Source organism: Triticum aestivum, chromosome 5A (assembly GCF_018294505.1).
Source record: "Triticum aestivum cultivar Chinese Spring chromosome 5A, IWGSC CS RefSeq v2.1, whole genome shotgun sequence".
NCBI classification, from domain to species: Eukaryota; Viridiplantae; Streptophyta; class Magnoliopsida; order Poales; family Poaceae; genus Triticum; species Triticum aestivum.
The window spans coordinates 595043762-595115850 of record NC_057806.1 but is presented as its reverse complement, the minus strand read 5'-3'; the positions used below and the strand labels follow the sequence as shown (position 1 = coordinate 595115850).

At 44.2% G+C, this 72089-nt stretch overlaps 2 protein-coding genes across 4 annotated transcripts; both read left to right on the top strand.

The window, feature by feature from the left end:
* Positions 1-41939: 41939 nt before the first annotated feature.
* Positions 41940-43630, top strand: LOC123107871 (uncharacterized). The gene is made up of 3 exons (XM_044529772.1): positions 41940-42163; positions 42545-42675; positions 42759-43630. The coding sequence occupies exons 2-3, from the start codon at positions 42589-42591 to the stop codon at positions 43329-43331; spliced, it is 660 nt and encodes a 219-aa protein (XP_044385707.1). The 5' UTR covers positions 41940-42163; positions 42545-42588; the 3' UTR covers positions 43332-43630.
* A 4474-nt stretch (positions 43631-48104) lies between these two features.
* Positions 48105-50885, top strand: LOC123105118 (uncharacterized). 3 transcript variants are annotated; one of them, XM_044527111.1, is made up of 2 exons: positions 48105-48342; positions 48524-50562. In XM_044527111.1, exon 2 carries the CDS (start codon positions 48583-48585, stop codon positions 49837-49839), a length of 1257 nt encoding a protein of 418 aa, XP_044383046.1. In that variant the 5' UTR covers positions 48105-48342; positions 48524-48582; the 3' UTR covers positions 49840-50562. The 3 variants fall into 3 exon arrangements, with proteins under 3 accessions (XP_044383046.1, XP_044383047.1, XP_044383048.1); XM_044527112.1 differs by having other exon boundaries at positions 48129-48342; positions 48547-50562; XM_044527113.1 differs by lacking the exon at positions 48105-48342 and adding an exon at positions 50571-50885 and having other exon boundaries at positions 48350-49701.
* Positions 50886-72089: the final 21204 nt, after the last annotated feature.

Below are 72089 nucleotides of genomic sequence, written 5' to 3'. Positions count from 1 at the left end.
AGTTAAAATAGTTATTATATGAAATTCAACTAAAGTCAACATTTTTGACGACTAGTGCTACTAATAAATTCAACTACAGCCATCATATGTCCACAAGTGCATTGTTTTTTGAATGAGAAATGATAACTTGGTGTAGTTGATTATCTTCTGCTCAAAATTTCTTATGTTATAATGTCGTATGATAATGTCGTAAGGGTACTAATTGGTCTCTTCTGCTACTTATCAGAGATGGGGGGAAGCTGGCACCGCAGACTCCACTCTGCAACACCGGAGTATGAGTTGGATGCTTTCGAGTTCTTCAGTATCATACTTGGGACTTCAGTATCATCCACGAGGCAGGTATATAAAAGGAGAGATATCCCCTTAAACCATCTCATTATGATAACTCTGTTGTTTGCTACATCACTCATTGTCCCAAACTGCAGAGGCTGCCTGACACTTTTATGAACATGCTGGGTGAAGATCCGCCAAATAATGTGAAGCCGCGACAGGCCAGCAGCGGGTTTCGCAGGCTGTGGGACGTGGAGTTGGTGATCAAGGAGGGCCACATGTACCTATGTCGTGGCTGGGAGAAGTTCTACTGTGCCTACGACCTGCGGCAGGGGTACTTCCTTCTCTGCAGGTATGACGACGACGCCACCATGCTCATCGCGAAGGTGTTCAACGCGACTATGTGTCGCATGCCCTATGCTGACGACGATGATGCCAGTACGTTCTGCCTCTTCTTATTCCTCTACATTTGGCTTTGTCTCGCATCGATTGTTAACGGTCATTGTTGCATTTGGACATGCAATGGGAGCAGCAGCAGTGACACTGGGTACAGCCAAAGCAGCAGCGATTCTGGCTGTAGCAAAAGCAACAGCGATTCTGGCTGTAGCAAAATTAGCAACAATTCTGGCTGCAGCAAAGACAACAAGGAGGATGATCCGGACTGGAGTGGGGAAGAAGAGGAGCAGAGTGGGCATCAGGCTGAGGATGACCTAGCGATGGTGGTGGCTGACCATGGCAAGAGATGGTGGTGGCTGAGGATGACCTAGCGATGGTCATGCATGTCGTGCCTGAAGATGGCCTCGCAATGGTGGTGGTGCCTGACAATGACCTCGCGTCGGTGGTGGCGCCGGCGATCCCACAGCTGGCCGACATGACCACGCCAATTGTCGTAGAAGACTACATCCCACTGCCTCCACCGCCTCGCTGCTCTTGGCACATCAGGCTGAGGAAGGAGAAGGAGAAGAACAATGAGAACTAAACTATGTCAGGTATGTCAGATCTCCAAAATGATCTATGTATACTTAGCTTTGTTTCCTCCGAAATGACATAAGTTAGCTCTAATATGCTTAGTTACCTATGTTAGCTCTAATATGCTAAGTTATCTCTACTATGCTTAGTTTCCTATAGGTTAGCTCCAAAATTACTTATGTTAGCACAAAATGACCAAGTTTACATAATAAGTTTATAGTCTTCTTCTTCTTCTTCTACTACTTCTTATTCTTCTCCAAAATGACATAAGTTAGCACTAAGTTAGCTCTAATATGCTTAGTTCACTTAAAGATGGCATAATTAGCTAGGTTGGCTCCATTTACCTAAGTTGGCTCTAATATGCTAAGTTATCTCTAATATGCTTAGTTTCCTATGGGTTAGCTCCAAAATTACTTATGTTAGCACAAAATGACCAAGCTTACATAATAAGCTTATAGTCTTCTTCTTCTTATTATTATTATTATTATTATTATTATTATTATTCTCCAAAATGACATAACTTAGCTCTAAGTTAGCTCTAATATGCTTAGTTTCCTATAGGTTAACTCCAAAATTACTTATGTTAGCACAAAATGACCAAGTTTACATAATAAGTATGCTTACTTCTTATAGTATTCTTCTTCTTCTTCTTCTTCTTCTTCATTTTCTTCTTCTTCTTCTAACATCTTGTTTATCATTGTGCAGATTTGATTTAATTCACGGAAGCTTGCATGGATGGGGTGCTTCTTTTCCATTTGTGCTTCTATTTTGTATCAATGAACTTGCATGATTGGAACTTATTATATGGATGGATAGATAATGGTGTTGGATGAATGTGAAACTTTTGTAATATGTAAGGATGGAACTATATAAGTGTTGGTTATGCTTGTTGTGTATATATGTATATCTGTGAATTGCTGTCAGATTAAATGAATTAAATTAAAAACAGGGTTGTACACGCTCTTTGCCATCAGCTAGCCGACGGCAAACATGCCACGTGGTAGCTACCTGTGATTCCTCGAACTGGCATGTTTGAGCACTTTGCCATCAGCCAGCGGACGACAAAGACCTTAGCCTATTTGTCGTCCACTGGCTGACGGGAAAGCACGCCGTTAACCCCTAACGGCTCTCACCCCACCTCACCGCCGTCCATGATCTTTGCCGTCTGGTGGCCACCAATGGCGGACGACACAACCCTTTGCCGTCCGTTTCCAAGAAGCGGACGGCAAAGAAGGCCTTTGTTGGCACGTGTTCAGACACAAAGTTTGCCGTCTGCTGGTGGACGGCAAAGAAGTTTGCCGTCCGTGATCCATGCCTTTGCCATCTGCCATGGCGGACAGCAAAGAAGCTGATTATGGTAGTGACACTCCAAGAATAGCACATATCATGTGAATAAAGGAAAACTTAGGTCCAGCCAAGACTAACCGTTAGTAATTTATGAAGAAATATGGGATGCCTACCAGGGCATCCCCAAGCTTAGATGCTTGAGACTACTTGGAATATTACCTTGGGGTGCCTTAGGCATCCCCAAGCTTAAGCTCTTGTGTATCCATAATTACTCTCATATCACAATATCCCCTAGGTCTTAAAAACTTCATTCACGCAAAACTTGACAAAACTCGTGAGATAGGTTAGTACAAAATAAATTCAAAACCTAAACAAGCAAACATTGCATAAAAAATTCCTACACATATTTAACATCTTCATCCACTAATAGAAACACTAAACAAGCAAACATGTGCAAACAATGCAATAATAGCAATCTGTCTAAACAAAACAGTCGGTAAAGGAGGAATATATTAATGTATTTTTGAACTCCAAAAATTCAAAAAAATAGGACATAACGGAAAACTTATATGATAGTAAATTGTAAATACTTCAGAAAAAGATCACATTTTAGTATAGAAAAATTTAAATACTTAACACAAAAGTTTCTATTTCTACACAGAACATAATAAACTTGCAATTGCACTATCCCAAAGCCTACTCTTGGCACTTTATTGAAAGCAAAGGTACAAAACATAATTACTATAGTAGCATGATCTGACTTACATCAAGAAAATTTTCCCAAAGAGATTCAACCAGTACATCTATGTCCCCTCAAATAGCGGCTCCGGAGGTATCATTACTATCTGGAATGGTAGTATGTTCAAAGGCAAATTAATATCAAAGGATTATTTCTGGATTACCATATAATTTACCTCCATACATATAATTTTATGTGGTTTATTACTAATGTATATGGACCTAATTCTATTGAGGGAAAACAGGAGTTCACAGACTGGTTTATAGACTTAAGCATTCCTCATCTGTAGAACTCGATGATAGTAGGTGACTTCAATTTTATCAGAGGACCTGAAAATAGAATAAGGCGGGAGGGGACCATAAAAACATGATGCTTTTTAACAACATCATCATCAATCATGATCTCGTAGAGATTCCTCTAAAGGGTAGATCTTTCACTTGGCGCAAAATGCAAGAATCTCCACTCCTTGAAAAACTTGACTGGATCTTCACCAATGCAAATTGGACTAATGATCGTCCTTCCACTTTGGCCTTTCCTTTAGCTAAAATCTCATATGATCATGTACCTATCAAAATTCAGATTGATAGCAAAATACCTAAATGCAATATTTTCATATTTGAGGAATTCCGGACAGAGTTGATGGCTTTGTGGACACTGTGCAAAATCATTGGAATAACATTGCATATTTTGCTGACTTTGCCAAAAACATTGTGTCCAAATTCAAATCACACAGAAGAAGTCTGAAAGCATGGAGTAAAAGATATTCTCAGCAGAATAAAACAATTGATTTTTTTGCTTTTATGTGAAACTTATTGATGGCATTGAGGACCAAAGAAACCTGACACTCCAAGAAAGAAACTTCAGAAAGTCCCTCATCATACACACCAATAATATTCTTGCGGCCATAAAGAAAATATTGGAGAATCAAGGCTAATATCAGGTGAGCTAATTTGGGTGATGAAAATACAAAAAAATCATGTTATTGCAAGACAAGTTTTTACACATCATTACATTTCTTTCTTGAAGAGCACTAACAATTTTTGTGTATATGAACATGATCAAAAAGCTGCTAAGATATGGAACTCTTTCAAGGAAAGAATTGGTATGACTGAGCCCACCCACCAATATTTTGATACATCCCATTTGGCAAAACAGTGCAACCAAGATTTTCTTAGCAAGCCCATCACCAATGAAAAAATTGATGAGGTGGTTATGAACATGCCAAATGATAAATCTCCAGGACTAGGTGGTTTCAATGACTTGTTCATGAAAAAATGCTGGCCAGATGTCAAAAAATGTTTCTATAATCTAATTAAAGACTTCCAAGAGGAAAAGGTCAACATGGGTACTGTAAACACTGCATACATTGCTCTTGTGCCCAAAAAGGATAATACTGAAACACCCAATGACTCCAGACCTATCTCACTGGTCAGTATGACCATCAAAATTATCACAAAAATCCTTGCTAAGAGATCTCAAGCAATGATCACCCCAATCATTAGTAAAAATCGGTATGGCTTCATTAAAAGAAGGAATATCCAGGATTGTCTTGCCTGGATCTTTGAATATCTGCACATATGTCACACATCAAAAACAAATATCATCATTTTCAAAGTGCATTTCGAAAAGGATTTTGACAAAGTGGACTATAATGCAATATCATTAATGCTCAATTATTTGGGCTTTGGTGACAAATGGATCAGGTGGGTTAACATGATCTTAACCTCTACACTACATTTGTGATCCTTAATGGTGTACCTGGAAAAATAATACATTGCAAGAGAGGGGTCAGGCAGGGTGACCCCTTCTCACCTCTTCTTTATGCCATTGTTGCTGAACTGCTTCACATACTAGTCAATCAAGCATGGGCATAATGGCTCACTTAATCTGTCAGTACCTTCCTTCTCACCTCTTCTTTATGTCATTGTTGCTGAACTGCATCATATACTAGTCAATCAAGCGTGGCATAATGGCTCACTTAATCTGCCTGTACCCAATACCCATTCCATAGATTATCCCATCATTCAACATGCAAATGCCACTCTAATCATACTGCTTGCAGATCCAGTGCAACTTACTACTGTGATGAACATGCTACATATTTTCTTTGAATTCACATGTCTCAAAGTAAAGTACAGCAAATCATCTCTGGTCCGCATTAACATCTCTAATGAGAGAGTTGTGCACCTGGCCAACATTTTAGAATGTAAAGAAGAAACTATGCCCTTCACATATCTTGGATTACCCATGGACTCCACAAGACCTAAAGTTGATGAGCTTATGCCCATGGTAACCAGACTTGACAAAAGACCTCGAGGTGTTGCTACTATGATGCCATATCCTGGTAGACTAGTTCATCTTAAGGAAGTAATCTCTGCTCTTCCTATTTTTGCAATGTGCTACATCAGAGTGCCATTCACCATCCTTGACCACTTTAAAAATTCTGGCAGAGGATTTCTTTGGTTTGGAAAAGATATTAATAAGCATGGTAAATGCCTTCTTAAATGGGAGGTTGTTTGCCTTCTCAAAAAGCTGGTGGGCTTGGGAGTACTGGATCTGAGAGTGCAAAACAGGACACTATTAACCAAGTTCCTATATAACTTTCATCCAATTGGAGACTCCATGGGTCCAGCTCATCTGGAACACTTATTACAATAATGGGGAAGTTCCAAATTTCCCAACCAGAGTAGTCTCATTCTAGTGGAGAGACTGCTGCTTTGTTTTGGTGGACTTCAAGAATATGACCACCTACTTCCCAGCAACTAGAAACACAGTGAAGTTCTGTCATGGTAAATGGAACAATGAACCTATGCATAGACAGCTTCCTCGGCTCTACTAATATGCCAAAACACTTATATCACCATTGCATCTACATGTAGCCAGGCAACTGAAGATTTTTATGACATGTGCCATCTTCCAATGTCATCCATTGATGTTGAACAAAACATCATAATGCAAAACTCACTGTTTTGCAATGGTGATCACAGTACCAAAGATATATGGGATTTCATATGGAATGGTAGCAAGTAGTCAAATAAGAAAATATATCTCCACTTGATTGGTAACCCACAAGATGCACCAAAACCTTTTCAATGGGTATGGAGATCCTCTGGTCTTCCCAAGAATTTTTTTCTTCTGGTTCTCCTTCAAGATAGATTAAACACCAGAGATCTCCTAACAAAAAAACTTCTATCTAGAACAAATTAAGTGTGTCCTATGTGATGATGAACCAAATGAGCACTTCATACATCTCTTTTTCAGTTGTGACTTTAGCCAAAACTTCTGGAGGAATATTGGCACTGAATTGAACACTGGCTATGATTTGATTGACATCCTCCTGGAAGGGAGAGAAAGATACCCCATTATTTCTTTCAAACAATGTCTGATCACTAGTTGTTGGACCATTTGGAAGCATGAAAACATCATCGTATTTGACAACAAAAGAAGAGATCTGGATCACTGCATATCATGCTTCAAGGAAAACTTTGGAAACATCATAAAGAAGACCAAACCCAGTTTGAAGGAAGGAATGCAGTCATGGCAAGACTATTTGTGAATTGCCCCACTTGTATCAGTCCATGATGTAATACCCATATGTACATACCCACCATTATAAATGAAAAAAGAGTTACAATAGGGGTCTTCTGATATGTCTCATTGTATCTACTTTTCCAAACACTTTTACTCTTGTTCTGCGCTCTAGTTTGCACAATTTGAATGGAACTAACCCCGACTGACACCGTTTTCAGCAGAACTACCATGGTGTTGTTTTTGTGCAGAAATAAAAGTTCTGGAAATGGACGAAACTTTGCGGAGATTTTTTATGGAATAAATAAAAAATACTGGAACAAAGATCCACCGAAGGAGGGCCACTAGTTGCTCACAAGGCAATAGGGTGTGCCTACCCCCCCCCCCCCCTGTAGGCGCACCCTAATGGCTTGTGGGTCCCACAAACGATTGTCTGACCTAATTCCAACTCTATAAATTTTGTTCCCCCGAGAAAAAAATAAGAGAGGAAGTTTCATTGCATTTTAGGATATGGAGCCGCCACCACCTCTAGTTCTTCATCGGGAGGGCTGATATGGACTCCGTTCGGGGCTCCAGAGAGCGGGATTCGCCGCCATCATCATCACCAACCCTTCTTCCTCAATAATTTCATGATGCTCTCCACTGGGAGTGATTAATCCCTTCGTAGGCTTGCTAGACGGTGATAGAGTTGGATGAGATTTGTCATGTAATCAAGAGAATTTTTTAGGGCTTGATTCGTAGTATCCACTATGTTCTGAGATTGACGTTGCTATGACTTTGCTATACTTAATGCTTGTCACTAGGGCCCGAGTGCCATGATTTCAGATCTGAACCTATTATGTTTTCATGAATATAAGTGAGTTTTGGATTTTATCTTGCAAGTTGTATGATTACATGTTATGATCCGTATACCCCAGAGTGACAACTTAACACATAATATGAGGAGTTCATGTATTCATTGAGTGTTAATGCTTTGTTCCAGTTTGCTATTAAAAGGAGGCCTTAATATCCCTTAGATTTCCTTATGGACTCTGCTACTACGGGAGGGTGGGACAAAAGATGTTATGCAAGTTCTTATTATAAGCACGTGTGACTATATACATAATACATGCCTACATTGAATTGATGAATTGAAGCTATTGTGTATCGCTCTAGGTTGTCACTATTATATGATGAATATCATCCAACACAAATATCCATCGCTGACCAATGCTATGTTTTTTCTCATATTGATCTTTGTTAAGTTACTATTGTTGTTGTTGTTGTTATAATCACTACAAAACTGCTACTATTATTGTTTCTTTTACTATTTCCACTATTACTCCTACTATCAAACTACTGTGCTACTAAACACTTTGATGCAGATATTTAGTTCCCCGGGTGTGGTTGAATTGACAACTTGACTGCTAAAGCTCAGGAATATTCATTGGCTCCCCTTGTGTCCAATCAATAATTTTGGGTGAAATACTACCCTCGAAGACTGTCGCAATCCACTATACTTGTGGGTTATTATCTTCCCTACTAATTTTTGCTAAGAAAAAGCATCAATTATTGGAAATTTATCCTATAATTTGTAAGCTTTCTTATCATTTGCAATTTTCTATCCTCATTATACCTTAGATGTTGCCACCTTTTGTGTGAAAAGGATCAGATCTATTACAAAAATTCATTGAAAATACAAAGGATCTCAAACATATAAAAATTACATCGAGATTCCAAACTACTGCCACCAAAACGATTCGTCGATGCTCCGCTGTAGCCGATCCCCTATCAAAGCCATCTTGACCTTGTCAATGACAGCCGGAGAATCTTCGTGCATGTGCCCCTAAGGACCAGCGCCCTAGAGTCGCAGTTGTCGTCCTTGAACCCTTACATAGATCTGAAGCAATTGACACCAAACCTCCACACATGACGAATAACCCTAACCTCACTGCTCCAAGGAGACGGTGAGAATCTACGTCAGAGCTCCTCGACTAGTCTAGATGGATGGAGTCGAGGAAGATCAAAGTCCGGAAGACAAACTCGAAGAAGAAGTGTTGCCATCCACCCGAACGCCAAACCTGCAAGGACTAAAAAATCCTAACCTAAACTACTAACCAGAGCAGAGGAACTGGGATTCCCATCTCCACCACCATCTGCTGGAGTGGCATGAAGAGGGGAGGCGAATCTACATGCTCGTATGTGAAGCTTGGAGGGGAGAGTTTGGCCTAGCTGCCCAGGGTTAGGATAGGAAAAAAAGAGATATGTTTTGACCGCTCCCTTGGATTTATTCTACCTTCCCATGTGTGCAATGGCGTTTTGTTTGCCCAGATATTGCCACTTTCATATGTTGAACTATTAGTATTTTTAGTATTTTTCTGTATTGAACAATTTTTAGTTATATCAATTCTATGCTCTACTATATTATGATGTACTATATCTTGTATATACTGTACAATTAGTATAATGAAGTGCTATAATCGGCTATACATGTAAAAAGAAAAAGAAAAAAGAAAATGCTTACACGAATCTTATCTAAAATCAATGACAAATGACTTAGAGCAACTCCAATGAGGCGACCCATTTCGTCTGCTAGCGTCCGTTTGGGCTGGCGCCGATACAAAAGTCGGCCCAACGCATGACCCAAACGGATGCACATCCGCTTGACGTCCGCCTGCCGACCCATTTTTTGAGCCGGATTCACGTTAGCGCGGACACGAGATGGACGCGCGCGCGCTGATAACCCACAAGTATAGGGGATCACAACAATTTCAAGGGTAGAGTATTCAACCCAAATTTATTGATTCAACACAAGGGGAGCCAAAGAATATTCTCAAGTATTAGCAGTTGAGTTGTCAGTTCAACCACACCTGAAAGACTTAATATCTGCAGCAAAATATTTAGTAGCAAAGTAGTATGGAAGTAACAGTAACGATGGCAAAAGTAACAATAGTAGTTTTTGTAGCAATCGTAACAGCGGCAACGGAAAAGTAACTAAGCAAAGATCAATATGTGAAAAGCTCGTAGGCAAGGGATCAATGATGGATAATTATGTCGGATGTGATTCCTCATGCAACAGTTATAACATGGAGTGACACAGAACTAGCTCCAGTTCATCAATGTAATGTAGGCATGTATTCCGAATATAGTCATACATGCTTATGAAAAAGAACTTGCATGACATCTTTTGTCCTACCCTCCCGTGGCAGCGGGGTCCTATTGAAAACTAAGGGATATTGGGGCCTCCTTTTAATAGAGTACCAGACCAAAGCACTAACACTTAGTGAATACATGAACTCCTCAAACTACGGTCATCACCGGGAGTGGTCCCGATTATTGTCACTTCGGGGTTGCCGGATCATAACACATACTAGGTGACTATTGACTTGCAAGATAGGATCAAGAACTCACATATATTCATGAAAATATAATATGTTCAAATCTGAAATCATGGCACTCGGGCCCTAGTGACAAGAATTAAGCATAGCAAAGTCATAGCAACATCAATCTTAGAACATAATGGATACTAGGGATCAAACCATAACAAAACTAACTCAATTACATGATAAATCTCATCCAACCCATCACCGTCCAGCAAGCCTACGATGAGATTGCTCACGCACGGCGGTGAGCATCATGAAATTGGTGATGGAGGATGGTTGATGATGACGATGGCGACCGATTCCCCTCTCCGGAGCCCCGAACGGACTCCTAATCAGCCCTCCTGAGGAAGATTAGGGCTTGGCGGTGGCTCCGTATCGTAAAACATGATGAATCCTTCTCTCTGATTTTTCCTCCCTGAACGTGAATATATGGAGTTGGGCTGAGGTCGGTGGAGTCCCAGGGGGCCCACGAGGCAGGGGGCGCGCCTTGCACCCTCGTGGACAGGGTGTGGGCCCCCTGATGCTGATTATTTTGCCAATATTTTTATTAATTCCAAAACGTGTCTCCGTGGATTTTCAGGTCATTCCGAGAACTTTTATTTCTGCACAAAAATAACACCATGACAGTTCTGCAGAAAACATCGTCAGTTCGGGTTAGTTCCATTCAAATCATGCAAGTTAGAGTCCAATACAAGGGCAAAAGTGTTTGGAAAAGTAGATACATTGGATACGTAGCAACTCCCCCAAGCTTAAACATTTGCTTGTCCTCAAGCAATTCAGTTGACAAACTCAAAGTGATAAAGAAAAAACTTTTACAAACTTTGTTTGATCTTGTTGTTGCAAATATGTAAAGCCAGCATTCAAGTTTTCAGAAAAGATTATGAACTAACCATATTCACAATAACATTTAGGTATCATGTTTACTCATATCATTGGCATAATCAACTAGCGGGCAATAATAATAAATCTCAGATGAAAACACTTTCTCAAAACAATCATAACATAATATAACAAGATGGTATCTCGCTAGCCCTTTCTGAGACCACAAAACATAAATGCAGAGCACCCCTGAAGATCAAGGACTGATTAGACATTGTAATTCATGGTAAAAGAGATCCAGTCACAGTCATACTCAATGTAAATTAGTAGCAATGCATGCAAATGACAGCGGTGCTCTCCAGTTGGTGCTTTTTAATAAGAGGATGATGACTCAACATAAAAGTAAATAGATAGGCCCTTTGCAAAGGGAAGCAAGGATTTGCAGAGGTGCCAGAGCTTGAATTTTGAAACCGAGATAAATAATATTTTGAGTGGCGTACTTTCATTGTCAACATAACAACCAAGAGACCTCGATATCTTCCATGCTACACACATTATAGGCGGTTCCCAAATAGAATGGTAAATTTTATACTCCCCACCACCAACAAACATCAATCCATGGCTTGTCCAAAACAACAGGTGCCTCCAACTAACAACAATCCTGGGGGAGTTTTGTTTGCAATTATTTTGATTTGAGCATGGGACTGGGCATCTCGGTTACCGGCCATTTTCTCATGAGTGATGAGCGGAGTCCACTCATCATGAGAATAACCCACCTAGCATGGAAGATATAGACAACCCTAGTTGATACATGAGCTATTGGAGCATACAAAATAGAATTTCATTTGAAGGTTTAGAGTTGGCACATACAAATTTACTTGGAACGGCAGGTAAATACCGCATATAGGACAGTATGGTGGACTCATATGGAATAACTTTGGGGTTTATGGAAGTGGATGCACAAGCAGTATTCCCGCTTAGTACAAGTGAAGGCTAGAAAGAGAATGGGAAGCGACCAACTAGAGAGCGACAACAGTCATGAACATGCATTAAGATTAATCAACAATGAGTGCAAGCATGAGTAGGATATAAATCACCATGAACATAAATATCGTGGAAGCTATGTTGATTTTTTTTCAACTACATGCGTGAACATGCGCCAAGTCAAGCCACTCGAATCATTCAAAGGAGGATACCACCCTATCATAGCACATCACAACCATTTTAATAGCATGTTGGCACGGAAGATTGATACGTCTCCAACGTATCTATAATTTTTGATTGTTCTATGCTATTATATTATCAACCTTGGATGTTTTATATGCATTTATATGCTATTTTATATGATTTTTGGGACTAACCTATTACCTAGAGCCTAGTGCCAGTTTCTGTTTTTTTCCTTGTTTTAGAGTATCATAGAAAAGGAAAATCAAACGGAGTCCAATTGACCCGAAACTTCATAGAACTTATTTTTGGAACGGAAGCAATCCAGGAGACTTGGAGTAGACGTCAGGGAAGCTTCGAGGGAGGCATGAGGTAGGGAGGCGCACCCTACCCCCCTAGGCGTGCCCCCACCCTCGTGGGCCCCTCGTGGCTCCCCTTACTGACTTCTTTCGCCTATATATATATATATATATATATATATATATATATATACCCTAAAAACCCCGGGGAACAGAATAGATCGGGAGTTCCGCCGCTAGAAGCCTCCGTAGCCACCGAAAACCAATCTAGACCCATTCTGGCACCCTGCCGGAGGGGGGAATCCCTCTCCGGTGGCCATATTCATCAACCCAGTGCTCTCCATGACGAGGAGGGAGTAGTTCTCCCTCTGGGCTGAGGGTATGTACCAGTAGCTATGTGTTTGATCTCTCTCTCTCTCTCTCGTGTTCTTGAGGTGGTACGATCTTGATGTATCACGAGCTTTGCTATTATAGTTGGATCTTATGATGTCTCTCCCCCTCTACTCTCTTGTGACGAATTGAATTTTCCCTTTGAAGTTATCTTATCGGATTGAGTCTTTAAGGATTTGAGAACACTTGATGTATGTCTTGCATGTGCTTATCTGTGGTGACAATGGGATATCACGTGATCCACTTGATGTATGTTATGGTGATCAACTTGCGAGTTCCGTGACCTCGTGAACTTATGCATAGGGGTTGGCACACGTTTTCGTCTTGACTCTCCGGTAGAAACTTTGGGGCACTCTTTGAAGTTCTTTGTGTTGGTTGAATAGATGAATCTGAGATTGTGTGATGCATATCGTATAATCATACCCATGGATACTTGAGGTGACATTGGAGTATCTAGGTGACATTAGGGTTTTGGTTGATTTGTGTCTTAAGGTGTTATTCTAGTATGAACTCTATGATAGATTGAATGGAAAGAATAGCTTCATGTTATTTTACTACGGACTCTTGAATAGATCGATCAGAAATGATAACTTTGAGGTGGTTTCGTACCCTACAATAATCTCTTCGTTTCTTCTCCGCTATTAGTGACTTTGGAGTGACTCTTTGTTGCATGTTGAGGGATAGTTATATGTTCCAATTATGTTATTATTGTTGAGAGAACTTGCACTAGTGAAAGTATGAACCCTAGGCCTGGTTTCCTAGCATTGCAATACCGTTTGTGCTCACTTTTATCATTAGTTACCTTGCTGTTTTTATATTTTCAGATTACAAAAACCTATATCTACCATCCATATTGCACTTGTATCACCATCTCTTCGCCAAACTAGTGCACCTATACAATTTACCATTGTATTGGGTGTGTTGGGGACACAAGAGACTCTTTGTTATTTGGTTGCAGGGTTGCTTGAGAGAGACCAGCTTCATCCTACGCCTCCCATGGATTGATAAACCTTAGGTCATCCACTTGAGGGAAATTTGCTACTGTCCTACAAACCTCTGCACTTGGAGGCTCAACAACGTCTACAAGAAGAAGGTTGTGTAGTAGACATCAAGCTCTTTTCTGGCGCCGTTGCCGGGGAGGTTAGCGCTTGAAGGTATATCTTTAGATCTTGCAATCGAATCTTTTTGTTTCTTGTTTAAGGACTAGTTTAGTTTATAAAAGAAAACTACAAAAAGATGGAATTGAGTTTGCCTCATACGCTTCATCTTTTTAATATCTTCCATGAGAATGATGGAAAGGAAAATTGTGCTCAAGTGCTAGAAGAAGAATGCATTAGAATATTTGGCACTAAATCTTTGGATGATGAGCATGATTGCAATGTTGTTAGTATGAATTCTTTGAATATCTATGATGGTAGTGATATGCAAAGCCACAAGCTTGGGGATGCTATGTTTGATGAAGATGATATTTTTTGTCCCCCAAATTTTGATGAGCAAATTTATTATTATGAAAGCATGCCTCCTATTTATGATGATTATATTTATGAAAGTGGATTTGGAGAGGTCATGACTTTATTTAGTGATGAATCCACTATTTCGGAAGAGGTTCCAATTGATTATGAGAACAAAGTTGCTACCTATGATGATTATTGTGATGACATGTATGCTATAAAGATTAATGATAACCATGAAACTTGTCATCATGATTTTAGTTTTCAATTGGATTATGCCTCACATGATAGTTATTTTGTTGAGTTTGCTCCCACTACTATTCAATGAGAAGAATTTTGCTTATGTGGTGAGTAGTAAATTTTCTATGCTTGTAGATCATGAAAGAATGCTTTATGTGATGGTTATATTGTTGAATTCATTCATGATGCTATTGAAAATTATTATGAGGGGGAATATATGCTTGTAGGAATTGCAATAATATCAAGTTTCCTCTATATGTGCTTAAAGTTTTGAAGTTATGCTTGTTTTGCTTTCCTATGCTAGTTGATTATTGTTCCCACAAGTTGTTTGCTCACAAAATCCCTATGCATAGGAAGTGGGTTAGACTTAAATGTGCTAGTCATATTCTTCATGATGCTCTATTTATGTTTCAATTCTTATCTTTTATGTGAGCATCATTGAAATCATCATGCCTAGCTAGGGGCGTTAAACGTTAGCACTTGTTGGGAGGCAACCCAATTTTATTTTTGTTCTTTGCTTTTTGTTCCTGTTTAGTAATAAATAATTCATCTATCCTCTGTTATGATTGTGTTTTTATGTTTTAATTAGTGTTTGTGCCAAGTAAATACTTTAGGACCTTCTTGGGTGATTGTTATTTGATCTTGCTGTAAAAAACAGAAAGTATGCAGTCACGAGTATAATTTTCATTTTTTACCAGAGAGCGATAAAATACCAATTCCAACTGCATTAGATCATTAAAAAAATGTACTAGGACTTCCTAATTTCGCAGGATTTTTGGAGTTACAGAAGTATTCAGAACCTACAGATTCCTATGGTCTGTTCTGTTTTTGACAGATTCTGTTTTCTATGTGTTGTTTGCTTATTTTGATGAATCTATTAGTAGTATCGGAGGGTATGAACCATAGAGAAGTTGGAATACAGTAGATATTAAACCAATATGAATTTATAATGAGTTCACAACAGTACCTAAGTGGTGATTTATTTTCTTATACTAACGGAGCTTACGAGTTTTCTGTTAAGTTTTGTGTTGTGAAGTTTTCAAGTTTTGGGTAAAGATTCGATGGACTATGGAATAAGGAGTGGCAAGAGCCTAAGATTGGGGATTCACAAGGCACCCCAAGGTAATATTCAAGGACAACCAAGAGCCTAAGCTTGGGGATGCCCCGGAAGGCATCCCCTCTATCGTCTTCGTTCATCGGTAACTTTACTTGGAGCTATATTTTTATTCACCACATGATATGTGTTTTGCTTGGAGCGTAAATTTATTTTGTTAGGATTCGCTTGTTGTTTGAATAAAATATCAAGATCTGAAATTGTTAAATGGGTGAGTCTTCACATAGTTGCATAATTATTGAACTACTCATTGATCTTCACTTATATCTTTTGGAGTAGTTTGTCATTTGCTCTAGTGCTTCACTTATATCCTTTTAGAGCACGACGGTGGTTTTATTTTGAAGAAATAGATGAACTCTCATGCTTCACTTATATCATTTTGAGAGTCTCTAAACAGCATGGTATTTTTCTTTGGTTATGAATTTAGTCCTAATATGATGGGCATCCAAGTGAGATACAATAAAAACTTTCATAAAAAGTGCATTGAATACTATGAGAAATTTAATACTTGACAATTGTTTTGAGATATGGAGATGGTGATATTAGAGTCATGCTAGTTGAGTAGTTGTGAATTTGATAAATACTTGTGTTGAAGTTTGTGATTCCCGTAGCATGCACGTATGGTGAACCGTTATGTGACGAAGTCAGAGCATGATTTATTTATTGATTGTCTTCCTTATGAGTGGCGGTCGGGGACGAGCGGTGGTATTTTCCTACCAATCTATCCCCCTAGGAGCATGCGCGTAGCACTTTGTTTCGATGACTAATAGATTTTTGCAATAAGTATGTGAGTTCTTTATGACTAATGTTGAGTCCATGGATTATACACACTCTCACCCTTCCACCATTGCTAGCCTCTCTAGTACTGCGCAACTTTCGCCGGTACCATAAACCCACCATACACCTTCCTCAAAACAGCCACCATACCTACCTATTATGGCATTTCCATAGCCACTCCGAGATATATTGCCATGCAACTTTCCACCGTTCCGTTATTATGACACGCTTCATCATTGTCATATTGCTTGTATGATCATGTAGTTGACATCGTATTTGTGGCAAAGCCACCATTCATAATACTTCATACATGTCACTCATGCATCATTGCATATCCTGGTACACCGCCGGAGGCATTCACCTAGAGTCATATTTTGTTCTAAGTATTGACTTGTAATTCTTGACTTGTAAGTAAATAAAGTGTGATGACCATCATTATTAGAGCATTGTCCCAGTGAGGAAAGGATGATGGAGACTATGATTCCCCCACAAGTCGGTATGAGACTCCATACGAAAAAAAGGAAAAAGGCCAAAAAAAGAGAAGGCCCAACAAATGAGAGAAAAAGAGAGAAGGGACAATGCTACTATCCTTTTTCCACACTTTTGCTTCAAAGTAGCGCCATGATCTTCATGATAGAGAGTCTCCTATGATATCACTTTCATATACTAGTGGGAATTTTTTATTATAGAACTTGGCTTATATATTCCAATTACGGGCTTCCTCAAAATGCCCTAGGTCTTTGTGAGCAAGCGAGTTGGATGCACACCCACTTAGTTTCATTTTGAGCTTGCATACACTTATAGCTCCAGTGCATCCATTGCATGGAAATCCCTACTCACTCACATTGATATCCATTGATGGGCATCTCCATAAGCCCGTTGATACACCTAGTTGATGTGAGACTATCTTCTCCTTCTTGTCTTCTCCACAACCACCCTTCTATTCCACATATAGTGCTATATCCATGGCTCGTGATCATATATTGCGTGAAGATTGAAAAAGTTTGAGAACACCAAAAGTATGAAACAATTGCTTGGCTTGTCAACGGGGTTGTGCATGATTTAAATACTTTGTGTGGTGAAGATGGAGCATAGCCAGACTATATGATTTTGTAGGGATAGCTTGCTTTAGCCATGTTATTTTGAGGAGACATTATTGCTTTATTAGTATGCTTGAAGTATTATTATTTTTATATCAATATTAATCTTTTGTCTTGAATCTTATGGATCTGAACATTCATGCCACAATAAAGAGAATTACTTAGACAAATATGTTAGGTAGCATTCCACATCAAAAATTCTGTTTTTATCATTTACCTACTCGAGGACGAGCATGAATTAAGCTTGGGGATGCCTGATACGTCTCCAACGTATCTATACTTTTTGATTGTTCCATGCTATTATATTATCAACCTTGGATGTTTTATATGCATTTATATGCTATTTTATATGATTTTTGGGACTAACCTATTAACCTAGAGCCTAGTGTCCGTTTCTGTTTTTTCCTTGTTTTAGAGTATCGAAGAAAAGGAAAATCAAACAGAGTCCAATTGACCTGAAACTTCACGGGACTTATTTTTGGAACGGAAGCAATCCAGGAGACTTGGAGTAGACGTCAGGGAAACTTCTAGGGAGGCACGAGGCAAGGAGGCGCGCCCCCCACCCTCGTGGGCCCCTCGTGTCTCCCCTAACCGACTTCTTTCGCATATATATGTATATATATCAATATACCCTAAAAACACCGGGGAACAGAATAGATCGGGAGTTCCGCCGCCAGAAACCTTTGTAGCCACCGAAAACCCATCTAGACCCGTTCTGGCACCCTGCCGGAGGGGGGAATCCCTCTCTGGTGGCCATCTTCATCATCCTGGTGCTCTCCATGATGAGTAGTGAGTAGTTCTCCCTCAGGGCTGAGGGTATGTACCAGTAGCTATGTGTTTGATCTCTCTCTCTCTCTCTCTCGTGTTCTTGAGGTGGTACGCTCTTGATGTATTGCGAGCTTTGCTATTATAGTTGGATCTTATGATGTTTATCCCCCTCTACTCTCTTGTGATGAATTGAGTTTTCCCTTTGAAGTTATCTTATCGGATTGAGTCTTTAAGGATTTGAGAACACTTGATGTATGTCTTGCATGTGCTTATCTGTGGTGACAATGGGATATCACGTGATCCACTTGATGTATGTTATGGTGATCAATTTGCGAGTTCCGTGACCTCGTGAACTTATGCATAGGGGTTGGCACACGTTTTCGTCTTGACTCTCCAGTAGAAACTTTGGGGCACTCTTTGAAGTTTTATGTGTTGGTTGAACAGATGAATCTGAGATTGTGTGATGCATATCGTATAATCATACCCATGGATACTTGAGGTGACATTGGAGTATCTAGGTGACATTAGGGTTTTGGTTGATTTGTGTCTTAAGGTGTTATTCTAGTACGAACTCTATGATAGATTGAACGGAAAGAATAGCTCCATGTTATTTTACTACGGACTCTTGAATAGATCGATCAGAAATGATAACTTTGAGGTGGTTTCGTACCCTACAATAATCTCTTCGTTTGTTCTCTGCTATTAGTGACTTTGGAGTGAATCTTTGTTGCATGTTGAGGGATAGTTATATGATCCAATTATGTTATTATTGTTGAGAGAACTTGCACTAGTGAAAGTATAAACCCTAGGCCTTGTTTCCTAGCATTACAATACCGTTTGTGCTCACTTTTATCATTAGTTACCTTGTTGTTTTTATATTTTTAGATTACAAAAACCTATATCTACCATCCATATTGCACTTGTATCACCATCTCTTCGCCGAACTAGTGCACCTATACAATTTACCATTGTATTGGGTGTGTTGGGGACACAAGAGACTCTTTGTTATTTGGTTGCAGGGTTGCTTGAGAGAGACCATCTTCATCCTATGCCTCCCACAGATTGATAAACCTTAGGTCATCCACTTGAGGGAAATTTGCTACTGTCCTACAAACCTCTACACTTGGAGGTCCAACAACGTCTACAAGAAGAAGGTTGTGTAGTAGACATCAAAGGTAAACCATTATAAACTCCTAGCTAATTAAGCATGGCATGGGCAACTATAATCTCTAATTGTCATTGCAAACATGTTTCATTCATCATAGGCTGAATCAGGAATGATGAACTAATCATATTTACAAAAACAAGATAGGTCGAGTTCATACCAGCTTCTCTCATCTCATTCAGTCCATCATATATCATCATTATTGCCTTTCACTTGCATGACCGAACGGTGTGGATAATAATAATAGTGCACATGCATTGGACTAAGCTGGAATCTGCAAGCATTTAATACAAGGGAGTAGACAAGGTAATATGGGCTCTTGGTTAAATCAACAATAATGTGTAGGAGATCCACTCAACATTTTCATCATGGTCTTCTCCTCTCGACCCCCAAAGAATAAGAAAATAAATAAAACTATTTACACAGGAAAGCTCCCAACAAGAAAAATAAGAACGAGAAATCTTTTTTGGGTTTTCTTTTAATTACTACTACTACAGGCATGGAAAGTAAACTAGCTAAAAGCTACAATTAATTTTTTTCCTTTTTTTCTTAAGGTTTTTCAAACACACAAGAAGAAGGCTTAGAAAAGAAAATAAACTAGCATGGATAGTACAATGAAAAAGTATGAGAACCAACAACTAGAATGAGTGTGTGAACATGAATGTAATGTCGGTGAGAATACGTACTCCCCCAAGCTTAGGCTTTCGGCCTAATTTGGTCTATGCCCACGGATAGAAGCTAATTTCTCCGGTGTACTGAGAAGGGTCGCCAGGGTGCCACTGATTGGTGATCTCCTACGGATCCCACTGATAAATAGACTGTCAGTAAGGGTCAAGTGGTGGCTCAGGCTCAGGCTCTGGGACTTGTGTCAGCCTCCAGTATGCATAAATGGCCTCTGGCAAGATGAGGTACATGCCTGAGAGTATGTTAAACAAAGAGGGTGCATGCAAGGTAATAATCTCACAGTGAGTTTTATCAAATATCAAATTATACTTAAGCATCTTCTTCTAATTTTGAACAATAAATTCATGTGTTACCATACTCTTATAATCTAGAAAAATAGAGGACAACAACTTTTCCTCTTTATCATAATGCCTAATAGGTATCTCAAAGTGTTCGGCAAGGCCGAAGCAAAGATGCCTCCGAAGATGGGGCCCTTTGTACGGTTCAGACTTAATCGTTTAGCAACAATAGCGCCTAAACTAAAAGTTGTATCACAAAACAAAGCATGGCGCAAAATGACAAGATCAAGAGCACTAAGATTTCCACTGTTCCCGCAACCAATTAAGCATCTACTAGCAGATATCGCAAAGTAACATAGAACAAGAAAATGTATACTAGTAATTCTTGCATCGGAAACTTTCCTCGTTTCTCCTACATAAATTCTATCAATAAATCCATCCACATCACTACGATGTGGTTCCTCGATGCTGCCCACAATGGGTATCTTGCAGACCCGACAAAAATCATGGAGTGACATCTCCTTAACCTCATCATATAAATGAAACTCCACTGAAGGTGGTGATTTCTTAGCATGGAAATAAAAATTTTGCATCAAAATATTAGTGAGTAGGAGATACTGTTCGCGCTGGTCGTTGAGGAAGTCGGTGAGGCGTGCATTCTTAGCCAAGTAATAAAGGTCATCATAAATTCCGGCGGCTCTCAAGAACGCGTGGCAAGGCCATTCGCACGGCCGAACCTCCGCAGTGCGAGGAAGATTGTATTTGGGTTTTTTATTCTCCTCATTCTGCATATCCTTTGAGCTTCGGCTCGAAGAGCTCCTCAACAATCTCTTCATCATTTTCTTTCTTTGAAAAATTTCTGAAATTTTAGTGACTCAAAATAAAAGTGAACCAAACTCAACAAGATTGATAGCAACTACTTCCACAAGTGCCTAGTGGCTACATCATGCATTAAAACTACTTTGGACCATATAAATTTGACATGCAAGCTCAAGAACTGGGTCACCTTAGCAGCAAAAAATTGCAATAAATAAAGCACTAGAACAAAAACTAATTGGACGATTGGAGGAGTCACATACCGAAGAACAATCCCCCAAAGCAGTTTTGTGAATGGAGCTTTGAGCAAAGAGATCGAAAATGGTAGCAAGATGAGCTAGAACACATGTTTGAGCTATGGGAGGATTTTTTCTGGAGGAAGACGAAGTGAGTGGGTGCTGGAATAAGTGGAGGGGTCCACGAGGCAGGGGCGCGCCCTGTGCCCTCGTGGCCAAATGGTGGGCCCCCTGGTGTGTTCTCAGTGCCAGAAATTCTTAAATATTCTACAAAAAATCATATTTCATTTTCAGGACGTTTGGATAACTTTTATTTTCGGGATATTTTTATTGCAAGGATAATTTAGAAAATAGATAGAAAATAATATTTTTGCTTTATTTAATCTAAATAACAGAAAGTAAAAGGAGGGTGCAGAAATTTGTGCTTTCTAACTTCATCCATCTCATGCTCATCAAAAGGAATCCACTAAAAAGGTTGATCAAGTCTTGTTAACAAACTCTTTCCGAATAACATGAAACTGGAGAATTTTCGAATAACACTAGGTTACCTCAACGGGGATATGCATGTCCCCAACAATAAGAATACCATATTTCTTCTTGATAGTAGGAAGAGAGAATTCAAAACCTCCAATAGTAATCGTTGAAATTTTTCCAATAAAATTGATATTGTGGACTTGAGTTTGTTTCCTCGAAAAGTGTACCGTATGCTCATTACCATTAACATGAAAAGTGACATTGCCTTTGTTGCAATCAATAACAGCCCCTACAGTATTGAAAAAGGGTCTACTAAGGATAATCGACATACTATCGTCCTCGGGAATATCAAGAATAACAAAGTCCGTTAAAATAGTAAGGTTTGCAACCACAACAGGCACATCCTCACAAATACCGACAGGTATAGAAGTTGATTTGTCGGCCATTTTCAAAGATATTTCAGTAGGTGTCAACTTATTCAAATCAAGTCTACGATATAAAGAAAGAGGCATAACACTAACACCGGCTCCAAGATCACATAAAGCAGTTTTAACATAGCTTCTTTTAATGGAGCATGGTATAGTTGGTACTTCGGGATCTCCTAGTTTCTTTGGTATTCTACCTTTAAAAGTATAATTGGCAATCATGGTGGAAATTTCAGCTTCCGGTATCTTTCTTTTATTTGTAGCAATATCTTTCATATACTTAGCATAAGGTTTCATTTTAAGCATATCAGTCAAACGCATACGCAAAAAGATAGGTCTAATCATTTCAGCCAAGCGCTCAAAATCCTCATCATCCTTTTTCTTGGATGGTTTAGGAGGAAAAGGCATGGGTTTCTAAACCCATGGTTCTCTTTCTTTACCGTGCTTCCTAGCAATGAAGTCCCTCTTATCATAACATTGATTCTTTGATTGTGGGTTATCAAGATCAACAGCAAGTTCAATCTCTACATCATTGCTATTGCTAGGTTGAGCATCAACATGAACATCATCACTAAGTTCATGTTCATTACCAGATTGTGTTTCAGCATCAAAAATAGAAATATCATTGGGATTCTCAGGTGTGTCAACAACAGGTTCACTAGAAGCATGCAAAGTCCTGTCATTTTTCTTTTTCTTCTTCTTAGAAGGACTAGGTGCATCAACATTAGTTCTGTGAGAATCTTACTCAACTCTCTTAGGGTGGCCCTCAGGATACAAAGGTTCCTGAGTCATTTTACCCCATCTAGTCATAACTCTAACAACATTATCATTTTTCTTATTATTTAATTCATTGAGCAAGTCATCTTGAGCCTTAAGCACTTATTCTACTTGAGTGGTAACCATAGAAGCATATTTACTAATAAGTTTAAGGTCTCCTTTAACTCTAGACATATAATCACTCAAGTGTTCAACCATATAAGCATTACGTTTCAATTGTCTACCAACATAAGCATTGAAGGTTTCTTGTTTAACAATGAAATTATCAAACTCATCTAAGCATTGGCTAGCAGACTTATTACGAGGAATATCACCTTCATCAAATCTATAGAGAGAATTTACCTTTACTACCTGTGTCGGGTTATTAAGACCATGTATTTCTTCAATAGGTGGTAAATTCTTAACATCTTTAGCATTAATGCCCTTTTCTTTCATAGATTTCTTTGCCTCTTGCATATCTTCAGGACTGAGAAATAGAATACCCCTTTTCTTCGGAGTTGGCTTAGGAGTTGGTTCAGGAAGTGTTCAATCATTATCATTACTCAATATATTATTCAATAGCAATTCAGCTTGTTCAACAGTTATTTCCCTAAAAACACAACCAGCACAACTATCCAGGTGGTCTCTGGAAGCATCGGTTAGTCCATTATAAAAGATATCAAGTATTTCATTTTTCTTGAGAGGATGATCAGGCAAAGCATTAAGTAATTGGAGAAGCCTCCCCCAAGCTTGTGGGAGACTCTCTTCTTCAATTTGCACAAAATTATATATTTCCCTTAAGGCTGCTTGTTTCTTATGAGCAGGGAAATATTTAGCAGAGAAGTAATAAATCATATCCTAGGGACTACGCACACAACTAGGAGCAAGAGAATTAAACCATGTTTTAGCATCACCCTTTAATGAGAACGGAAATAACTTAAGGATATAGTAGTAACGAATTTTTTCCTCATGAGCGAATAGGGTGGCTATATCATTCAATTTAGTAAGATGTGCCACAACAGCTTCAGATTCATAGCCATAAAAAGGATCAGATTCAACCAAAGTAATTAACTCAGGATCAATAGAGAAATCATAATCCTTATCAGAAATACAGATAGGTGAAGTAGCAAAAGCAGGGTCATATTTCATTCTAGCATTCAAAGACTTTTCTTTCAGCTTAGCTAACAATTTCTTAAGATCATATCTATCATTGCAAGCAAAAAGGTCTCTACCAGTTTCTTCATCCATAACATAACCCGCAGGCACATCAGGCAATTCATATCTAGGGGGAGAATCTTCATCATCACTTTCATCAATATTATCTGTTTCAATAAGTTCATTCTCTCTAACCCTAGCAAGTTGTTCATCAAGAAATTCACCTAATGGCAAAGTATTATCAAGCATAGAAGTAGTTTCATCATAAGCATCATGCATAGCAGAAGTGGCATCATCAATAACATGTGACATATCAGAATCAATAACAGGTGTAGGTGTCGCAAATTTACTCATAATAGAAGGTGAATCAAGTGCAGAGCTAGATGGCAGTTCCTTACCTCCCCTCGTAGTTGAGGGGAAAATCTTGGTTCTTTCATCTTCCAAGTTCCTCATAGTGATCAACAGATATAAATCCCAAGTGACTCAAAGAATAGAGCTATGCTCCCCAGCAATGGCACCAGAAAATAGTGTTGTTAACCCACAAGTATAGGGGATCACAACAATTTTCGAGGGTAGAGTATTCAACCCAAATTTATTGATTCGACACAAGGGGAGCCAAAAAATATTCTCAAGTATTAGCAGTTGAGTTGTCAGTTCGACCACACCTGAAAGACTTAATATCGACTTAATATCTGCAGCAGAATATTTAGTAGCAAAGTAGTATGGAAGTAACAGTAACGGTGGCAAAAGTAACAATAGTAGTTTTTATAGCAATCGTAACAGCGTCAATGGAAAAGTAACTAAGCAAAGATCAATATGTGAAAAGCTCGTAGGCAATGGATCAATGTTGGGTAATTATGTCGGATGCGATTCCTCATGCAACAGTTATAACATAGAGTGACACAGAACTAGCTCCAGTTCATCAATGTAATCTAGGCATGTATTCCGAATATAGTCATACGTGCTTATGAAAAAGAACTTGCATGACATCTTTTGTCCTACCCTCCCGTGGCAGCAGGGTCCTATTGGAAACTACGGGATATTAAGGCCTCCTTTTAATAGAGTACCGGACCAAAGCACTAACACTTAGTGAATACATGAACTCCTCAAACTACGGTCATCACTGGGAGTGGTCCCGATTATTGTCACTTCGGGGTTGCCGGATCATAACACATACTAGGTGACTATTGACTTGCAAGATAGGATCAAGAACTCACATATATTGATGAAAACATAATAGGTTCAGATCTGAAATCATGGCACTCGGGCCCTACTGACAAGCATTAAGCATAGCAAAGTCATAGCAACATCAATGTTCGAACATAATGGATACTAGGGATCAAACCGTAACAAAACTAACTCGATTACATGATAAATCTCAGCCAACCCATCACCGTCCAGCAAGCCTATGATGAGATTACTCACGCACAACGGTGAGCATCATGAAATTGGTGATGGAGGATAGTTGATGATGATGATGATGGCGACGGATTCCCCTCTCCGGAGCCCCGAACGGACTCCAGATTAGCCCTCCTGAGGAAGATCAAGGCTTGGCGGCGGCTCCATATCGTAAAATGAGATGAATCCTTCTCTCTGAATTTTTCCTCTCCGAACATGAATATATAGAGTTTGGGTTGAGGTCAGTGGAGTCCCAGGGGGGCCATGAGGCAGGGAGGTGCGCCCCAGGGGGGCACGCCCTGCACCCTCGTGGATAGGGTGTGGGCCCCCTGATGCTGATTCTTTCGCCATTATTTTTTATTAATTCCAAAACGTGTCGGATTTTCAGGTCATTCCGGGAACATTTATTTCTGCACAAAAATAACACCATGGCAGTTCTGCTGAAAACAACGTCAGTCCGGGTTAGTTCCATTCAAATCATGCAAGTTAGAGTCCAAAATAAGGGCAAAAGTGTTTGGAAAAGTAGATACGTTGGAGACATATCACGCGCGTGCCTTCTCCTTCCCCCCGGGCCCGCTGGTCAGTGGCAGCCTCCACCATTTCCCTCCATTTTCCCCTAAAACCCTTCCGCCCGCTCCCTCCCCCCCCCTCGCCATGGATGATGACCTTGACCTCGACGCCGCCGCCGGCCTCGCCTCCCTCGCCTCGTCTGGCATGAAGACCACCCCCTTCGCCAAAGGCAAGCCTCCCCCCCCCCCCCCCCCCCCCCGCGCGCAAGACCGCCGCCGCGCCCAAGCCGAAGAAGGCGCTGACGCTTGAACAGCGGGCAAGGGAAGCCAACAGGAAGGGCTGGAGGCATGCCGCGGACATGAGGGATGAAGCCATTGCGGCGGCCGCCGTTGCCGCCGCCGCGCAGCAGGAGGTCATCAACGCCCGCGTCGTGGCGGCAATGATGGAGGCACTCTATATGCTAGGGTTAAACCCTAGCTAGAACGGCCTCGTTAACGCCGCCGTGGTCGCGCCTAGCACCGGCTCATCTGCGTTCCCTTAGATGGTGCTGCCCGACTCGCCCCACGCGTCGCTTTGCACCTCGATGCGCGGCTTCCACGTCTACCCGCAGGCCTCCCGCCTCTCCGGGGAGTGCTCGCCCAAGGGGAGCGTGGTGGCGCCTTCCACGCCCGCACCCATCGACCTCAACGTCACACCGGTGGCCGGTGGCTCGTAATCCAGAGGCGCAAGGAAACTCCCTCGATAGATGCCAACCGACGTGCTGCCGGGCGCACGCAACCTGTTTGACGGAATGTCGGCCGCCGGCGACGAGGAATACTGAAGGAAATATGCCCTAGAGGCAATAATAAGGTTGTTATTTATATTTCCTTATTTCATAATAAATGTTTATTATTCATCCTAGAATTGTATTAACCGAAAACTTGATACATGTGTGGATACAGTCCCTAGTATGCCTCTACTAGACTAGCTCGTTAATCAAAGACAGTTAAGTTTCCTAGCCATAGACATGTGTTGTCATTTGATGAACAATATCACATCATTAGGAGAATGATGTGATGGACAAGACCCATCTGTTAGCTTAGCATAATGAACGTTAAGTTTTATTGCTATTGCTTTCTTCATGACTTATACATATTCCTTTAACTATGATATTATGCAACTCCCGAATACCGGAAGAATACCTTGTGTGCTATCAAACGTCACAACGTAACTGGGTGATTATAAAGATGCTCTACAGGTATCTCCGAAAGTGTTTGTTGGGTTGGCATAGATCGAGATTAGGATTTGTCACTTCAAGTATCGGAGAGGTATTTCTGGGCCCTCTCGGTAATGCACATAATGATAAGCCTTGCAAGCAATATGACTAATGAGTTAGTTGCAAGATGATGCATTACGGAACGAGTAAAAAGACTTGCCGGTAACGAGATTGAACTAGGTATGAAGATACCGACGATCGAATCTCGGGCAAGTAACATACCGATGACAAAGAGAATGATGTATGTTGTCATTACGGTTTGACCGATAAAGATCTTCGTAGTAGAATATGTAGGAACCAATACGAGCATCCAGGTTCCGCTATTGGTTATTGATCGGAGAGGTGTCTCGGTCATGTCTACATAGTTCTCGAACCCGTAGGGTCCGCACGCTTAACGTCCGATGACGATTTGTATTATATGAGTTATGTGATTTGGTGACCGAATGTTGTTCGGAGTCCCAGATGAGATCACGGACATGACGAGGAGTCTTGAAATAGTCGAGAGGTAAAGATTGATATATTGGATAATAGTATTCGAACACCGGAAGTGTTTCGGAATGTGTCGGGTACATATCGGATTACCGGGGGGTTACCGACCCCCCCCCCCCCCGGGGAAGATATGGGCCATATGGGCCATAGGAGGGAGGCAAGCCAGCCCACAAGGGGTGGCACCCCCCCCAAGGGAGGAGTCCGAATTGGGGAGGGGGCGCCCCCGTTTCCTTCTCCTCCTCTCTCTCCTTCCCCCTTTCCCCTTCCGGTAAAAGGAAAGGAGGGGCCGAATCCTACTAGGAGCCCAAGTAGGACTCCCCTACTTGGGGCGTGCCTAGGGCCGGCCTCCTCCCCTCTCCCTTCTTTATATACGGGGGTGGGGCGCCTCTAACACACATCAATTGTTCCAAGCCGTGTGTGACGCCCCCTTCACAGTTTACGCCTCCGGTCATATTCACGTAGTGCTTAGGCGAAACCCTGCGCGGATCAGTTCACCATCACCGTCACCACGCCGTCGTGCTGACGGAACTCTCCCTCAACACTTTGCTGGATCAAGAGTTCGAGGGACGTCATCGAGCTGAACGTGTGCAGAACTCGGAGGTGTCGTACGTTCGGTGCTTGATCGGTTGAATCGAGAAGACGTTCGACTACATCAACCACGTTAAGATAACACTTCCGCTTTCGGTCTACGAGGGTACGTGGACACACTTTCCCTCTTGCATGAGTGTAGGAAATTTTTGAAATTGCATGCTACGTTCCCCAACAACTACATGCAGAACCTGATCTTCGAGGGTGGTGTGTCGGCCGCTGGCTACGATCCTGATGAGACACAAAGCCAGGACAGTCAAGGGGCGTTTACGCCATCTGCTGGCTATGATCCCGATCAGGCAGCCTTCATGCGTGATCAGGTTGGCATGGACCTAGAAGACTTCCCACTTGACCACAATTTCCGAAGGACTACGCGCAGGAGGAAGAGGACGAGTGCGACATCAAAGAGGAGCTCTTGTTCGAGGACGAGCTCTCCAACCAAGCCGTCGGGCCGAAGCCGAAGTGCAAGAGCAAGCGGACCAAGGCATACACGGCGGCCGAGGATAAGCTTCTCTGCGAGTGTTGGAGAGACATTGGGCAAGACCCAAAGACGGGCACCAAAAAAAAGCGTTCAACTTTTTGGATTCGTGTCCATCGTGAGTTTCATGAGCACAAGAAGTTTCTGCCTTACCAAATAGTGAGCACGTGCGGGTGGGTGTCCATTTCGAAGCGATGGAGGGTGATCCAACAAGAGTGCAAAAAGTTTTGTGCCACTCTTGAAAACGTCAAGGCCCGCCCTGTGAGCGCCATCGGCATGCAAGACATGGTATGCTAGCAAGCCGCCCTCTTTTTATGTCTTCAAGTTTATGCTTCCGTGTTCATTTGCATACCATTTGCCAATATGCTTGCATGAAATACATTTGTAGGCATTTCAAGCTTTGGAGGCATTCAAGGTCCAACACAATGGCAAGTGCTTCAACCTCTCCCATTGCTTCAGGGTCATCAAAGACGAGGAGAAGTTCAAGGCGCAATATGCCGCCCTCAAGTCGCGTGGGGGAAGCAAGCCGTGGAGGAGGTTGGGGACGGCGAGAAGACACGGCCGCGGGGGAAGAACAACTCCAAGGAGGAGGAGCGGGATGTGGCATCGAACACCTTGATCGCAAGTGTGGAGGGCATGATGAACAAGAAGGACTCAAGGGAGGAGGAGCGCCGGCGTTACAAAAAAGAGCAAATGAACGTCTTCGTGGAGATCCAAAGGAGGAGGCTTGAGATGGACGCGGAGAAGCAAGTCAAGATGCTTGAGATGGAGGCGGAGAAGCAAGCCAAGATGCTAGAGATCGAGGCCGCCAACGCCAAGACCAAGGCGAAAGAAGTGGCGCTCGCGAGCATGATGACCGCGGTGGAGATTATGAAGGTGGATCTCAACACCGTGTCGCCAAGGAAGCGGCCGTGGTTTGAGAAGATGCAGGCCGACATGCTCAAGTTCAACGACGAGTGATCTCGTGGCGGCGAGCGCCATCCTTTTTTGTATGCCGACAGGTGTGCTGGCATGACCAGGGGGCCGCGATGGCGTGGTCGAACTCAGGTCCCACCCCTTTTTGTGTGCTAGCATGTGTGCCGGCCGCTGGCGAGTGCGCCATCATGAACTGTGTGGTGATATTTTTTGATGTCGACATTGTATGCCGGCGCTGGCATGATGCTGGTATGAGACATGGCCGCTGGCATGATCTATGACCGCGGGCTTTTAAAAAAAATTAAGTGCGGACATGAAATGAGCCGGCGCGTTGGGCGCACTGCCGACCCAAATCAAAAACAGGGTGGACGCCGGGCTGGAGGTCAACCCAAACGGATAAAAAGCGGACAAATGCGCCGTCGTTTAGGTCGGTCCGTTGGAGTTGCTCTTAGATATGCAATACTTAGAACACATCTAGATATGCTATAGCAAAACGGTGAAAAGAAACACAAGGTTTTAGGCTTTCGAAAAATAGCCTTTGAAATTCTAACTACACATTCCTTCAAGGCCGATCAAGTCTGGAACTTACCATTTGCCGTTGCGCATGGACCAGATCCAACAGACCAAAGCGATGCGTATGCCTTTGTGATGTCAAGATCGCCTCGGCCTTTGGGGCTCCAAAATTTCGGTTTCGTGCGTGCTTTTGCTCAAAGAGGAGAAGCACACGGGCCCATGCATCCATCAAGCGCGTCTTTGCCTGTGGGCTCATTTCCCTGATGAAAGCGAAGCGCATCGTCTGTGTCCGGCCGGTGCTGCGCTTTGCGAGAAGGGCTACAAGACGCATGTTCCGATCCGTGGTGCTTTTGCTGCCTAGCTTTATCCTTTTGAAGACTGCGTGTGTATCATTGTGCATGTAGACTATGTATGTTGGTAGGGCTCACTCACTGCCCCAAAATGTGCTTTCCGCTTGACTAGTACAGTTCTTGGTCGTAGCGCCGAATTTGATAAAATGATGATATACTTATTGACTATTGGCAAGGAAGTGTTTCTTTAGATCCAGAGACTGGATGAACCTTATCCTAGCGTGAGACCACTAGGGCCTAAGCCCCAAGGGCATTTTCAATGTATTGTATATCTCGATTGGACACACTGAAATATTAGCGGACACGAACGTGAGTTTGCGGTGTCCACGGACAGATTCGGATTCCCCCACTTCTCCTTGCATTTGCTGTTTGAATGCACAATTTTGAACTTCCGAGCATGTCCATGAACACTTAAGGGTTAGCGGTAAAGGCCTGAGTGTCTATCCGACATTGGGTTCTATCGCAGGGATTCACGTTGGAAATGGCCTAACCTGGTTGGATCAGTCCAGATATCTTTCAACATAAATAACTCGGGTTTTGCTGAAACGGGATTTGTGGCATGCAGGGGCGGAGCATCTATCCCTTTTCTTTTGGCTTTCGATTTCCAAACTTTTACATCTTTTTGAACCAAAAGTAAAATTTAAATTTTGTTTGCATATCCGTGTTCCTTGTGATGATGCTTTTAAATAAGATCCATTTTAAATACGTAGTTTAAAACTTCACTAAGTTTCGTTGAAACTTGGTACAAGCAAACGATAAAATCATAAATTTCAGAAAGTAAAATCTAACACTTTATATGCCCTCGTGCAGACTCCAACAACTTCTTGGATCGCGAGGTAATCGGGTTGCTCGAGGTAAGCTGTGTGCCCCAACATCTACACGTCCCTGTGAATTTCTGGGTTTTTATAGACCCAATAAAAGCATCATGGAACATATACGAAACAATAAAAACAAAGCAATTGGAGATTTATTTATCAACCAATGTCATCTTACTGTTAACTCGTATTGAAACATAAAAACAGAGATCCAAGGGTGAGAAGCCTGACGGACAATATATCAAAACGGAGCCTACCACAAATTCGTTCCCGGGATCTAAGTCGTTGTTAGTCGGGATGCGCCAAGGCTGCCTAGCCAACCGCTCGATTCTCACTCTTAATGCATCATAAAGGGGTACAAACATAACAAACACACACCTGCTCTCATATTAACTAGAATGAACACAGTCAATACTGATGCACACACACAAAGGATCATGCACGTAAAAAGTAAAGTCGCATAAGACCAAAGCTATAACTAGGTGAAAGAAAAAATAATCAAAGTGATCAAAACATTGATGGATGGAATACGTCAACGACCATCAACACCAACAACAATACAAGGGCCATGATAAAAGTTGCGCAAAAGCAACGTCTTTAGGAAGGGAACGACGCACCTGGGCCGTCGTGGGATCTAACCATCGGAGGCCGGATCGTGGTTTTCATCCTGAGGATCAAGTACAACTAGACTATAAAAAATGACTTCAACAAGGCAACAACACAAAAAAAGCCACCATTTTGAGGTATAACCAACCAGGGTAAGACATAGGACTTACATCCCGGAACACGATACTATGTACCCAAAAAGCAACACCAAATCGAAGTCATCTAGTGTTGTCATACCAAGGAGGAGCAATCTTCGATATGGGTTTGGATGCCACCCTCACCAGCCAGTCTTAAAACACCGTTGTCACTGCTTCACAACCATCACCACTCCCTCAAGTTGTTGCGCGCACATTGGATCATGCCACGGTGTGCATACGACTGGAGGATCCCCACACCCATAGGAGATTGGAGTCGACCACCACCGTCCATGCCATACAACTCGTTGTAGAGATTGCCCTTTCCAAGCCCGTCGATCCAGGATCTCGCGGTCTAGAGCAGCATGGAGCACTGAGCCTAGCCACGGATCGTCGAACGGGAGCTGGTGCCTGGTAGCCGTGAACATCGGGCCAGGGCGCCCCACCTAGGAGACACCTCGCTTCGTTGTCCCTCGGAGAGCACCACACGCTCCGCGAATAGTTAGGCTAGCACCACACTAAGTGAGGGTACGTGAGACACGGCCACGACGTTAGTCCTGAACCTTGGAGGAAGAACGCCATATTCTGGTGGCAGCGAGGGGTTGAGGGTTGAGTGTTTGAGGGTCTATTCTTAGGAATAGTATACTTCAAAACAAATGGAGACTTGGGGGAGGGGGGAGGGGAGGGGGTGTTAGGGAAAAAATTAGTAACATTATCATATCCTAAAAGAATACCAATACACAGTACCACCCAACTAAGAGTGGGAAGTGGGAATGGATAATCCTAAATATCCGATGTTCGTGTTGAGAGAACGTTCATATGACAAGTTAACCTCCGCATCGGAACTAAAATAAAAATGATGGTGAAAATATCCTGATTTGTTTTAGAATGCAGATACAAATGTGGTAAGGAATACGAAACGAATGTGGATACAGAAATGGAAATGCCCGTACCTGAATAAAATATGTTAGCTAATCTAAGCACTTATACCCCTATATGCCTTTTGCCCAACATAAAAGTGCAAGGAGTGGTCAATTTCTACCTTCCATTATTAGACTTCTTATAAACTTTGCGCAATATAGTACTTATATTTATCTGCATAGCAGTGTACCATTGACTTGTTGCAGTACCTTTAATAAAGCCATGCCGATTTTAAAAGAGATGAAACCTAACATTTGTACAAACTCGAGGGGAAGAGATAGAAACACAGGACGCTGCTATTGCAGGTTACAGCATCATGTCATTGGGCTTGTTACCAAAGAATAATCTGTCAGTAATTAAGAAACTATTACGCTTGCCCTGACTCGTGGGCATCTCCATGATGATCCCTAATGGCATGAGCATGATAGCTTGGCACAAGCCACGAGCTGGAATGTTAGGGTTTTACAGGGCATGATGAGGTCAGGAGCCGCAGATAGAACTCGTGCAGGTCAGGCTTGCCGATTGTTTAACAGGACCAGGGAATTAGGTTGCTAGGATCGATGCGCTTTTGGGGAAAGTTCATCACTGAAATTAAGCACCTAGCTAGGCTTAGCCTCTGGATTGCTGCCAAGCATGCATCTCCCTCATCATTGCTCCCATTTCACCGCAGCATCAAAAGGAAAACATAATTTTGGAACTACCCTAATCATTCTTATCTGCTCGATGTTTTGCATATGCTTAAGCAATCATCCACGAAACGTCAGAGCATCTACAACCGGACTTTTCAAATCCGCTTCATACGTTCAGGCGAGCTGACCGGTCACTGTTCGGCCACGATTTTTTAACCCAGACAAGCATCTCAAACGACCCTCAAACACCCGGGTTGACCGGTACCCCATACCCAGTCCAAATATGGGGCGGTTATGGGGTGCCCAGGCACGCCCGTCACATCGGACTGACGATGGGGTCCCAGCCGAAAACGCCCTCAAACCCGGCGGTCCGAAGCTCGTCGCCTCTGTCGGACCGGTGGCACCGCGTGGCGCAGCTCTGACGGGCCGCGTAGTGCATTGCCCGGCTATTTAAGTCGACCTGCGACACCGAAACCCTACCATCCATCCACATTTTCCTCCTCCTGCCTGCCATCGCCGCCACTTTCCACTCCACCCGTCCGTCTAGTAGCCATCCCCCCCACGCCGTTGGGTGAGGAGCGAGTCTTTTCTGACGCCGGAGCGCCGACTCGAGCTCCTTGAGCAGATCCAGGCTAAGCGCAAAACCCGAATCGTTGTGGGGCTACCTCTGAATGCAGTGGATCCGGAGGAGGCGTTGGAGGAGGAGGAGGAGGAGGTGGAGGACAAGGAGGAGGAGGATGTGAGGGACGCTGGTGACGTAGATCTGCAGGCGAAGCACCAAGCTATCCTCGATTCCCTCCGGTCGAAGTCGGCTGCAGAGGCAAGACACCGTCGCCGTTAGGAGGTGGAGGCGCAACAGGCCACGGAGGAAACGGAGATGTTCGCCTACATGGATGAGGTCGAGCATGAGGAGGACGAGCCGGAGCCCTCCTACCCGCCCGTCCAGCCTGCGTCCAGCACCGTCATAGTGGACATCTCCGACGACGAAGAGTAGCTAGGATAGTATGTAGATGTAGTGCGTGGGATTACTTTTGCATGTTTTGTATAGATTTAGGGGTTGAAATATAAGAAAGATGAATGCAAAGTGGCTAATTTAAAGCGTGTCCGGTCAGTGCCCACGAACGCGTTCGATCGCGTCCGCGGGCATTTAAGAGGCCGGATTTGCAAAGTCCGACTGTAGATGCTCTTAGGTTAATCAAAACTGAAATCAGCGAGGCATTTAGTTGAAACCAGTGCAGCAACAGAGCAGATGACTATAGAAACGTAGGCAGAGCACAGCGATCACACCGAGTTCAGCAGCAAGTGTGGAAAAGTGAGACGCTTTGGTGCTCGGCTGTCCAAAGCGATTGCTTGTCTCACCAAGTTGAGAAGCAAGTGTGGGAAAGGAAGACAAGCAGGACGGTGGCTTTCAGCCCTTTCCACAAACTTTCTGCTGAATTGCTCCTTTTGATTCCTTCTTTAAGCTTGTCAACCTTCCATTTTTCTTTCCACAGTTTGCATACTAATCGTTACGGACCGTGTATGCCTTTTTTTGCAGGGAAAAAACACATACCAAAAAAATGAAAAGTCAGAATTTAAATTTGAATTTGAGCTTGAAATTCTACATGTTTATAGAACACCATCTCCTTAACATACTGTTATAAATGTTAGGGAAAACAAACTACTCCATTGAGAAATATAAGCTCAAAATTCAAATTTCGAGTATAATTTTGTAAGGACCTCTGAATTTTTAAAAATTATACTGGGAAAACATTTATAATTTTTAGTTATGTAGAAATTTGAAAAAGTCCAATAAAAAATATAAAATCTTTGGGCACTAATGGAGAAGAGAGAGAGAGGGGGGAGGCAAGAGGTAGGTGGGAGGGGGAAGAACCTCCTCCTTTTAGGTCCCTCGCTACGGAGAGCAGTACAACTGCCCGTAGCCCCATCGCGTAGCCAATCCAGCCAAAGCATTACACCACCTGGCTGGCTGGTAGTACCGGCTATAGAAACATAGCCGCAACAATCAATGGGTTACTGTCCGTGTATTACTCCATATCCGACGGACGTGGACCCTTGAGCGATGGTTGAGCCGATGATGAGTGTTACTTTTACGCTCATCGCATCGTTGTTTAAACCGGATTATCTTAGAATCCGAGAAAAACACTCTCATATTGCCTCCAATGACAATAAATGTGAAAGATCACAAAATCCTCTTTTTTATTTTGTTTTCACAGAAAAAGAGGTCATATATGAAGAAACTCAATCAATTAGAAGGAAATATGCAAAATGGAGAAAGAAGAAAATAAATTGGAGGCGCAACACTGGATACAGAGCCAAAGACAACGTCTGGTAGGAATGCACCCGCTCATACCAGCGGTCGTACGAGGTGCTCGTGGCTCCGTGACATCCAACCCAACAACATTTATAAAGGGGCCATCTCCAAAAAATCGCAAAGGAGCATCATCGAAAACCTCCATCACCGCAATAGAAGCCATTCTCCAACCCTAGCCGCCACCATTTCCCATCTAATCTTCATAGCCACCACCATCACCATCACCGAAACAAACCACCTCCAAGTTAGCCACACTTGTAATCGTGTACCGTATCCGGCAACCAATGTAAGACATATTATAAATAAAGCATTCATCTTTATGTCTTGTCCAATGATTTTTCTCATGTGATCCACTCGTCATGTGTGAGTAATTCGGTAAGACGATGGATTAAGGCATATCCTTGCAATTCGATGTATTTGTATGAGGGGTCGATGGACTATGTGTTAGAATTGCAATGTAGTTTACTCTTGTCCCTTTCTCGTTCTTTGACCCTACATGTACATAGGATCATAGAGTTCGATCAAGGAGGAGAAAGGAGCACGGAGGACGTGGAATGCTATTCTAAACACGAGTGACATAAATGTTTAGTATGGTAGCAGAAAGCCAATCCCTGGGGATACATGAGGTATAGTCATTAAACGCCCAACGTTTTTGTTTGGTTTCTCTTTAATAATTGAGGTAACCCCACACGATGGTAAGGGTCTGTGGTTGCACAACTGACTCTTGATGCAGGCTGCTTATTGGTCAATGCGTAATTTGGACACACACCACACTTCTGCTTGCTGCAGGCACATCTTAACGGGTGTCTTTCGGAGCACAAATTAAGATCATGATCATCTCAGTCACAAATATATGGTTGTAAGAAACAAGTCCTCATACATATGCATGTTTTAATTATATGTGCTTACAACCTAAGGTTGTTAAGGTCCGGTTATAAAAACTAACTTAATTCTCTCACAAAGACTTGGTAGAGCCACTGCTGAAGTAGCCATCCTCTAGTGGCTTCGATAAACTTAGGGTCACTTCTTTGGGAAATGACAAGAATACCTTCGTTAATCTCTCAAAGGGCATCAACCGGTACATGGAGCGAGTTGCTTCTTCAAAGTGAGAGTGGTACTACCGCCCATGTAGGCGGTACAGCCGCCTCAGGTGACCACCAACAGTCTTGCTCCACAAGGGAGTGGTACTACCACTGGGTCAAGCGGTACAACTGGGTGCCTATTTCCAGCACTAGGTAGAATTGGTTTCTCTCCTCAAAAACATATAGGAAGTTTATGTGGGTGCAATATAAATTGTTGTGTACGTGATTTGGTTTCACCTGTATCTTTCAACAAAGACCCCACTTAATAGTATATATTTCCTACGATCAAAAATAAATAAATGTGTCAAAAATGTCATCTCTGATCTTTTCCTTCTAGAGGGTACCTAACCGTCTTGTGCCATTTAGATATGTGTGTAGTTCAAGCACACGGCTAGTCTACAACTTGTGTTGTCATCAACACAAAGCACTTAGGGAGAGAAATGCCCTTTCACTCGTCTCTGGTGTCTCTGGTTATTCCTAAGCACTCTCTTTACTTGTAGTCTATTTTGATCACTTGACCTTGCAAGCATCATATTTATCTCACTGTAGCAATTGATTAGGGACACCTTTATATTTCGCATAGCCTAAACATGCTAATAACCAAAGTAAAATTTATAGTTGTCGTTATTCACCCTCATTTAGGTGCATCTCAATCCTTTCACAAGTGCATTGAAGAATGGAGTTGTGTAACTTTATTTATGCTCAACAACGGTTACACATGTACTCCATCCGTTCCAAATTACTCGTCGTGGTTTTAGTTCAAATTTGGAACGAAGGGAGTACTATTTTGGATTCAAAATCCAAGAAATTACAAAGTAATTCTTACAACTAAGAATTACAATAAAATATTTTGGAGACCTCTTCTTCGTATCCTTAATCCTTGGAAAACAATAATACTATCAAGACTTTAGTGAAAAGACCATATTTGGACCTTAGTAGCGATATTGCCGCTTGTTCATCTGCATGAACTTGATTACTAACTAAAGTCTTCAAAAGCCCCTTAAGTCGTTCATCTAAAAATATGGGAGGCGTTGAGCGATTATTTGATATTGTCAAACTTTGAGAGGGCATTAAAACCCAAGCCTCGTCCAACCAAAAATACAAAAGGTGGCATTTTCCTATTTAAAAATATTTATTTATTTATTTATTTTGAATATAAAATAGCATTATTGTGTCCATATTTGTAGTATAACCCTATTTTAGTGAGCATAGGCAGCTCGACTAGGCGATCCGAGTCTTTAAATTCAAAACTAAAGTTTGAGTTCGGTGTGACCATTTGGCTTCATGTTCGGATCGCCTAGTCGAGCTGCCTATGCTCACTAAAGTCAAAGTATGTATAAAAGTATTTATAAATAGCATTATAAAATAGCATTAGAATGTCTCTATGCTCCCATGTGTTGGGTCGTTTGATTTGTTCATTTTACCCCAAACGGACACAAATGAACGATTTGAGTTAGAAATAGGTCACGCGGTGGAGTTGGCCTAAGCTCCCGGAGCACCTGACATTTTCCGGCGAGGCCAGTGGCCGCATCTGGTTCCTCGGTGGAACTCCAAGCAGAAGAAGCGAAGCGGGACGACGGACGGCACTGAGAATCTTGCCCGGTCCAGGAAGGCGGCCCCACGAGGCAGTAGCAGCAGCGATGTTCTCTAGGCCCATCGAGATCGCGGGTCCCACGGGCTGTCCCGTGTGCGCCTCCCCCTCGCGGCAGCGCGTGCGCCGCTGTCGGCTCGCCCTCATCGCTTCCTCCCCACGCTCCACACCGCCGTTGCTCGCTGAAAAGACCACCACCACCATCAACCTCCTGTCACCCTGGCTAACCCAAAACCGTCGGAATTAAGCGCACCCGCCATCCCTAATCTAACCTCCACGACCATGGGGATCCGAGACAAAACTGTTGCTATACTGTCCAACTGGACCATCCAACCCAGGTGGCCACCGCATCAGCCAATCGGACGAGGCCTTGCTCACTCACTCACTCGCTCGCCCGCTGAATATTCATCTACTTCTTTGCTTTATTGACTCTCGTGTCTATGGCCGGCCATGGCTCCCTCTCAGCGCTTCTTTTCTTGGAACCGCACTTGGATCAAGCTCGCATGCCCTACTACTACTACTACCACCAGTGCATATGCATGGTCCAATGGAGCGACGCGACATGATGGTTCGGGCTAGAGGTAGGGGAGGCAAAGAAAAGGCGCTTTCTGTTAAGCCGCTGGTAACGCACAATTTGTCCGTCTCAACGCTTTCTTTCCTTCCTAATTATCGATGCTACCGGCTAGCACACCGGTAGGGCTGTACCTCAGGTACGGCGTGAGGATGAGATTGAGAAGAACAATGGCCGGAGCTGGACCAGTCGCTAGGCCGGGGCCTGGGCCTGCCCCCCTGAAGCACTCTCTGACCACATGGAGTCCTTGACCCAAATCAAATGAGATCGTTGGCGGTAATGGCCACCGGATGGTCCACATCAAAAAATATTGTCGCTGGCTGTACAGCCTCACTTAATCAACTATACAAGGACCGCATCAATTCGGTCAAAAAAACGTACTGGGGCAACAATTTTATTTTTTTCTTTCGGCAGCTCAATGGTCTGGTCAAAGTAGTCAAATACATGTCCTTTGCGGGGCAATCAGGGCTTCTGTATGTACGCCCTGCACCTTGCAGTACATGTGTTGAGGGGCAATGCATTTCAACGGAATCACAGCGATTCTGCTGGGGTTTCTCAGAAGAAAATCTCCTATAGTTAACACCAAGTGTCTGATCTGATTTCCTGCCTATGATCGATCGAAATCAGCTTTGAGAAAAATACGCTTGAAAAAAAGAGAGTATGGCCAGTGACTTTTGCTTCTAAGTGAACTTGTTTTTAGAACATATACAGCCGGGCGCCTTAAACCCGCCTCATATGTTGGTCACGTTTTTTCAACCCAGACGGGCTCCTTAAACGAGCCTCAAACACCGGGGCTGACCAGCACCCCCTCTCAATATTTAACCTAAATATGAGACGTATATAGGGTGCCCGCCACGTCAGACCCGACAGGCCGACCCCATCCCAAATTGCACCAAATTCACCAAAGCCTCCTCCTCCCGCTGCCCTCCAATCTTTCCCACGTCTGAACCCTCGCCGTCCTTCATCCTTGCTCCTAATCCTCATCTCCGGTCCTGATCCATCGCCGGAGATGTCGTCCAGCCCGACCCACATCGCCGCAATAAAGACATAGAGCTTGTGAAAGAGAGGCTGCAACTCGCACAGGACGCGGAAAATGCGAGGATCATGTTGGCGGACGAGACCCTCTTGGATGAGCATGCGAAGAAGTGGCTTGCAGACAAGAAGATAGAGATCAACAACCATAGGAAGTACGAGGCGGCGAGAGCTGCTGCGGCCCGGATGCAGGCGGAGGAGGCTGCCCGGATGCAGGCAGAGCAGGACGAGCAAGATGCATTCCGCCTGGAGCACGACGCATTCCACTCGGAGCAGGCGCCCGGCAAGTGATCCGAGGCCATTCGTCATGCTCGGACATTGATTTATTTTTTTGCCATGTCCGGTTTGTGGAACTATGATTTGATTTGCTTTGTTTCAAATTGGCATCCGGACAGTTTGTATCGTATGATCGACGTAAATGAATTGCATGGATTTAAGAATCAAAATTTATAATTTGTGAATGTGCGACGCAACATTTAAAGGATGTCCAATCAGTGTACGCGGACGCGTCTGTGGGCGTTTGAGAAGCTGGATTTGCAAGTCCGGTTATAGATGCTCTTATTACGGTTGATAGTAACGGTATGTGTGTCAGTGTGTGTACTGGATGGGTGGGGCCTTCCTCACCTGCTGCACGTACCAAGCCCTAGTAACTTCGAAATAAAAACGGACGTTATAGCAAGAACGGTACCTGCCGTCCGTAACGAAACGATAGATGTACACAAGGCTGGTGCTGTGCTTGACATGCTGTACAGCTAGAGTAGTACTCTACACATACATCTCGATAGAATAGAAAAAGGAAAGAAAAGAAAGCCCGGTGACGTATTGCTGTCATCGCAAAAGCTTCTCGGAGCACTCATTTTGGCTCCAAAATAAGCTTTTGCATCCATCCATCCATCCATCCATCACGCGCCTCTCTCTCAGTGAGCAACAAGTCCAATCTTTTGCCCTCCGTTTCAGGGATAGTAATTCTCTACTTATCAACAGATCCATGATCTCACAGCCACAGTCGGGCATGTAAATTATGCATGTGGGTGGTCCGTTCCTTACTCAACCTCTGGTCCTGTCCCCTCTGCTCGGCTCAGCCGCTGCATGCCGCAAGAGCAAGGCCAGGCCAGAGAGAGAGAGAGAAAGATACTCCTAGTCGGCCTGCAGTCCTAGGTGGTGTTTGTTTCCAGAGACTTTTTGGTGCAGGGACTAGAAAAAGTCCCTACCAAACCAAACAGGATGGGACTTTTTTGGAACTTTTTGCTAAAAGTCCTTAGAAGCACCTCCTTAAGAGTCTTTTTTAAAAAGTCCCAGGGACTAAAAAAAAGTCCGAGGACTAGAGAAACAAACACCATCCTAGTGTACTCCGTTGCTTGGCATGCCTCCCTGCAGTGCAGCGCAGGCCTGGTTAAAATACCACCACTGTGAAAGGAATCTTACATCATTCGTGTCTTGTCCCCTCCCCTCGCCCTTCTCTTTTCCTTCTCTCTTTCTTCAGAGAACAGAGTGTGTGTGAGAGAGAGGGAGAGGGAGAGGGACGGATGGAGACGACGGTCTGCCGGTTGATGTGTATAAAAGGGAAAGCCTGTGGCCTTTGGAGCCATACAATGATCAGAAACCGATAGCGGGAAGAGAAGAGGAACAGGGCCGAGTGAGTGGAAGTTGGAGCTCAGTGGCACTTCAGTTCTTGAGTCACTTCTCTGACATCTAGTAATTGATAGGTGAGAAATGAGCTCATCTCATTTCCCTCTCTTCTTTCCCCTTACGATTCTCTGCTCATCAATCTGCAATGCTCTGTTCAATCATTTTTAGCCCTTTTCAGGCTTCTTTTTTCCTTTGGGTTGTGACTTGCTTCAGAATACAGTTACTCCAGCACAGAGATTCTCCTGCCATGCACACTGTTGTTCTTCCCCCTCCTTTATTTCCTTTCCCCCCTCCGAATCTAGTGCCCGATTCTCCATCCCACTTCGAAAGCTCCAATTGTGTGGCTCCATTGTATTCTCACTTTCTGTTCAAGTTCATATCTGTATGGCGATATACAGTGTAGTGTGGTTAGGAACACTTGGGGCAGAGGCTTATGTTGTAGCTATTTCTCCATGCAGGTCCGGCGAAGAAGAAGAAACAGAGCAAGAAAGGGATCGCCACAATGCCGATGGAGCAGGCCTTCATGCACTGCGACAAAGACACCCTCAAGATGGCCATGCTCAAGCACGAGGAGACCTTCAGGCAGCAGGTATGAAGAAGCTACAACCTTTTTGCTTTTGCCTCCCCGTCTCAAGAAGACTGCGGCCTCATGATTTGTGTACGTTGTCGCAGGTTCACGATCTCCATCGCCTGTACAGAATTCAGAAGCTTCTGATGAGGGACCTCAAGAGGGAGATCAAGAGCCAGCAGAGCGGCCTGTCCGCCTCCCCCAACGGCTCCCCGGGCGCCGAGTACGACCGCCGCAGGGCGAGCGCGCTCGACGCGTGCTCCTACGAGCAGCAGTGGCAGTACGGCACCACCCGCCGCGGCAGCCACGGGGACGGGGCGGCGACTCCTCGCGCGGCGCAGGCGCAGCTGAGCCCGGAGGCGACCGACGACGAGGAGGCGGAGCTGGAGCTCACGCTCGCCCTGGGCAGCGGCGGCAAGAAGCGGTACAGCGACGGGCACTGCTCCCCCGGGGAGAGCTTCTCGTCGTCGACGACGGAGTCTGACACGCTCACGGGCGGCCAGGACTGGCAGCAGGCGCAGGCGCAGCAGCAGCTGGTCGGCACTGGCGCAGGCGCGGGCTCGCCGTACCACAAGCGGAGGCCGGCAGGGTTCGGCGCGGAGCAGGCGGAGGACGGCGGGGTGCAGCAGCAGCCTTCTCCGCTGCTGTTCCACTGGCTCAGCCTACGGATGGCGTGAAGCTAGCCATGGAAGGAGAACGACCGGCGCATGCATGTACCGTCGCCGTCTGCCTCGTAGCCACTGGCAGGCAGTTTGACTCCCTGTTTGTTGAGGCGTAGTAGAAGTACTAGTATGTTTCTGTGCTTCCATCTTAGTCATGGATCAACCTAATCCAAAAAATAATTAACTTGTCGTTGAGGGTGATGTAGGGGCCACTTTCCACAGGTGGAGAGGGGTGAAATGTAGGGGCTTTTCAGATGAAGCTAAGCATGATTGGCTCTCAGTGCAAGTAGCTTAATTTTGGTTTGCTTTTGTGAGTGGGTGACTTTGTCTGTTATTTTAGGCTTTGTTCAGTTAATCCTCTTCCCAAAAGGATTGGAGGGGATTGGCAAGGATTGGTTCGTATTTTGACTTTATCCCCCTCAAACCCCTTCAATCCACTAGGATTCATACGCAACCGTACAAGGCCTTAAGGGGCAGTCTTTCGGTATGAAATCCAATTCACAAGAACTAAGAACAGAATTTCCGATCGAATGAGGATTTGTGGCTCTCGGTGCTATACCCCTATATGAATATAGCATTAAAAATAATATTTAAAAGGTCTAAAACATTCTGTAATTTTAGGATTTTAAACGTGGGTTTCATTATATACCTGTGCTCAGTTTCGTGGGAAATGGATGCCTGTGGTAATCTCGGTAAAAAAAAGTCAAAACATTCCTATGTATAGAAAAGACGACGGCCACCCATTCGCGACAAAATTGAACATGGGTATCCCAGATTTGATATCCCAGAATTTCAGAATTCTTTAAAATTTCCCCGTGTTTATTTTTAGTACTATATTCATATAGAGATGCGGAGCTCCAATGCATTTCTCGTTTCCCTTTTCCTTTCTTCGGAAAATATCTGAACTTAAGACTACAGCGGTGGCCCATAAGCCCATGGACATTCGTGGGCAACATCTTAGTTGTGCATGTAACTCTTAGGGGTCCGTTATCACCTAAGGGACACTTTTGTGGTTTGAGAGAGTGCCAAGTAATGCGTCTGCCGCTGTCACGTGTGGTGTGCTGGCTTCTCTCTCTGAATTATAGTTTACTTACATTTTTGTACGCATTTTCAGGATTTAGATGGGATTTTTTTGCTTTACAGTTTTTGCTTTGTTTTTCTTAGGCTGTGGAGATTTTTTAACCTTTTTTTCAAGCACGGTTGCGCTTCTTCAAAAGAAAAAAAGTGCTTGCACAAGAAGCACAAATTTGCTTCCATGAAAGCTCAGTTGTGTTTGTCACAAAAGAAATATATGCTTCCAAGAGTCGTTCTCGTGAAATCACAGATTTGCTTCCATATGGTACACAACCGTGCTTCTCGAAAAAAAAAGAAAAATCAATGCTTTCACAAGAAGCACAATTTGCTTCTACGCTTCTCGCGCGAGCAAAAATTTGTTTTGGCAAGAATTAGAAAAAAGTGAAAAAAACGCAACTTTTCTTGCGGATTTGGTTTTTATTTCTGTCCTATTCATTTTTAGTTGCTAGTTTTTTTGGTATTCTTTCTTTTTGTTTCTAGTTTTCTCGGTATTAGGTCTGTTTGTCAAAAAAAATTGTCGAAACCTATTAATGTGGGATTTAATTTAAAAAATCTTAACGTGAGAGATCCAACGATGAAAACGATGTTAGATGCACGGTTCAAGATATAAAACATTATGAATAAATGAATGTACAAAAAATGAAAAAGAACTCTCAGATTGCGATAAGTGACGCACAAACAATGCGCCACTTGTCAGTGTGTGAGAAGATGGGGACTGTCCTTTGCTAGAGATAACCCTTCACTAGTGGATTCGCTTGGACACACGTCCTCTCTCTCCTAGTTGGCAACAAATGTGAAACCCGAATCCTAAGCGCCAAATAAACTATATATAGTAGCGGGCGCACACACCTCCTCAGTCGTTCCATGGTGTATGGGCTGCCCGCCCATTCTTTCGGCCCACCGGTTTTGCGAACCTTCTAAAAGGTTTCCACCAGTTAATTGGCTGTTTTTTTGTTTGTTTTTCCTTTTCCCTTTTTTTGTTATAAAAATTGAACATTGTTTTTTTAAATCACGAAAAAGTTCAAAACCATGAATTTTTTTTCAAATTCAAAAACTTTAGTTAAATCATGAATTTTATAATTTTGGGAATATATTTTTCGAACACATTTCTTAATTTTAAAACTATATTTAAATTATCTTTTTACAAATTTAGTATTTTAAAAAAACATCTTCATGAACCTTTTCCATTTTCAAAAGTTTTTCAAAATTTATGAACCTTTTAAAATTATGAATTTTTTGAGTTCATGAGTAATTTTCTCATTTTTAACTTTTTTAGTTTATGAAATTTTTAAAATTCGCAACATTTTTCCAATTCATGAACTTTCCTTGACTTGATGATCTTTTATTAAAAAACATAAAAAAATATTTCACGATTTTCTTCAACGATGTTAATAAAATCTTATGATTTTTTTCCTACAAGATCAATTGTAGAAAAAAACTAATGGGTGAAGTGAGCCGGCGAGGGAGCGAGCAATTTGCACGAAGTTGGGCCGCGACCCGCTTACATGCACGCGAGCGCCAGCTTGCTAGATGGGGCTTAAGGCGCTCGGAAGGACCTCTCCGAATGAAACCGCTATTCGCCGAACATGGACATTTTGTGAGCCCTTAAAGCATCCACAGTGTTGCCAAAGCCAAATATAACACATTATTACGTTTTAGCATGGAAGGTGACGACGAGAACTAGATAGGGCAGTGCTCCTTCAGTAAGTCCGAGCTTGTCTTTGCTCTTGAGTAGGAGCCTTTATTCTTCCTTGGCTTTGTTGGCCATCAAGGTGATGGAGGTGAATAAGGGGAGTTCTTAGATCAGTCGTTGCATAGTAGAGGATTTGGTCTTAAAAGGAAGCAATAGATAGACAATATTATTCATGGTGGCTTTGTTGGAGTCTAACTTAACAATACTGAAAGCATTTTTTTTTTCTTAACTGGAGAACGTCTGAGGTAGGGGGGATCCCCTTTCACCTCTCTTATTCAATATACTTGTAAATATTTTAACTAGAATGCTAGTCAAAGCTTTTTTGAAGCTAATCTAATTAGTGGTCTAGGCAAGTGTTTGGCGAACGAGCAGAGTTGCATCATCATGGGTGTTTGTCGTGAAGAAGCTACGACACCCACCACGTAGCATAGGCGATGGAGTGCCCGCCGAATTTTGACAACACGCCGACTAGTCTTCTGGTTGAAGGCGGCCGACGGGAACTGCAACGTTCTTGTTGACAGTTGCTTCATTCATTCCTATTGGCTTGGATGTTGCCGATAAGAAGGTACTCCGACTAAAACCTAAGTCCATATACTGCTTTCGGCATCAACTTATGTTGGCGGCTTTGATATCCCAAGTGGTTTGTCCCCGGCAACAGTAGAGCCGCATCTGAGTTGAGGTTGTTTGGACCCAATTGGAACACTAAATCTTCTTCCAAGGTCCTTGTCACATATTTCAGGGACTCGGTTGTAATTTTTAATTCTTATGAGTCCTTCAAATATATTGATGAAGCTCTGTGGGTCCGTCAGGCCCATCTGTTGTTTAAAAAAAGGAAAATAAAACAAAATGATACGCGCCTCCACCTGGCTGCTCTTGACTCGCCAATGGTCGGCTGTCGGTGCTCCGCCGCCCAGCCCGCGGCGGCTTCTTCCCGCCGGTCGTTTAGAAAACTGTCATTCTCCGTGTCGAACAAAAACGAAGCCCATCACAAGACGCCGAACCGAATTATGGACGGCCATCTAGGGCCCACATTACAAGGTTGACTAGGATCGCTGCCTTCTTTTCTTTTCTTTTCACGACACAAGTCGGCAAGTAGGTACCAAAAACAAAAACCAAGTCGGCAGGATATGGAAATTGCTAATTGAATTGAATAAAGAAATATTCAAATTGGAAAGAAAAGTGGTCGACGACGAATTTAATACGTACTGTTACCAAATGGATGGAGGCCACTCTTTGGCACTACAGCCTTGTTCTTGATAATGACAGCCAATCCAATGCTTAATTCAACGCCAGCTTAAAGCCCTCAATTATTGCCACTTTAATCCTGGAGAGAAGCCGGATGCTGTGGCTACAAGCAGTGGCGGAGCCAGGAATATTTTTTAGGTGTGGCAGAGTTTGTGAGGGGAAAAAACAATGTAGTAACATATAACTATGTGACGTTCCTGCTTGCTGCCTTTCTTGACGGTGATCGCTGCCATGCCCACCACGCTGACTAAAGATCGCGTGGTTGCTCTGTAATCGCTGCCTCTGTTGCATGCCATAGGGGTTAACCGACTAGGGGTCGGTCGGTCGGTCGGTAGTAGGGACAAATATCACAACAAGACATACATTGTCATGAGTTTGGAGGAGTAGCCGTTGCTCCTAGTTGTATATTGTAATACCTCAGACGATTTGAGTTCGATTAGATCTAGTTTCTTCACCGGAGAGACGGAAAGCGGTGAGGCTCTGGGTTTCGCGGAGTTGGCACTGCTCATCACACAGCTAGAGACAAGCTTGAGGGGCGGCTGCAAGGCGATTCCTGATCAACCGTGCTTGAACGAAACAGCTCGTGTATCTCCAATCAACTAGTACATTTTTTAGCATGTCCAATTACCTGGAGTACATGTGAATTGATTTGCAATTGACTGCCAATGGTGTCCTCGTTTAGAACATGGGCTTGTGGGTCATTGACTTATGTGATGCAAGTCACCTATATTGCTTAATTCTCTCCTTCAGCGGCAGTTAGGCCTATAATGAGGCAGAAACACGTAGGTAACAATACAACTACCTGGCGAAATACATTCGAGGCCATGAGTTGCCTGCCCCTACGAGTATTCATCCTCCAAATTGACGAAACTGACCAAAAATCCATTGACTCAGCTCAAAGCTTCATACATACAGTATATATATGCAATACTTTTGCCAAATTTTAGGTATGGCGGCTGCCAAACCTCGCCATATAGCTGGATCCGCCCCTGGCTACAAGAAGATCCCTGTCAGGTAGGTGTTGTGTTCCTCATCCTTCATTTCTCCTCTCCTTTCCCTTTCATGGCCGACTTGTCAAGTTCCTTTTCTTGGTGTTGAGTGATGCCCAATCCCAACGAATCAACTCGAAGCAAGATCTCTGCTATCTGAAAATATCTGTGTGAATCATTTTACTGATTTTTCACGGATTTGGTAGTTAATTTCCAGAGGTGTGCATAGGTTCCTCGTTGTTGCTTGATCTAATCGCGCTGCGCCATGGCCGGAGATGACGAAGACGAAGGCGAAATGGCGGCGTTGCGGGAGGCTCTGCGGCAGCAGAGTCTTGCCGTCGAGATGCTCAAGGCCGAGCTGGAGGAGGAGAGGCAGGCGGCGTCGTCGGGGGCCGACGAGGCGCTGGCCATGATCCTGCGGCTGCAGGGCGAGAAGGCGGCGGTGCGGATGGAGGCCGACCAGTTCCGGCGGGTGGCGGAGGAGAGGATCCTGCACGACGAGGACTCCCTGGCCTTCCTCAAGGCCGTCGTCTTCAGCCAGGAGATGGACATCACCTCCCTCAAGAACCGCCTGCTGGTCGTCTGCGGCAGCAACGGTCCCCACGCGCCGCCCCCCGGCCGGGATGGCGTCGTCGACCTCCCCTGGCTAAGGAGGCTGGCCCAGAAAGACGTGTCCTCGGGGAGGAACGCCTCTCTCCCGGCGGCGCGGCTCGAGGAGCTGTCCTCGGATTTCGATGCCGCCGAGAGCGTCGGCGACAGCAGGCCGGCGAGGACGGTGTCGGACATCGGGGAGGTGATCCGGAGGGAGAAGGAGTGGGTGCGGTCCAACGTGAGCCACCAGGCGTTGCCGCCGAGGCTGCACCGGTCGTCCTCCCACCGTCTCCCGCGGGCGCCGAGCTACTCGGCGCAATGCGCCATGCCCAATGTCCACGACAAGTTTGAGGCGCCGGAGAGCGTCGCGTCCCATGCCCCTCCGAGATCCAGCAGGAGGTCGTCGCCGGAGATAATCTCCGAAGAAGACGACGTGATCTCGTCGTCGACGCGGCGCGGTGACTGCAACGGCCCCAATCCAGGAGACGAGCACGCAAACGGCGCCATTGCCGATCTGGGAGCCGGCATTGATGAGATCAAATCCAGCGTGCAGACCCTCGCGACCGAGCTCGGCAGAATGAGGGAAAACAGCATGTCCAGAGGCGACGCGCAGATGCACGTGCTGGCCGAGATCTGCGCAAAGCTCGACGCCATGAGGCCCATGGGCATCAGCAAGCAACAGAATGTTGTTCATGGAGGCAAGAAACACTCCATCAGAGAAGTAGGCAGTTCTTCTTCCAAGGGGCCGGTGGCTCTGCCACAGAGTGAGCTTCTGATGAACCATTTCATTGAGGTATGTGCCATGATCTCCTCTGCTCTGCTTGCTAGGCCCTTGGCCAAGGTTGCTGCATCCATGTCACTATTTAGGTGCTTCCTCGTTTTCGTTCTAGCAGTTTTTCTACTGTATAAGCAACGCAACCCGCTGTGGTAGACGTCAAAGCTTTTCCCTCCCAATTTCCATTCCTTCACTTTTTTGACAGTTATTTTTGTAATAAAAGACGTCCCTATGAGACAATGCTGAAACAAGATCGGCTTTCTGTTCTTGCTGTCCTGAAGAAATATTGCAGAGTATTTTTACCATGGCCAATTTACTATTGACACTGAAATTTGTGACGGTGAGTCAACTGTACTTCTTTTGACCATTTGTTTTCACAGAAATACCCGAGAATATTTTTGTCCAAATTAATCACTACAAGAGGCGTGTTATGTATTTCTCTCTCTCTCTCTCTCTCTCTCTCTTCTATTCATGGTCTCTTTGATTTGCAGAAATATGATTGTAATGTCATGACCATCTGGATCTTATAGGATTTTGGTTTGTTCGATAGCATCACAAAAAAGAAAATGATTCTTATCAAGACATTTGAGTGGATGCTAAAAATCCTATGAAACGTAGTACATATGAATTTTTATAGAATTCAATCATATGAATCAAACGATCAATGTAGGAAAAATTCCTAAGCACTGTAATCCTCTCAAATTTCTATGAGAATCGTTTGAATCAAAAAGGCCCTCGTGCGTGAAACGTATGCTTGTTACTACTACTCCATACCACCTTGAATTGCATCATGTGGAGGACACAAACTCCCTAAAGAGTGTTCTTTTCTTTTATCAGGTTTTTATTTGCTCATTTCAATAAGTACTTCTTCTTAATTATCTTAACAGGCAATGATGTACATACCGTGAGATCTGTGAAGGGCTAGATGCTTCTTATTGGTTTTGGAGTTGATGGATTGGCTGAAGATTGTTGATTTCTTTACCATTGTCGCCTTTTACTCGGCGAAGATGATGTGTACATGAGAGCTTGTGTGATACCGTTGTGGTGTTCTGTTAGACATAGGTGTGCTGATTTTGTTAGCGTCACAGGAGAAGGTGACGTTGATGTAATGTTACCAGATTGATACCTGTACAAAGAAAAGGACAAATGATCTAGCTGTTCTTTTGCGATTTGGGCTGATCAATACATGTTCTTTCCGAAAACATCTCTGGACATATTTCCATCAGTAAAAGGAATTTTGCTCCCCCTCAAATCTGAATTAATTGACTCAGCCTCTAAACAGCATAAATGTACATGAACATTGGATAGAGGTTGAGTCAATTAATTTAGATTGAAGGGAATAGCACAACTCGGATTTTCACCTCGGCCCTCACAGCTTCACAAGGTAGCGTGCCATTGGGTTGGTGCGAGCATTTCACATTTTAGGCTGGTTGTAATGAGGAGTATCATATACTAGTATCATGCATATGATACTAGTGTATGATACTATCTCCCTAATGCATAATATCATATATTAGTATTATGTAGTACTCCATTTATTGTCATACATGACACAAAGTAACATAACATTTATTATGATACGGTATCATGATATAATACTACACCTTCTCTTTCTTCATTTAATGCTATAACATCTCATTAAAATTGCCTAGTTGGAATGCATGATACTAACTATGATACTACCATTACAACCAGCCAGAGTATTTATTTTAGAATTATAGTATAACTGATCCAACTGTATGTGCGTACGGTACGAGTGTTTGTTTCTGTAGTGTGTTAAAAAAAACTCATGAACATTAAATATTGTATAAGAGACCCTAAATTCATTTTTTTTGTCGAGAGCTACTCAGATGTCCAAATGATCTAAAATTTGAAGACCATCTTACGCACCAAATTATATTCCATGTAAAAATCGGATTTTTTTTTTGAACTTTTTAAGTATTTTTTTATAAATTTTCTCTTCACCGGATTCTCAGAAAAGGATATTCATACGTAGGAGCATTTCTGTCCATACTGTGTCAAAAGAACTCCCGGCGGTGGCAAGCCTCCGCTGAAACGGATCAAACCTGCACTCGGCCATCCACCGCCGCATCGAGAGCACTCCAGAGCTCCGCTAAAAGGCGTCGGACCAGACCCTCCTTGCCACCGCCGAACGTGCCGCAGCAGCCCCACACATCGACGGCGCCACCGCCACGGAAGGGCTTCCCGACGGCACGCACTTGCAGTTCCATCAGCGCGCCAGGAACCAGCAAGCCACCCAGGCCGCGCCGGCCACCACAAGGGCGGCCGGAGCCGGCAGCAACACGATGGCCACGCCAGGAACCGGGCGCACTGCCGTCCCTGCGAGATCTGGGAGCCGCACATCTGGCCAAGGCCACCCCGGCACGAGGAGCAGAGCATCCCGCCGGCCGCGCATGGTATATATGGGGCCACGACGCCGGAGGAGGAGGACATGCCGCCGCGCGACAAACGGGCCGCTGGCCACGGCCGGTGCACCGTAGCTCTAAATAGCACACACATTCCGACGCCGACATCAACGTGGTCGAACTACGACATTGAACATATAAACCTTGAAGGACTGCTAGGCAAGACCGAGCTATCCACGTCGCCCTATAAACTCTGGTGCCACCGCCTGTTAATTCCATGCCCCGCCAAGGGCATTTTCGTCATTTTGCATATGGGTGTATAAAAGGCAGCCGCTCCGGTGGAGGTAACCTACCCTTCCGCCCATCCCGCACTCGCGCCGCACCCCTCTCCTCTTTCTCCCGACCGCACCCCTCTCCTCTCTCTCTCGACCGCACCCCTCTCCTTTCTCTCCCGACCGCGCCCGCCTCTCCTGCCGCCGCCGCACCTCCTCCACCCGGCCAGCCTCCGCCCGCAACCTCCCCCCTCCTGTTTTTAGAAGAGAAGGGAAGGGAAGAGAAAAGGAAGAGCGAGCGGGTTAGGCGGCGGGAAGGGAAGAGAAGATGGAGAGCGAGCGGGTCAGATGACGGCCATGGCCATGGTGCTCGCAGATCCGCCGGCCCCGTCGTCGCCGCTGCGCTTGCAGGTTCCGACTCTTCTGAGCTATTATTGCAGATGATATTTGGTCCCCATGGCTTCTACAAGGACCAGAAGCGTATGTCTATCATTAGAGCTTGGATAAGGACAGGTAATGCAAGGGGTCTCGTCCTAAAATCATCTTTGTTGGTTTGGATGATTTTGCAGGTTTCTTTCAGCAGCCTCTCCTCTCGCCCAGCGAAGGCGGAAGATGCCAGCGGCAACTCCTCACCTAGCCGTATGGTGATGGATTCAACGGAGAAGATGAAGCATGTTCCCTCCATTGCCTGGTTAGCTTTGCATCTCCACCATGTCTAAAGTTTGTGGCTTCTTCTTCTATCATTTTTGTTATGCCCTTAGCAAGTTACCACTACTAGAAAAAAAGCTATAGATGAAATTGACACTAATGACGCATCAGACATGTGGTGCGCCATTACTATATACTAATGGCGCACCATGTGTTGGTGTGCCATTAGTGTCCAAATACTAATGGCACACCACATCCATGATGCGCCATTAGTAAAAAAAAATTAATTTTTTCAAAACTACTAATGACGCACCGTGGGAGTGGTGCGCCATTACTAGTTTACTAGTTGAACTAGTAATGACGCACCACTCCCACGATGCGCCATTAGTAGTAATTTTTTTTCAAAACTACTAATGGCGCACCGTGGGAGTGGTGCGCCATTACTAGTTCACCCCCTCCCGTGGACCGCCTTTTTAGTTTTAAAAAAAATAAAAAATGATGAAAATGTCAAAAAAAAGAAAATAAGTTTCCCATGTGATATATGATCTAGTTGTTGTGAAAATTTACAAATATGAATTTTAACTTTATTTGCGAAATCTCTCAAGAATTTGTAAAATGAGCATAACTTTTGCGTACGAACTCGGATGGATACTTGTGATATTTTTCAATCGTTTGGGAGGCAGATGGATGCCGATGGGTGCAATTTTAATTCAGAAGATGGAGGCCCCGTACATGAGAGAGAGGAGAGTTGAGGTTAACCAATTGCTTCCGATCAGTCCACTTGCTTCCAGTATCGCGTGCCGCGTTTTAAACTTCTAATTTGCCTGCATACAACACTTGCTTCGATCAATCAGATAAAAGTACCCGTGCCTGTTTGTAACGCTCTCGATGCGGCTATATCTTTCACGTGTCGAAGCACGACTTAGAGGCATAATCGCATTGAAAGCAATGTCGCAAGTGAGGTAATCTTCACACAACTCATGTAATACATAAGGGAAATGGGTACATAGTTGGCTTACAATCGCCACTTCACACAATTACATGAATAAAGCATTACAACATCCAAATACAATCAAGGTCCGATTACGGAACCAAAATAAAAGAAGAACCCCAAATGCGACAAAGGTCCCCGATCGATCCCAACTGGGCTCCACTACTGATCAACTAGAACGAAACAACACAAAGAACAAGATCTTCATCGAGCTCCTCCTTGAGCTTGGTTGCGTCACCTGCTCTGTAACATCGGCACCTGCAGCTGGTTTTGAAAGTATCTGTGAGCCACAGGGACTCAGCAATCTCGCACCCTCGCGATCAAGACTATTTAAGCTTATGGGTAAGGTAAAGGTATGAGGTGGAGCTGCAGCAAGCGACTAGCATATATGGTGGCTAACATACGCAAATGAGAGCGAGAAGAGAAGGCAAAGCACGATCGAGAAAGTATGATCAAGAAGTGATCCTAAACAACCTACGTCAAGCATAACTCCAACACCGTGTTCACTTCCCGGACTCCGCCGGAAAGGGACCATCACGGTTACACACGCGGTTGATGTATTTTAATTAGGGTCACGTTCAGGTTTTCTACAACCGGACATTAACAAATTCCCATCTTCCCATAACCGCGGGCACAGCTTTCGAAAGTTCAAATCCCTGCAGGGGTGTCCCAACTTAGCCCATGACAAGCTCTCACGGTCAACGAAGGAATAGACCTCCTCCCGAGACATTCCGATCACACTCGGTATCCCGGTACAACAAGACACTTCGACAAGTTAAAACAAATTCAGCAACACCACCCAGATGTGCCGACAAATCCCGATAGGAGCTGCACATATCTCGTTCTCAGGGCACACCGGATGAGCAAGCCGTCGGGTAGGCCAGCCCAGAGTTGCCCCTGGTAGCCCCGGACATCGCTCGGTTGGACCAACACTCAGAGGAGCACTGGCCCGGGGGGTAAAATAATGATGACCCTTGGGCGCGCGACCCCCAAGGGAAAAAAAGGCTAGGTGGCGAATGGTAAGACCAATGTTGGGCATTGCTGGAAAAGCTTTAATCAAGGCGAACTATCAAGGGGTTCCCATTATTACCCAACCACGTAAGGAACGCAAAATCCGGGAACATAACACCGATATGATGAAAACTAGGGCGGCAAGAGTGAAACAAAACACCAGGCATAAGGCCGAGCCTTCCACCCTTTACCAAGTATATAGATGCATTAATTAAATAAGATATATTGTGATATCCCAACAAGTAAACATATTCCAACAAGGAACAACATCTCCATGTTCCAACAAGGAACAAACTTCAATCTTCACCTGCAACTAACAACGCTATAAGAGGGGCTGAGCAAAGCGGTAACCTAGCCAATCAACGGTTTGCTAGGACAAGGTGGGTTAGGGGCTTGGTTCAACAATATGGGAGGCATGATAAGCAAGTGGTAGTGGTAGGTATCGCAGTATAGGCATAGCAAAAGAGCGAGCAACTAAGCAAGCAAAGATAGAAGTGATTTCGAGGGTATGATCATCTTGCCTGAAATCCCGCAAGGAAGAAGAACGAGTCCATGAAGAAGACAAATGGAACGTAGAAGAACGGGTCCTCACAACACGACGTTACCGGATCTAACCCGAAGAAGCAAAAACCGGAAAGAAGCACACAACATAGTAAACAACCAACACATGAACATGGTATGATATGCGGGATGTGGTATGCGATGCATATGCATGATTTGAGAAGGAATGATTGAATCTGGCCTCAACATGGAAAACCAAGTGTGCCACTGGAAAGGTGAGATGAAATCTCTTGAAAACGATATAAAGATCACCGGAATCGGAGTTACGGTTTGGAAATGGCAAGCGATTCAAATATGACCACGTTCTGCGATTTACAGCAAGTAGCCATCTAAAAGCAACAAGAGGAACATGCTACACCCAAACATGACATCAAAATACATGGCAGGAATGCATTCATGATTCTTAACAAAAGTCTAGCACTGAGCTACGGCCAATTCATCAATTAACAGGTTCAAACAAGCATGGCAAAAATGCATATGGTAAACAGATCTCAGACTTAGTGAAATTAACACTTGTCTGGATTTTCAGATCAGATAGCACTCTTCGGAGCATGAAAACTATATGCTACAGGACCTGGACATGGCAAAGTAAAACATGGCATGGAGCTACTCAAAGAGCTTAACAAAAGTCCCTTAGTGACCTTGAGCCAAAAGGGGTCAGAAAATACAATTGCAAGCATGTGAACATGGCAAAAGCATAATCAGTTCTCAGACTTAGTGAAAACTGGAGCATGCTGAAACAGATATCAAGTAGGCATGTTTACGAGCTCGATGCACTCACTACAGAGAAAGTCATGACAATCTAAGCATACACCCATCAAGAACACACAAAATGCAAGCTAGACATGGCAAGAACAATAGCATAACATGCACGGATCAACTACAACATCCTCGGCAAAATTGCTAACAAGTAGACAATCTGCCCAGATTCACGAAATAGCAAAAGTAGAGCTCGATTGACTCAAGCTAGGTTGCTCCATAATTGCAAACAAAGACATGGATGGATAGAGCACTACAATATTAACAAAACATCCTTACTGATCATCCTCAAAAGAGGCACGGATCACTAGGAAACAACATGAACATAGGGCATAATGAGATAAACAGACCAAGGACTTAGTAGAAATGCTAAGTCCCTGAAATCAGCATTAACAAGTGCACCACTTTGCAAGCTTGTGCTAGTCACCACACACATCACAAAAATATATGGGTTGCACCTCTGGAAAGATGGCAAAACCCTTAACAAAACATATGTAGAGCTCATGGGCATATCATGCACACAATAATCATGGCAAAAATGACAAATAGCTAAATGGAGCAGCAGATCTAACAATTATCTCAAGTAGCACTCTTCTAATAGCATTTCAGGCATCAAGATGAACTCAAATGAAAATGATGAATGAGATGAAATGATGTACTCTCTGAGACGAACATTTTGATATGCTATACGCGCAAAACGGAGCTACGGATGCAAAGATACGGCATGATGAACATGGGCATATGAAACATGGAAAACTCGGGGATTACGATCTAGGGTTCTTGGCACGGATTACGATGCAGCACGGACTCGCCAGAGAGACTCGCCGGAGAGCGGCCAGAGGCGAGGAGGAGGACGAGGGAGGAGCAAATCCGGCCCGGACCTCACCGGGTCCGGGCACGGCGACGGCGGGGAGGCGCGTGAAGGCGGCGGCGATGGTTGCCAGCGCTGGGCGGCGGTGGAGCGGCGCCGTGGAGGTCGCCGGTGACCTCGGGCGACGAGGTGCGACGGAGCACGGGTGGCGCGGGGTGCCCAGGCGCGGGGCGGCGGTGGTTCGGGCCGCGCGGGCCGGATCTGGGCCGCGCGGGCCCGCGGTGGCGGAGGAGAGAGAGGAGCCTGCCGCGCGCTGAGGTGGCGGCGCCTGGTTGGCTGCGGCGGTGGGGAAGGCGATGTGGCAGCCTCCGATTGGCCGGAGCAAGGTGGCCGGCGGACGCGTCCGGCGCGGACGGACATGTCCGACGGCGCGAGGAAGGGGAAGGCTAGGGTTCATCCGCGAATTTCGGGAGGGGAGCACATATTTATAGGTAGAGGGAGCTAGGAGAGTCCAAATGAGGTGCGGTTTGCGGCCACACGATTGTGATCGAACGCTCTAGAATATGGAGAGGATTTTGGTAGGTTTGGGGCCAAATTGGAAGGGTGTTGGGCTGCAACACACACGAGGCCTTCTCGGTCCCTCGGTTAACCGTTGGAATATCAAACGAAGTCCAAATGGTACGAAACTTGATAGGCGGTCTACCGGTAGTAAACCAAGGCCGCTTGGCAAGTCTCGGTCCAATCCGGAAATGTATAATCCCCACACAAGAAAGAAAGGTAGAAATGACCACCGGAGGAGAACGAAGCGCCGGAATGCAAAACGGACAATGGGGAAAATGCTCGGATGCATGAGACGAACATGTATGCAAATGAAATGCACATGATGACATGATATGCAATGCATGACACACAAGCAATGACACGACAACAACAGCGAATAACAGGAAGACACGTGGCACATCGGTCTCGGGGCGTTACACTGCTGCTCGATCTCATGCAGTTATCGGATGGTTCACGCGATGGATCGATGTGTTTGTTTGTGGATCGATACGTTTCCAGGAGATGAACAGAAAATCAACGGGAATGTTAAAGATTTGACGTCAGTTTTTTAAGCATGACAAATCTTACGCTTGAGATGACAAATTATGTTGTAGTCACACGGCTAATTACTCAAGCAAACATGGCAAATTCTGCCAAAAAATGAGCATGACAAAGATTTGTCATGCAGCCAAAGGAAATTGACATGCTCGCAACAATATAAATTATCATCCCACAGCAGACTGTAGTGAAATCCAAAGTCAATTGCTTGATACCAAGAACATAAATTTGCCCCTCCCTACCCACGCGTCGCCAGCCCCTGGCGACACGGGGGGCGATCTACAGCCGCCGGCCCTAGGCCTCCGCTCCTTTCTCCCCCCTCCTGCCGCCACCCAAGGCCACGCCGCCGTAGCCTGGCCAGTGACGGCGGCGGTGGGGCCCTTTCCCTCGCGCGGTGGTGGCGATCTCCTGTCGGCGGCGGCTGCTCATGGATCGGCGGTGCACCGGCGGCAAGGAGCAGCGGGCGCCCGACGACGAGTGTGACGGCAACAACAGTGCAGGCGCGTTCTCCCCGCGGCTGAGGAGCACCTATGGCGGCGGCCCAGATCACGGGCCTCGTCCGCGGGCCGGCAGATCTAGAGGGCATTTATATGCGGGCATGGTAGGCCTGATGGTGCCGGCTTAGGCACCGTGGTGGTGCCGTGGCCGGTCAGGCGGCGGAGGCCTGGATCCATCGTCCAGTCCCCGACAGAGATGGTGGCGATCCGTGCACGAGATGCTTGATAGAGGTCCTTCAAACAGATCCGGGTGAAAACTTGCTTTCGGCTTACTGCCAAAGTCGGCGATGATGGCGCTATTTTGCGACATTTCCTTCTTGAAGGCATCGCTGAGGAGAGTTTCAAGGTCACTGTCTGCTACCTCCAGGGGAAACCCTAAATCAGCAGATCGGAAGACGGCGACGTTTTTATGTCGTTTCCTCCTTGGGGGCGTCGTTCTTGGAGGTGTGCACGGGCTCGAGGGACCAGTGGACCGCATCTTTGGTGGAGTGGTGCTTCATGCTATACATTAATGGCGACGGATCTCGATGGCGTGGCGTAGTGCAGATTCGGCGTCCGATGTGCGAGGATGGACTCGCGCAGGAGGACGACGCTGTCTGACGTCATGGTGGCGTCGATGGCAGAGAGACCTGGCACGGTAGATGCAACAGTACAACTCTGAAGATGGATTGATGGCAGATGGCTGCGGCGGCCTCATGCCCAGCAGGCATCCTGGTTGAGAAGTGCGCCGGACTGGTGGGTGCCCCATATACCCAGCAGGCGTCCTGGTTGGGACCTCAAGTCTTAGATGTTAGGTTTGGTTGCGAGGTCTGTTTGATATTAGACCCAGACTATCAGCATCCCTACATCAATTGGATAGGAATAGCGACAAATGTTGCTTAAACGGTGGCTTTAGTCTTACTGTTGTATGACTTTGTAAGGTCTTATGTGAATAATTAATAAAATGGCTGCATGCATCGTCCAGATACAGAAGCCGAGGGTCCTCCTCCATATTTTTTTAAAAGATGCAGTTGAGTTTTGCCGTTGTTTGGAGGGAGGGTCGAGTCATAACGAGGATATTGAGGGGGCACCGGCTGCCTGCCAGTGTCTTCCCATATACACTAGGCTCTTGATTGTAGGCTTGGTGCACATCAGCGGCATCAATGGTCCCCCCACCCCACCCCACCCCACCCCGGCCGTCGAACCCATTTTCGAGCACGGGCAATGAACTCCAATGATTTGAGGCGGTCGGCAAAAAAGGGTGCGGTACTCATTCCTGGCGGCAGTCCTACTGCCATCTTTTGCTTGTGACCCAGTTGCGGTCGTCATCGCTTGCTCGCCGATCACCACCATCACTGAGAATTATTTGCCTGCTTCTTGCTCGAGTCACTTTCCTCTCTCGAACTCATCAAACTACTGCAAAAGGGGTGCTACTCCAATGAACCCATACTATGGAAGGGGCGAAAGGCAAAAAATCATGGGAGAGCAATTTTCTCTCATGTAAACACAAATACAGAAGCAGAGGCTTACATACACCCACATACATTTATCTTATGAACACACACATACCTTGCCCTTATGAGCACCTTCGAGAGACTCATCCGCCAGGTCTTAAAACTTAAGAAGTCATCATAAGAGCCTCGCTATCAACGGAAACGTCACCTCCCACTAAAGAATATTCTTCCTTCATGCGCCAAACCTGGGTTTGATCACTGGTGGATTGAGTACAACCATCCATCTAGCATCCATCGGACTCACCCGCCATGCACCCAAACCCGCCTTGACCTCTTCCTCAACACCATGCACCTGGCCTCCTATCGTCGAGATCCACCTAGCATCCATCGCCGCCAGCCCGCCCCCCTCTCGCATGCAGGAGGCGTGCCAGCGCGGCGGCGGTGCTCCTCTTGGCGGGCGACACTGAGCCTCCGACTGTCGTGTTCGTTCAAATGGGTCTTGTGCGTTGGGTACACTCGCAATGTTCATCTATCCGCTTGTGTCTATCTGTCCGTTTGCAGACCCAAACGGACAAAAAGGGACAAAATTCGCATCCATTTAGATCGTTGCATTGGAGTTGGTTTAAGAGCATCTACATCCAGAGTTGGCAAAGGCCCCTATATGCCCGCCGACACGCCTGGGCGGATCCGCAAACAGTGACTGAGTAGACATTTAAAGTTTGCTACCATAACTAGATCCATCAAACCAAATCCTCAAATTCACAATAGTCTCATGCAACATTACGTAGTTGACACATATGTTATCAAACTACCAAAATTTGACATGTTTCACTAACTACGAATGAAATGACAACAGCAGAAGTTCATCCACGGCCGCCCTTACCCTTGCCATCTTCCTTGTGGGAGTAGTGACGGAGTCAAATCCACCATATGTCAGGTAGCGGGTCCCGAATTGGTAGTCTTGGCACGATGGTAATAGGGACACATGAGTTTAATATTACCCAGGTTCAGGTTCAGGACCTTTTGAAATAATACCCTACATGCTACTTTGATTGTATTCATTTCGAGGGAGGGAGGGGGGTACAAAGTACATGTGATCTACCACGAGGTCGTGTGTGACTGAGTTGTTGTCTGGTCTCTAGGATGTGTTAAGATTTTAATGATCTATCAACTACTAGTCTAGCCTTGTCTTATATAATGTATCAGATGTTGGGGAATGTAGTAATTTCAAAAAAAATCCTACACACACGCAAGATCATGGTGATGCATAGCAACGAGAGGGGAGAGTGTTGTCCATGTACCCTCGTAGACCGAAAGCGGAAGCATTAGCACAACGCGGTTGATGTAGTCGTACTTCTTCACGATCCGACCGATCAAGTACCGAACGTACGGCACCTCCGAGTTCAGCACACGTTCAGCCCGATGACGTCCCCCGAAATCCGATCCAGCCGGGTGTTGAAGGAGAGTTTCGTCAGCACGACGGCGTGGTGACGATGATGATGTTCTACCAACGCAGGGCTTCGCCTAAGCACCGCTATAGTATTATCGAGGTGGACTATGGTGGAGGGGGGCACCGCACACGGCTAAAAGATCAAACGATCAATTGTTGTGTCTCTAGGTTGCCCCCTGCCCCTGTATATAAAAGAGCAAGGGGGTGCGGCCGGCCAGGAGAGAGGGCGCGCCAGGAGGAGTCCTACTCCCACCGGGAGTAGGACCCCCCCCCCTTTCCTAGTTGGATTAGGACTTGGGAGGGGAAAGAGGAGGGAGAGAGGAAGGAAGGGGGGCCGCCGCCCCCCTCTCCTTGTCCTATTCGGACTAGGGGGGAGGGGCGCGCGGCCCAGCCCTGGCCGCCTCTCCTCTCCTCTATAAAGGCCCACTAAGGCCCATTAACCTCCCGGGGGGTTCCAGTAACCTCCCGGTACTTCGGTAAAATCCCGATTTCACCCGGAACACTTCCGATATCCAAACATAGGCTTCCAACATATCAATCTTCATGTCTCAACCATTTCGAGACTCCTCGTCATGTCCGTGATCACATCTGGGACTCTGAACAACCTTCGGTACATCAAAACATATAAACTCATAATATAACTGTCATCGAAACGTTAAGCGTGCGGACCCTACGGGTTCGAGAACTATGTAGACATGACCGAGACACGTCTCCGGTCAATAACCAATAGCGGAACCTGGATGCTCATATTGGTTCCCACATATTCTACGAAGATCTTTATCGGTCAGACGACATAATAACATACGTTGTTCCCTTTGTCATCGGTATGTTACTTGCCCGAGATTCGATCGTTGGTATCTCAATACCTAGTTTCAATCTCGTTACCGGCAAGTATGTTTACTCGTTCCGTAATACGTCATCCCGCAACTAACTCATTAGTTGCAATGCTTGCAAGGCTTAAGTGATGTGCATTACCGAGAGGGCCCAGAGATACCTCTTCGACAATCGGAGTGACAAATCCTAATTTCGAAATACGCCAACCCAACAAGTACCTTCGGAGACACCTGTGGAGCACCTTTATAATCACCCAGTTACGTTGTGACGTTTGGTAGCACACAAAGTGTTCCTCCGGTAAACGGGAGTTGCATAATCTCATAGTCATAGGAACATGTATAAGTCATGAAGAAAGCAATAGCAACATACTAAACGATCATGTGCTAAGCTAACGGAATGGGTCAAGTCAATCACATCATTCTCCTAATGATGTGATATCATTAATCAAATGACAACTCTTTGTCTATGGTTAGGAAACTTAACCATCTCTGATCAACGAGCTAGTCAAGTAGAGGCATACTAGTGACATATTGTTTGTCTATGTATTCACACATGTATTATGTTTCCGGTTAATACAATTCTAGCATGAATAATAAACATTTATCATGATATAAGGAAATAAATAATAACTTCCTCTAGGGCATATTTCCTTCAGTCTCCCACTTGCACTAGAGTCAATAATCTAGATTACACGGTAATGATTCTAACACCCATGGAGCCTTGGTGTTGATCATGTTTTGCTCGTGGAAGAGGCTTAGTCAACGGGTCTGCAACATTCAGATCCGTATGTATCTTGCAAATTTCTATGTCTCCCACCTGGACTAAATCCCGGATGGAATTGAAGCGTCTCTTGATGTGCTTGGTTCTCTTGTGAAATCTGGATTCCTTCGCCAAGGCAATTGCACCAGTATTGTCACAAAAGATTTTCATTGGACCTGATGCACTAGGTATGACACCTAGATCGGATATGAACTCCTCCATCCAGACTCCTTCATTTGCTGCTTCCGAAGCAGCTATGTACTCTGCTTCACACGTAGATCCCGCCATGACGCTTTGTTTAGAACTGCACCAACTGACAGCTCCATCGTTCAATGTACACACATATCCGGTTTACGATTTAGAATCGTCCGGATCAGTGTCAAAGTTTGCATCAACGTAACCATTGTTGGGTTTCATAGTAATTTCAAAAAATTTCCTACGCACACGCAAGATCATGGTGATGCATAGCAACGAGAGGGGAGAGTGTTGTCTACGTACCCACGCAGACCGACTGCGGAAGCGTTGACACAACGTAGAGGAAGTAGTCGTACGTCTTCACGATCCAACCGATCAAGCACCGAAACTACGGCACCTCCGAGTTTGAGCACACGTTCAGCTCGATGACGATCCCCGGACTTCGATCCAGCAAAGTGTCGGGGAAGAGTTCCGTCAGCACGACGGCGTGGTGACGATCTTGATGCACTACAGCAGCAGGGCTTCGCCTAAACTCCGTTACAGTATTATCGAGGACTATGGTGGCTGGGGGCACCGCACACGGCTAAGGAATAGATCACGTGGATCAACTTGTGTGTTTCTGGGGTGCCTCTGCCTCAGTATATAAAGGACCAAAGGGGGGAGGCTGGCCGGCCACATATGGCGCGCCAGGAGAGTCCTACTCCCTCTCGGAGTAGGATCCCCCCCCCCCAATCCTAGTTGGAATAGGACTCCTTGAGGGGGGGAAAGAGAGAGAGGGGGCCGGCCACCTCTCCTAGTCCTAATAGGACTAGGGGAAGGGGGGAGGCGTACAGCCACCTTGTGCTGCCCCTTTCTCCTTTCCACTAAAGCTCACTAAGGCCCATATAGCTCCCGGGGGGTTCAGGTAACCTTCCCGGTACTCTGGTAAAATCCCCATTTCACCCGGAACACTTCCGATATCCAAACATAGGCTTCCAATATATCAATCTTTACGTCTCGACCATTTTGAGACTCCTCGTCATGTCCGTGATCACATCCGGGACTCCGAACAACCTTCGGTACATCAAAATGCATAAACTCATAATATAACTGTCATCGTAACCTTAAGCGTGCGGACCCTACGGGTTCGAGAACAATGTAGACATGACCGAGACATGTCTCCGGTCAATAACCAATAGCGGGACCTGGATGCCCATATTGGCTCCTACATATTCTATGAAGATCTTTATCGGTCAGACCGCATAACAACATACGTTGTTCCCTTTGTCATCGGTATGTTACTTGCCCGAGATTCGATCGTCGGTATCCAATACCTAGTTCAATCTCGTTACCGGCAAGTCTCTTTACTCGTTCTGTAATACATCATCCCACAACTAACTCATTAGTTGCAATGCTTGCAAGGCTTTATGTGATGTGCATTACCGAGAGGGCCCAGAGATACCTCTCCGACAATCGGAGTGACAAAACCTAATCTCGAAATACGCCAACCCAACATGTACCTTTGGAGACACCTGTAGTACTCCTTTATAATCACCCAGTTACGTTGTGACGTTTGGTAGTACCCAAAGTGTTCCTCTGGTAAACGGGAGTTGCATAATCTCATAGTTATAGGAACATGTATAAGTTATGAAGAAAGCAATAGCAACATACTAAACGATCGGGTGCTAAGCTAATGGAATGGGTCATGTCAATCAGATCATTCAACTAATGATGTGATCCCGTTAATCAAATAACAACTCCTTTGTCTATGGTTAGGAAACATAACCATCTTTGATTAACGAGCTAGTCAAGTAGAGGCATACTAGTGACACTCTGTTTGTCTATGTATTCACACATGTATTATGTTTCCGGTTAATACAATTCTAGCATGAATAATAAACATTTATCATGAAATAAGGAAATAAATAATAACTTTATTATTGCCTCTAGGGCATATTTCCTTCAGTCTCCCACTTGCACTAGAGTCAATAATCTAGATCACATCACTACGTGATTAACATCGATAGTTCACATCATCATGTGATTAACACCCATAGTTCACATCGCCATGTGACCAACACCCAAAGGGTTTACTAGATTCGGTAATCTAGTTCACATCGCTATGCGATTAACACCCAAAGAGTACTAAGGTGTGATCATGTTTTGCTTGTGAGAGAATCTTAGTCAACGGTCTTTCACATTCAGATCCGTTATGTATTTTGCAATTTTCTATGTCTACAATGCTCTGCACGGAGCTACTCTAGCTAATTGCTCCCACTTTCAATATGTATCTAGATCGAGACTTAGAGTCATCCAGATCAGTGTCAAAACTTGCATCGACGTAGCCCTTTACGGCAAACCTTTTTGTCACGTCCATAATCGAGAAACATATCCTTATTTCACTAAGGATAATTCTGACCGCTGTCCAGTGATCTACTCCTAGATCACTATTGTACTCCCTTGCCAAATCAGTGCAGGGTACACAATAGATCTGGTATACAGCATGACATACTTTATAGAACCTATGGCTAAGGCATAGGGAATGACTTTCATTCTCTTTCTATCTTCTGCCGTGGTCGGGCTTTGAGTCTTACTCAACTTCACACCTTGTAATACAGGCAAGAACTCTTTCTTTGACTGCTCCATTTTGAACTACTTCAAAATCTTGTCAAGGTATGTACTCATTGAAAAAACTTATCAAGCGTCTTGATCTATCTCTATAGATCTTGAAGCTCAATATGTAAGCAGCTTCACCGAAGTCTTTCTTTGAAAAGCTCCTTTCAAACACTCCTTTATGCTTTACATAATAATTCTACATTATTTCCGATCAACAATATGTCATTCACATATACTTATCAGAAATGATGTAGTGCTCCCACTCACTTTCTTGTAAATACAGGCTTCACCGCAAGTCTGTATAAAACTATATGCTTTGATCAACTTATCAAAACGTATATTCCAACTCCGAGATGCTTGCACCAGTCCATAGATGGATCGCTAGAGCTTGCATATTTTGTTAGCACCTTTAGGATTGACAAAACCTTCTGGTTGTATCATATACAAATCTTCTTTAAATCCATTAAGGAATGTAGTTTTGTTTATCCATTTGCCAGATTTCATAAAATGCGGCAATTGCTAACATGATTCGGACAGACTTAAGCATAGATACGAGTGAGAAAATTTCATCATAGTCAACACCTTGAACTTGTCAAAAAACTTTTGCAACAATTCTAGCTTTGTAGATAGTAACACTACTATCAGCGTCCGTCTTCCTCTTGAAGATCCATTTATTTTCTATGGCTTGCCGATCATCGGGTAAGTCAACCAAAGTCCATACTTTGTTCTCATACATGGATCATATCTCAGATTTCATGGCTTCAAACCATTTCGCGGAATCTGGGCTCACCATCGCTTCTTCATAGTTCGTAGGTTCATCATGATCTAGTAGCATGACTTCCAGAACAGGATTACCATACCACTCTGGTGCGGATCTTACTCTGGTTGATCTACGAGGTTCAGTAGTATCTTGATCTGAAGTTGCATGATCATTATCATTAGCTTCCTCACTTACTGGTGTAGGTGTCACTGAAACAATTTTCTGTGATGTACTACTTTCCAGTAAGGGAGCAGGTACAGTTACCTCGTCAAGTTCTACTTTCCTCCCACTCACTTCTTTCAAGAGAAACTCCTTCTCCAGAAAGTTTCCGAATTTAGCAACAAAAGTCTTGCCTTCGAATCTGTGATAGAAGGTGTATCCAATAGTTTCCTTTGGATATCCTATGAAGACACATTTCTCCGATTTGGGTTCGAGCTTATCAGGTTGAAGCTTTTTCACATAAGCATTGCAATCTCAAACTTTAAGAAACGACAGCTTAGGTTTCTTGTCAAACCATAGTTCATACGGTGTCGTCTCAACGGACTTAGATGGTGCCCTATTTAACGTGAATGCAGCTGTGTTTAATGCATAACCCCAAAACGATAGTGGTAGATCGATAAGAGACATCATAGATCGCACCATATCTAATAAAATACGGTTATGATGTTCGGACACACCATTATGTTGTGGTGTTCCAGGTGGCGTGAGTAGTGAAACTATTTCACATTGTTTTAACTGAAGACCAAACTCGTAACTCAAATTTTTTGTCTCCGCGATTAGATCGTAGAAACTTTATTTTCTTGTCACGATGATTTTCCACTTCACTCTGAAATTCTTTGAACTTTTCAAATGTTTCAGACTTATGTTTCATCAAGTAGATATACCCATATCTGCTCAAATCATCTGTGAAGTTCAGAAAATAACGATACTTGCCATGAGCCTTAACACTCATTGGACCGCATACATCAGTATGTATTATTTCCAATAAGTCAGTTGCTCGCTCCATTGTTCCGGAGAACGGAGTCTTTAGTCATCTTGCCCATAAGGCATGGTTCGCAAGCACCAAGTGATTCATAATCAAGTGATTTCAAAATCCCATCATCATGGAGTTTCTTCATGCGCTTTACACCAATATGACCTAAACGGCAGTGCCACAAATAAGTTGCACTATCATTATTAACTTCGCATCTTTTGGTTTCAATATTATGATTATGTGTATCATTACGATCGAGATCCAATGAACTATTTTCATTGGCTGTGTAACCATATAAGGTTTTATTCATGTAAACAGAACAACAATTTATTCTCTTACTTTAAATGAATAACCGTATTACAATAAACATGATCAAATCATATTCATGCTTAACGCAAACACCAAATAACACTTATTCAGGTTCAACACTAATCCCGAAAGTATAGGGAGTGTGCGATGATGATCATATCAATCTTGGAACCACTTCCAACACACATCATCATTTTACCCTTAACTAGTCTCTGTTTATTCTGCAACTCCCGTTTCCAGTTACTAATCTTAGCAACTAAACTAGTATCAAATACTGAGGGGTTGCTATAAACACTAGTAAAGTACACATCAATAACACGTATATCAAATATACTTATGTTTACTTTGCCATCCTTCTTATCTGCCAATCACTTGGGGTGGTTCCGCTTCCAGTGATCAGTCCCTTTGCAGTAGAAACACTTAGTCTCATGCTTAGGACCAGACTTAGGCTTCTTCACTTGAGCAGCAACTTGCTTGTTGTTCTTCTTGAAGTTCCCCTTCTTCCCTATGCCCTTTTCTTGAAACTAGTGGTCTTGTCTACTATCAACATTTGATGTTTTTCTCGATTTCTACCTTCTTCAATTTCCGCATTACGAAGAGCTTGGGAATCGTTTCCGTTATCCCTTGCATATCATAGTTCATCATGAAGTTCTACTAACTTGGTGATGGTGACTAGAGAATTCTGTCAATCACTATCTTATCTGGAAGATTAACTCCCACTTGATTCAAGCGATTGTAGTACTCAGACAATCTGGGCACATGCTCACTAGTTGAGCGATTCTCCTCCATATTTTAGCTATAGAACTTGTTGGAGACTTCATATCTCTCAACTCGGGTATTTGCTTGAAATATTAACTTCAACTCCTGTAACATCTCATATGGTCCATGACGTTCAAAATGTCTTTGAAGTCCCTATTCTAAGCTGTTAAGCATGGTGCACTAAACTATCAAGTAGTCATCATATTGAGCTTAGCCAAACGTTCATAACGTCTGCATCTGCTCCTGCAATAGGTCTGTCACCTAGCGGTGCATCAAGGACATAATTCTTCTGTGCAGCAATGAGGATAAACCTCAGATCACGGATCCAATCCGCATCATTGCTACTAACATCTTTCAACACAATTTTCTCTAGGAACATATCAAAATAAACATATGAAAGCAACAACGCGAGCTATTGATCTACAACATAGATATGCTAATACTACCAGGACTAAGTTCATGATAAATTAAAGTTCATTTAATCATATTACTTAAGAACTCCCACTTAGATAGACATCCCTCTAATCCTCTAAGTGATTACTGAAGGAAATATGCCCTAGAGGCAATAATAAAGTTATTATTTATTTCCTCATATCATGATAAATGTTTATTATTCATGCTACAATTGTATTAACCGGAAACATGATACATGTGTGAATACATAGACAAACATATAGTCACTAGTATGCCTCTACTTGACTAGCTCATTAATCAAAGATGGTTATGTTTCCTAACCATTGACATGTGTTGTCATTTGATTAATGGGATCACATCATTAGGAGAATGAGGTGATTGACATGACCCATCCCGTTAGCTTAGCACTTGATCGTTTAGTATTCTGCTATTGCTTCCTTCATGACTTATACATGTTCCTGTAACTATGAGAATTGTGTAACTCCCGTTTACCGGAGGAACACTTTGGGTACTACCAAACGTCACAACGTAACTGGGTGATTATAAAGGAGTACTACAGGTGTCTCCGAAGGTACATGTTGAGTTAGCATAATTCGAGATTAGGTTTTGTCACTCCGATTGTCGGAGAGGTATCTCTGGGCCCTCTCGGCAATGCTCATCACCTAAGCCTTGCAAGCATGTAACTAATGAGTTAGTTATAAGATGAAGTATTACAGAACGAGTAAAGAGACTTGTCGATAACGAGATTGAACTAGGTATTGGATACCGACGATCGAATCTCGGACAAGTAACATACCGATGACAAAGGGAACAACGTATGTTGTTATGCGGTTTGACCGATAAAGATCTTTGTAGAATATGTAGGAACCAATATGGGCATCCAGGTCCCGCTATTGGTTATTGACCAGAGATGTGTCTCAGTCATGTCTACATCGTTCTCGAACCGTAGGGTCCACACGCTTAAGGTTTCGATGACAGTTATATTATGAGTTTATGTATTTTGATGTACCGAAGGTTGTTCGGAGTCCCGGATATGATTACGGACATGACGAGGAGTCTCGAAATGGTCGAGACATAAAGATTGATATATTGGACGGATATATTTGGACATCGGAAAGGTTCCGGAGAAGTTTGGAGCCCCGGGAGGTTACCGGAACCCCCCGGGAGGTGTATGGGCCTTATTGGGCCCATGTAGGAGGAAGAGAGAAGGAGCAAGGGAAGGGGGCGCGCCCCCCCAAGCCCAATCTGAATTGGGGAGGGGGGCCGGCCCCCCCTTTCCTTTCTCCTTCCCCCTCTTCCTATTACTACGACTAGTACTACTTCCAAATACTAGTACTCTTTCCTTCCCCCTGCAAATAAGATAAGGAAAAGAGAGGGAAACCTACTTGGAGTAGGTTTCCCCCTCCTCATGGCGCGCCCCCCCTAGGGCCAGCCACCTCCTCCCTCCCTCCTTTATATACGGGGGTAGGGGGGCACCCTAGAACACACAAGTTGATCATTGATCGTTCCTTAGCCGTGTGCGGTGCCCCCCTCCACGATATTACACCTCGGTCATATTGTAGCGGTGCTTAGGCGAAGCCCTGCAACAGGAGAACATCAAGATCGTCACCACGCCGTCGTGCTGACGGAACTCCCCCTCGGCGCCTCTGCTGGATCGGAGATCGAGGGTGCGTCATCAAGCTGTACGCGTGTCAAGAACTCGGAGGTGCCGGAGTAACGGTACTTGGATCGGTTGAACCGGAGGACGTACGACTACTTCCTCTACGTTGCGTCAACGCTTCCGCTTCGGTCTACGAGGGTACGTAGACAACACTCTCCCCTCGTTGCTATATCATCACCATGATCTTGCGTGTGCGTAGGAAATTTTTTGAAATTACTACGTTCCCCAACAGTGGCATCCGAGCCTAGGTTTTATGCGTTGATGTTATATGCACGAGTAGAACACAAGTGAGTTGTGGACGATATAAGTCATACTGCCTACCAGCATGTCATACTTTGGTTCAGCGGTATTGTGAGATGAAGCGGCCCGGACCGACATTACGCGTACGCTTACGCGAGACTGGTTTCACCGTTACGAGCACTCGTGCTTAAAGGTGGCTGGCGGGTGTCTGTCTCTCTCACTTTAGTTGAACCGAGTGTGGCTACGCCCGGTCCTTGTGAAGGTTAAAACGGAGTCTATTTGACAAACTATCGTTGTGGTTTTGATGCGTAGGTGAGATTGGTTCTTGCTTAAGCCCGTAGCAGCCACGTAAAATTTGCAACAACAAAGTAGAGGACGTCTAACTTGTTTTTGCAGGGCATGTTGTGATGTGATATGGCCAAGACATGATGCTATATTTTATTGTATGAGATGATCATGTTTTGTAACCGAAGTTATCGGCAACTGGCAGGAGCCATATGGTTGTCGCTTTATTGTATGAAATGCAAACGCCCTGTAATTGCTTTACTTTATCACTAAGCGGTAGCGATAGTCGTAGAAGCAATAGATGGCGTAACGACAACGATGCTACGATGGAGATCAAGGTGTCGCGCCGGTGACGATGGTGATCACGACGGTGCTTCGAAGATGGAGATCACAAGCACAAGATGATGATGGCCATATCATATCACTTATATTGATTGCATGTGATGTTTATCCTTTATGCATCTTATCTTGCTTTGATTGACGGTAGCATTTTAAGATGATCTCTCACTAATTATCAAGAAGTGTTCTCCCTGAGTATGCACCGTTGCGAAAGTTCTTCGTGCTGAGACACCACGTGATGATCGGGTGTGATAGGCTCTACGTTCAAATACAACGGGTGCAAAACAGTTGCACACGCGGAATACTCAGGTTATACTTGACGAGCCTAGCATATACAGATATGGCCTCGGAACACGGGGACCGAAAGGTCGAGCGTGAATCATATAG

What these genes read in the sequence shown, in the direction of transcription:
- LOC123107871 (XM_044529772.1), top strand. Translation starts at nt 42,589, where the DNA reads ATGCCGATGGAGCAGGCCTTCATGCACTGCGACAAAGACACCCTCAAG. An exon ending in AGGAGACCTTCAGGCAGCAG is followed by an intron (nt 42,676 to 42,758) that starts GTATGAAGAAGC and finishes ACGTTGTCGCAG; the next exon opens with GTTCACGATCTCCATCGCCT.
- LOC123105118 (XM_044527111.1), top strand. Translation starts at nt 48,583, where the DNA reads ATGGCCGGAGATGACGAAGACGAAGGCGAAATGGCGGCGTTGCGGGAG.